General features: G+C 32.8%; 1 protein-coding gene across 1 annotated transcript; it reads right to left on the bottom strand.

Annotated features, from left to right (window-relative positions):
• Nucleotides 1-1,105: 1,105 nt before the first annotated feature.
• Nucleotides 1,106-34,982, bottom strand: LOC123668278 (synaptotagmin-7). Its single transcript, XM_045602041.1, has 7 exons — nucleotides 34,833-34,982; nucleotides 10,318-10,458; nucleotides 7,219-7,395; nucleotides 6,088-6,168; nucleotides 5,448-5,616; nucleotides 2,158-2,370; nucleotides 1,106-1,206 (listed from the first exon to the last, which is right to left on the bottom strand). Exons 2-7 carry the CDS (start codon nucleotides 10,456-10,458, stop codon nucleotides 1,106-1,108), a joined length of 882 nt encoding a protein of 293 aa, XP_045457997.1. The 5' UTR covers nucleotides 34,833-34,982.
• Nucleotides 34,983-72,089: the final 37,107 nt, after the last annotated feature.

Here is a 72,089-nt window from a genome sequence, read left to right on the forward strand (position 1 = left end):
ATCGTTGACAAAACAAAAAAAGAATAACTACAAAAACGATCGAAAAAAATAAATATTTCGAAAAAATTAAAATAGTAGCACCGAAGATATTTAGTTTTTTTTTTTGAAATTTAATTAATTTATATAAGATTTTTTTGTGCATATTTTGTGATTTTAATATATTATTAAACTTAGTAAATAAAACCTAACGATTACAAATATACTAATTGAAAATATCTCTACATAAACATAACACGATGTCAGACACCTACAATTAAAACATTAGCAAGTTAGTTTAAAAATGCTATGTCTCTTTAAAATGATCAGGCGCTTTTTAAGAACAAAATAAATTTATTAAGTTACTATTAAATACATAGACATTACTTATACACATCGAAATACCAACAAAATATAATCAATATTCGTCATTATGATACTAAATCGTAACAATACGCCATATGGCTAATTTGTGATGTTTTAACACTCCATATTTATATTATCCTATTAATAAACGCGCAGTAACAACACATTATTAACGTCACTGTCTAACATACGTAACAACGATTGTGTTAGAGAAGAACAGACAGATTAGTGAAAGAAGTCACGTTTATTAATAATGATTTTAGATTAATCATTTTAGTACAGGTGAATAGTTTCATTCAGGTGGTGAAATTTAGTTATCGATATCATAGCAAAATAGATTGTCATTTTACATTATTAAAAATAATATTCAGTATTTTATTAATAATAATATTATGGAATTTTTATAATTCTGTTGAGCCATGATATCGACGAAGATAGTTTTATGTTTTAACCGCTCAGTCTTATGAGGTTTTGTATTTATTTGATAAGGGGTACCATAGACAAGACTTCAAATCTATCAAAATTTTAATTTCAACTATAGTAGCACAATTATTCCATATCTTCTTTGAATACAACGGTCGATTAATAAAATTCTATGTTACAATGCTAAACGAAAAAATGTCTTGTCTATAAATGAAAAGACCCCATACATTTTTAATTACTCACCAAAGATGTAACGTTATAAAATTTCAGAGAGCCTTCTCTGTAATATATAGCATTATTTCTTTCTAACACTTATGTATGGGATGCCCCATGTCAACAATTACTCGGGTTTCAAGCGGTGCCATTGAACGATGGTCTGTCGAGGTTTTGTGATCATGTCCTGCCAGTGTTTCGTTTCTGTGGCTCCGGAGCCATTTTTACCTGGAAAATTAATTAATTAGTTGTTATAAGAAAGCTATGAGTTTTTTATAATTATTTTAACAACATCCACGGTCTCGTTGTTGCCCATGCCATTTGTACTATATACAATATATGTAATGCTGATAATAATCAGCGTGCGTTTTTGTACTAGTTTAATTTCAGACCAGCAGTTCCAAAACTGTCTAGAATTGCTAGGATGGTCCCACACTAACAGATTTTTACTGTTATAAGCCATAAAGCTATATCAGTAGAGTTAATAAAGTACGTGGACGCAAATAACAAAGCACAGTTGCTTTAAATCAAGACTAATAATAATACAATGTTATTTACCAAGAAGAAGTAAAATTAGAAAAACATTAAGAATATGCACACATTAGGATAAAGTCAGGGCTTTTTAGGAATAAACCGGGTCTTATCGCTAAGAAGCAGATTCTTAGAATACTAAGATAGAGAAAAGTTTATCGATATACAAATAAATATTTAAATGTAGTTTCATTTTAAGATACACATTTTAAGATTACATATGCACATTGAGAACCTAATGTAGTGGGTTAAGTGTCATTTTTAAGTGTTAAACTTTTTATGACAAATATCTATTGCTCTTGTAACAATGGAAATCATCCAAATATTTCTAGGAACAGTCTATTCTTTCTGTACTCGTATATATGAAAATCTGAATAAGAAGAGGTATTTAGCCAATGATTAAATATTTACAGGTGATTATAGTTGCTGACATCCATTTAAAAGTAAAAATAAAAAACGAACAAAAGATTTTATTCTATTACAATGTAAGTAATATATTACTATACTATACTTTATAATATTATTCTTTTTAATATTGTTCTGGCTGTCTTAATCTTCTACGTTTTTTGTATGCTTAATTAAATCATATCCCAGTCATAAAGATAATTAATTTAAACTTTTAATAATATTAAAACAAAGGAAACATACCAGCTAGAAGTATTCTGCCAATGAGCTCGTTGCGGCCAATGTTGTCGAAGTCCATAACCTGTACATCGAGAGAACATTCTCTGATCTTCTCCCACGGAACGTTGAAGGAGAAAGAATCGTTGAAGACGGGGTTCAGCGTGCATTTGAAGACGGCTGTCTTGCGTTTTTCAATGCGTTTGTCGCCGAATTGGAGCCAGACCTTTACGTAGGGATCTGAAAATAACATGAAAAACGTGGAGGCTTGATGCGTGATATTTTTGTATCAAAATGATATACTGTAATGATATAATAAATTTGTAATGATTTATCTGTCTATTTGTAGTGTATACTTTATCACAATTGACTTTCTTGACGAAACAGAACGTACCTAAACGACTTTTCCTTGCATATTCTCCGTATTTTTTATTATTACCTTTTTAACTTCATTTAAATATTATTAAATAACATATAATATCATATAACCGAAAATATTAAACAGTACCTTTTTATGACATAGCTTTTGTAACAAAAATAAGTCAAATAGCAGACACGATAATTTGCCGTGATTCAACCGAGTTAGCTATGCATTAATGCTAAAACTTTCGAAACAATTGTGGAGTCAATGATCTAATTTTGTGATACAATTGATCAGTAGTGAAATTTAGGTTCTAGCCACGATGATTGGCGATAAGGGAAATTGCCAGTTATTCTATTTGACCGATACAACAACACTACGTGACGCTACCTGATCTAAACTAAATTGAAACACCCTATAAATGGTCTCCTACTAAAGGCCATCTCTCCATGAAGGAGGCTTGACGATTAAAGTTACGTAGGTATTTTATAGTTAACGTTTAATTACTTCATGTGAATTGATAAAGCTATGTCTCACCGCATCTCTACTTAAATTATGATTAGCGATTTAAGAATTGATTTTCGGAAGTTTTTCACAAATCTGCTTTCCAAATCGGATGTAGCTTCTCATTAACTATAATTGACTTATTAAAGATGAATTGAATTATAATTTTTTTAAATGTCGATTTTAAGCAAGCTTGTATAAATTTTTTATTTTTATTTTGATTAGATTTATTAACGAGTCACGATGATTAATCGTAAGAGATATATCTAATCATTATATTTGAAGTATATTTTGTCTTTTATTAGATAAAGAAACTTATGCAGTACAAAAATATAAACAAAAAATAAACAAAATTTTTAATAACAACGCTCTTTATCAGAGTCGTAACTTCATTTCGCAAAAAGCGAGAGAAATATTCGCTGTTATAACTAAAAGTTAGACGGAACGTGTGAAATATGACCGAGTAAGCGAAAATAATTTGATTCAGTAAATACGAGTAAGCACGAAAAGTGGTGCACTATTTATTTTATATAGATAGACTAGCTGACCCCGCAAACGTTGTTTTGCCATATATGTTATAATGTACCCTTAATACCCCCACCCCCTTGTAACTTAGGGGTATGAAAAATAGATGTTGTTCGATTCTCAGACCTACCCAATATGCACATAAAATTTTATAAAAATCGGTCAAGCCGTTTCGGAGGAGTTTAACTACAAACACCGCGACACGAGAATTTTATTATTAGATAATATAAGAATTGGTTATGATTTGCTAAGCTTGGTTATTATACCAAAAAAAAAAAAAAATTAAATACGCTGGCTTTGAAATACACAGGCCGAAGACGGGCAGCAGCGTCTTCGTTTCGACAAAGCCAGCCCTGCGGTCACCAACCCGCCTACCCAGCGCGGTGACTATGGGAAAAAGACAAGAGTTTGCGCCATTTTTGGCGAACTTGTAGAGACCTGAGTCCAACAGTGGACTGCGATAGGCTCTTCAGCCACATCACTTCTGATGAGTGATGATCATGATGAAGAAAAATAAAATGTTACAGACATATTGTTAATAAGTTACGAAAAGTTAACGTTAAATAAGTAAAATATTTAGAAAGCCATTGATAATCTTATTGTATTAAATGTATTGTATAGAAAAAAAAACGGGTGTGTTTTAGACCACACGACTGAAGTAAAACTTCTGCACAATAGGCCTGCACTGTGTCTTAGATATACGAAACGTAACTGGCTATGAGAGAAAGAGAGAAACAAAATGTGTGCTCGCACTTCTCTCTCTTGCTCCATCTTGCGTTCTCATCACAAATTCACCAGCTTACTCCTTAAGTCAAGCGTGCGTATAGAAGTTTTACTTCAAAGCTTCACTTCAATAAATAAAAGAAATGATGATGATGAAATAAATAAAGTTTTAAGCAGATACTTATGTTCATTTCTGGTGTTAAAATTATGTTAAGAAAGGGTAATCATCAGTTCAACCTATTGCAGTCCACTGCTGGACATAGGCCTCCACAAGTTCGCACCAAAACTGGCGTGAATTCACGTGTGTTGCCAATAGTCACCAAGCTGGGCAGGGTTGGTGAATAATAAAGGATAATATCATTTTGATATGCACTAAAATATAATAGGGGTACGAATAACTGTTAGGTATAGATATGCTGTTTCTATTAATTTCTAATAAATGCTTATTCCGCATATTAACGTGTCGTTATTATACTGTCGAGGTGTCGTTTTGTATAACAGGTACATTTTTACTAAAGCACTATTTTCAAATCGACGATTTCCTTAAAAAAAAAAACAAATAATACAAAGGACGTACTAACTTTATAGTTTTTGGACAATCTGAATTTGTATACATCAATAGTAGAAAATTAAAAAAAATGGTGTCATGGGACACCAGATAGGAACAGAGTTCATTCGGATAGTATAGAAGCAAAACAATTCAAAAAAATGTTGAATTTTATATATATTTTCTAGCTCTTAATTTTTTTTAATTTTGTTGATTGGTTTTTAATTAGGTACATAAAAGTATTTAGGAAATTTAGTATTATAGAAAATAACAAATACCGTAAAATAAAATAAACCAAACAAAATAATAATAATAATTCAAACTATTAAGTGAAATAAAAAAAACGTGTTACTTTATTTATTTTTGTCGAGAGAATAAAATTACATCAATAATTTAAAAAAAGTTTACTAGTAATATTTTAGTTTTACAAACGTCATACTATACAGTCGTGTGACTGATATTACGTCACTTCGTTATATATTTTTCTTACAGTTTTAATATCACATTTTTTTTCAGTTCGGTCGCCAAGCCAGTTGTCAAGTCTGCCGTAAGGAACTTAGTTCCAAAAAAAAGTAACAATCTAACAAATTTTATTCGTATAATACTACTACTATACGGTAGTGTTGAATAAATTACAGCTATAATAATTGACATTACCTGATTTCCCGTTGATGTCCTTCGCCTTTAAGTTTCTAGCCTTGAGCAGTGTCAGTGTAAGCACGCTGTTGCTGGGATGGTAGCATAATGATGTCAGAAGCTCACCACACTTGTCCTTGGCTGGCGGCTTGAGAGCCTTCCAGAACGAAGGCTTCTCGCTTAAGTCAACCTGAAATTTTGTCACGCATATACTTTTTACATTTGTTCCTTCAGTTTAGTAAAATGTTTTGCTTGCCTAGTTATTGTAGTTAGTTTTACTAGTCTTGTAGTCTTTTGATTAACGAACTTTTAAAATAATATTCTTGTATATACTAGCATATATACTAGCTGTAAATTATATACCTGCGCGCGTTGCTACGCTTTTTTTGTTCGCACCAACTGAGAAACCTTTGTGGGCTCATGCAGAACACTTTGCTTAAGATCATAACATGATCAAAGGTATAGTTTACAATTTTATAAAGGACATACAGACAAACATTCAATTTGATATATGTATAGAAGATATATGTGAGCTGAATACCGTATACCTATCATATTAAATATTGTGTTTAATCAATCAAAGCTTAAAGATTATGACAATGAAATGTTTTTTAAATAAGAATCGAATCCAATTACATACAATTCAATAACAAATAATTACTTGACATAAAGGTAAAAACACTTCGCCGATGGAGTCATCTCGCGAGAAACGATCGTAGTCGAAAACGTGGAGATGTAATACCTGGTAAACATAAAATTAATAAAGTACACAAACTACATTACAAATATACTATCGTGTGTATACTATGTTGTAGTAGTAGATATTATATATATATATATATATATATATATATATATATATATATATATATATATACATATTTAAATATGAAAACGATATATTATTTGTCGTATTAAGGATATTGTCTGCTTATATATGAAGTATCATAGTAAAAATTCATGGTATTTGCCTAGAATATAAATTTTTAGACCTTTTTGGACTTATAAAATTTCTTAAGTTGGATAATTTTGTTTTCTTCATATAATTAGGTCGGCAAACAAGCGTACGGCTCACCTGATGGTATGTGATTACCGTAGCTTATATACGTCTACAACACCAGAAGCATGGCAAGCGCGTTGCCGACCCTATCTCCAATCCCCCCCTCCCCGGAGCTCTGGTCACCTTACTCACTAACAAAAACACAACACTGCTTGAAAGCAGTATTAATTAGCTGTGATCTTCAGTAAAGTCGAGGTACTACTCCAGTCAGGCTGCTCCATATTTTGAGCTGGATAATTCCTGCTGTGCCCTACCTCAGTTAAATATCGTATTCCTCTGTACTTTATATACTGTCTCTCTTTATCATAATAGTTTCGATAGTAAAGCTTATAAGAAATACCGTGGGAGGAAGATACAAAGGGGAATACTAACAATAACTATGACCTTTGTAAATATTTACTGACACGGTAGAGGGTCAGCCGTAGGGCTTTATTTAGATAGTGCTTTGACTCTGCCGTGACATTATGTAGCTAAGGATAATTTATCTTCGTTATTGTTTTTAAATATTATTTTCTATGTATTATTGCTCGGTAAAAGATATATTACTTTCATGATATATTGAAAACATTTATTTCGCCATAAATAAGCCATGTGCATCATACAGGTATAAATTAAACGTGAAAGTATACAGTACTAATTAAATGTCTATATCCATAAAATGTTGAACTAAAGTTAATCCAGCTCTCAAAATCCGTGCCAGTGACTAGAATGTCGGCAAATATGTAAACGTACCCGGCTTTGCAGTTTCTGTATGGGGAAACCTTCGAAGTAGAAGGTCTCGTTCCACCTCGGGTTCAAGGTTCGACGTTTAATTTTCGTTTCCAGACGGTGCTTCTTGTCTGGCAGTAAGGTTACCCTGACGTAAGGGTCAGAGGTCCCGCTTAAATCCTTTGCTGGGAGTTCCTTGCCCTAAAACAAGGTTTAAAGCTTAAAACATATTTTCAAATGAAGTTTGATAACACGTAACAACATTGGCTGTTGGGCTGATGGTCCGATATCTGCTAACGATAAACATTCGTACAGGACATACAGGTGTTTGCTATTGTCTGGGCGTTTGTGCTTGTGTGTTGTGTTGGCTGTTGGGCTGATGGTCCGATATCTGCTAACGATAAACATTCGTACAGGACATACAGGTGTTTGCTATTGTCTGGGCGTTTGTGCTTGTGTGTTGTGTTGGCTGTTGGGCTGATGGTCCGATATCTGCTAACGATAAACATTCGTACAGGACATACAGGTGTTTGCTATTGTCTGGGCGTTTGTGCTTGTGTGTTGTGTTGGCTGTTGGGCTGATGGTCCGATATCTGCTAACGATAAACATTCGTACAGGACAAACAGATGTTTGCCATTGTCTGAGCGTTTGTGCTTGTGTGTTGTGTATATTTTCAGACTGCTAAGAGGAACTGATAGAGAACGGAAAACGAGCGTTGAGACTAGATAAAATATTTTGAGGTCACCTTGAGGGAAATTTTGTTAAGTGCTTGTCAGTCAAATCTGAGTTCTAGTACATAGTACAAGTTATAGGGGGTGAGATCAATGTTCAGTAGTGGGGTATAACAGAACAGCAAGACACTGCAAGTACAGAACTATAATTAAGTTTTTTCAATTGTATATTTATTTGGATGTAACAAATCTCAGGCGTTATTAGACTGATTAGATTTTTTTTGATTTGGAATATATTTGACCGTAAGACCTAGAAAGGTTATTCTAATGAGGTATGAAATTAAAGAGTTTGTTTGCTTAGTATTTTAGTAAGTTACAGTAATAAATGATGACCAATTTTACGAGTAGGTTAGTGTACTCTTAACCATATTGCTCAATATTAGTACTGTGTGAAATTTAATAATTGAAAACGTTACATAACAAAATTCTCTTCCATTCGTTTTACATTTCCATTTCCATTTTCATTAAAATGTAAATACAAAAAAAGAACTTAATAAATGTAAAAATACTGTTTTATAAATATTCATTTTCAAATAATGAGTTCGTCGTGATATCGATAGGCTATTATCATGTCATACATGACATTTGGTTACGACTACTTCGAACACAATGCCTTCGAGTTGAACAATATTGATATTTACATTATTCTCATGTACGGTTCACGTTGTTTGATCAAATACTTATCGTTGTTCTGTGAAATGATTTTCATATTTATATTCCAATGTCTGTGAAGGTTTGAAATAATTTTTTGGTTTCAATATATTATATATTTACCTAACAACATCCCGCAGCTGGGAAAATAACCCTTGGTTAGGAAAAAGTTTTGAGTTTAATTTTTCACACACTTCTTTGATGGGATATACTACCTACTATCCCTAAAATTGTTGCAAACATATTAGGAGTTTTTGATAAAAACCATATCTTATAATTTCTTGTACTTTCCTAGGAACGGCAGAAAAATATCCAAGATATAAATAAATATTTGTGTTAAAATAAACTTGAGACCTAGGTGTAAGTTTTTTTTTTTAATTATGTGATATATCCACAGGCTTATTATACCCGTGCCTTTGTTATTCCATATATTTTTATTTTTATTTTTAACATGCATCGGTACTTCACCGCAACTTAGAATCTAGAAGCCTTAATAACTAGTCTTAAATTTCAAATTTCTAAAAGTCGACGCGAGTCCATTGACCAAGACTAGGTGTAAGTTTAAGGAGGTCCCCTTTGAGATGCGCATCGCGCTCACCTTTGCTGCTCGAGTTGTCCGCCCTGCCTAGCCAAATTATAGATCGTTATATAACAATTAATTCGTTTGCACAAATTAATTATTGAGTCTAGATTAAGCTAGCAGGATACAGCAAGTGCACCGTGCCAAGCCAGAGCCACGAATGCCTTAGCCGCGGTTGCACCGATCGTTTTATACATGTCAGAATAACTCGAGTAACATAATGGGTGAGGGTAGGTGACTATCGAACGATGTTCTAGGTGGCGTGATCGGTGCATCTGTGCGTACGACAGCGCAAGTGCCGACATGTAGATATAGTCATACTGTGCTAGTTCTGTGACCGTTGATGATTTTAGTGTTAGTAGTTGTTGATTTTAGTGTTGCTTGAATTTTATTTATATTATTGTGCAATTTAATTAAATTAATTGTTGGTTTATGTATTGGTTGTATAAGTTTAATAATTTGCTGTATGTATGATTATACTGTTTCTATCCTAAATAAAATAAAAATAAAATACTGATTATTTCTAGAAACGAGATACTTTGGGGGACAGTAATATTATCATACTTAGTGGAACAAAATTTGAGCTTCACAGGAGATAAGACCCCTCGTTTATTAAAGATGTCGAAAGGGGTCCTGAAGGGTATAATGTTTCAGAGCACATTTTAATGAGGATAAAAACTTTTTGTGACACATCTATATTAACAAAAATTTTCTCAAAAGGGTGAATTTCTCTGACAGACTCCTTTCACTGCATCATATGAACTTAAACATAATTTTTTTATTTAATTATTTTTTAATTAAAATGTATATATATCATAACATAAATATATCAACACTACATACTATGCATTATATATATGAAATTGTTATTGATAAAAATTGAAGAAATTGTTATTAATTATACAATTATAGAACAATATAGTGTGGTGACTATGGGCAAAACACATGAGTTCGCGCGATTTTTGGCGTGAACTTGTTGAAGCCTGTTTCCAGCAGTGGACTATGATAGGCTGAAATGTTGATGATGATGATGATGATGAGAACAATATATGTTGCAAATTATAGAAAAACTAGTCATTTTTAATTTCATGTGTATTGTATTCAAATCTGCACGATCATCAGGAACAGGAACCTACACATAACTTCAATAACATACTTACTTGTATGATCCTAAGGATTAATGTAGTGTTTTGGAAGTCATATTCCAGGGAGAAATGTATTTGGCCAACGTTCTCTGAAGGCTCCGAATTGTCGATGTACATGTCCACCAATGAGATGGACCGGTTCTGAAGAAACGCCATCTGTGAGTCCAGAACGGTAAACACTATATGCGGCGCTTTGTTAAGCGCCTGATGTATTCGTAGCGGCAATTACGATTTTTGATTGTTATTGCAATATTTTACCACAGGCGTGCAATATAACATTTACTTGTAACCAATGCAACATAATATTAGTGTTAATATGACATGTTCTTTTTTATATAACGATATAAATTTATCTGTAAAATTTAAATATTGTTTGTTTCATGTATAATGTTTATTAAATGTTAATATTTAGTTCTTAGCTTGTGAATTGCAAACATGTTATATTATGTTGCATAATGTCACAATTGCTCTAAAAATGCCGCATAACGAATACAAATTTGAGTAAATAATTAAATTAAATTAGTAACTAGGCTATAAAAGAACTACTTAAAACTAATAGCTAATCTATTACCCGTTTTTTTTTTTTTTAAATGAAACTACTATACTTTATAAAATAATTTTGATATTGTTAATAATACTGATTATTAATATATAATTACATATTTTTATAGTTTTATGTTAATAATCAACATTATTAAAAATGTATCTACTTACAAAGTAACTTACCTAAATATTGCGGTTAGATATTATATCATATTTATTCAAATAATTATTTACAAAAAAATAATAATTAGTATAAAATACGCATGCATTATTTATATTATATTTTATATTTATGAATTTTATTTTTTTATGGAAAAAGTGGAATATGTATGAATACAGATTAAAAGTTAAATTAATTATATTTATAGAAATCTTTTATTTTATTTATTTTATTTATTAAACTTTATTGCACACACAAAAAAGAAGATACATTTTAGAACGATTTGATACAAAAACAAATAATGTATGCAAAGGCGGCCTTATCGCTTAAAGCGATCTCTTCCAGGCAACCTTTCTTTTGTATTTATTAGAAGAATACAAGAGATAGAAAAAGAGAAAAGGAAGGAAAATATTTTATTTTTGTTTAAAAAGATAACCATTATATGAAAAAATTTGAGCAAAACTAGAATATTTCAAGCGAAATATTGTGAAACGAATGTTGGCTAGAAAATTAGAACGGAATAGAATTAGAATAGAAAGTAATTTTCACTTTCTAGCCAATGTAGTTTTTAAGATAGTTTTATAAATACTTCTTGAAAAGAAGTGACTGGGAAAACAGAATATAGGTACATTTAAATTTTTGAGCCACATTTATTTTATTTTGAAGTACTATTTAATTGATATTTACAGTAATTATGAAGCTCTAAATTTTTTATCTTCTATTTTGACTAAAACAACAAAAAGTTTTGCTTGTCATGGATAATATTAGTGACGTAATTTTTGTACATTATAATATAACATTCATATTTCAGATGGTTTAATGGAATTTTGGATGGCATACGATACCATAAAACAAATTTTATAATATTCACGGAAACAGCAAATTTATTCACAGTCGTTTGGTTTTGAATAATTAAAATGGTAATTAGAATTGGTATCGCAAAGTTTCAAGTGTTTGAGTTTGCTGTATCGAGTTACTTGTAACTTTCGAAATTAACAACTTGTTATCTATATTTAAATCTGTAACTTTTGTTAAAGATATCGCATTTGATATATTTATAAAATACAATTTTCCTATTTAGAGTCTATTTAAAAGGTTTTGGATAACGATATTTAATGAATAAGAATATCCATAAGATAAAAATTTATGATTAATACTCTTTTTTTATTTTATTTTTATAAGGTTTTACAAGTATTTTTTTAAGACAAACTCGGCCTTCTAACGAATCGATTTATCACTTATACGATTATCATATAATTTTGATAATAACAATTTTGATTAAATGAAAATGAAATAAACGAAGTTAAGTGGTTTCGTTCATGCTAAATTTTGGTTAGTTAAACAATAATTATTGCATGAATTTACTTCGCTATACGAGTTATTACAGTCAAATATTGTATAATTGAATCAACACGTACGGAACGATTAGGAATAATTAGGGATTAATGAGTTATAAATTATTTCTAACGAGTTTCGAAGTTGATATATGAAGTCATATTAATAATTATGATATGAAAATTTATATTTTTATGAAATGAAAGAAAATTTTTACAATCATTTTATAGAATAATTTACGTTACATTATTATTACATTATTTTATATTGTACTACAAAAGCCTAAAATTAATTTTATTCCAATACAATGTTGGTTCGAATTTTAAAATTTTATTGTAGATTTTTAATGTAAGTTATTCTAAAGTTTTTATTTTTATTTTTTGTCCATTATTGATTCCTTATACTCGTATGTTGTGTAAATTTAGAATTAAGAATAAACAAAATGTCCATATTTCATTTTCATAGCGTTCATCAAATAAATTTAGAATTATCAATTTTTTTAAATAGAATTATGAAAAAACTAAATAAATTTTTTTAATTGATATTGTAACTTATTCGAGAAAGAAATCCGTTGGCGTATTCTTTCAATATTTTTTTATATTGTTAATTAAAATTGGTTTTCTTGGCATGATCTTTTATTTTAATATATTTAGTATTGCTCTCTTCAACGAAATTCCTTAATCACAGTTATTTGAAAGCTTTGTTACAAATCACTCAACCCTTATTCAAATCATACAAACACTAGTGTATGTCTGGACAATTAAGACGGGCTTATTATGCACCGCAACCAACGTTGGTGCTATTTGGTCAATAACGACCAATATTACAGTGCATTTGTGCAACATTTGTGCCAAGATTTGTGCCAAATATTGTAAAATCGTAATCTCAATAATTATTATTTCTAAGTGCATTTTGTGATATTTCTATGAAAACCGTAAAAATATTATTGTTAGTGAGAGTGATTAATAATTTTTATCTCAGGTAAATAAATTTACGCTAAGATAAAATTTTTATTTTTTATTATATTAACTATTTGGCTAATAATATATGCATTGCTAAATCTATAATTAATACATGTTTTTTTTTAATTGTGAAAGTTATCTAAGTATGTGATTATCCAGTTTTATTGTGGCTTTATTTTTTATCTAAAGCGTTTTATTTTAGCGTTAGTTATTGTCAAAAAGCAAGCTCTATTCTATAGCTGAAATTATAAGCTGTTCTTTGTATGTTTATAAAATGCAGTTCAATTAAAACAAGCTTCACACTATATTCGTTTTAATATTTTCATTTCTATTTTTTTCATATACAACCTCATCTACCTACCATTTTTGAAGAAGATAGCATGGAAAAAGAATCCACAAGTTAGTTTTATAAGAAAGATAAAAGAAAAAGATAAAAGGAGAGAAAAATGTTTATCTATCTTTTTCACTTAACGTCACTTAGGTAACTACGAGAGAACGCGATGTACTAAATCTATGTTAAAAGAAATATAGGAATGCGTGTATGATTTTCATAAATATTTACTGATTACGAACGTCATTATTTGTGAGGCGTGACTCTACAATATATTATATATAATATTATTTATAAACAGAAAAGTATACGTTTCAAATAATAATAAAATTGTAATATCATATTTGTACATTTATTATCATATTATTTCAAATCGAAACACATCATTTTTGCCAGAGCAACTGTTACTAAATATAAAAGTATTATTATACAATTATAATATGTATAATTAATAATAATCTTAATATTTTACTTAAAAAAACTCTATGGAAAAATCTCAAAACAAATTGACATCCAATTGTCATTCATACCAAGTTATGAGAGGCTATGAGATCTATGAGATTTTGGTCTGAATTTGTCCATGTTTTTATGAAGTTTATAAGATTTCTTCCATAGGGAAGATATAGTTTAATCGATTTTCATATAAGGCCCAAGGTATGAAAAAAATTTTGAGGAGTAAAATCTACTGGACGAATGATCTCGTTACGTTTCTTGTAACGCCATCTATCGGAAAGATAAACTACTATGAAAACGACGTTTCTAATAACGCCATCGAACGATCGATAGATGGCGTTTTTTCAAGTTTATTTACCATTTGATATGGTATTAATCTTTTTCTTAGACTAGCAAGCCTTTTTTGTGCCTATTTAGATAGTCGATAAGAAGGAGTAAACTCCAGTCGGGCGTCGGAGCTGCCACACACACTTTTTGTAATAAACACCCTGAGTCAACTTGTGATTCGCAAGTTCGAAGCAAAACTACTTTGTAGTTTATAAGTTTTATTTTGGAAGAGTATTAATTGGCCATGATCATTTAGGCACATTAGGTTGAAGACCCTGACTTCACATCTCCAGTCAGGCTTTTCTAGATTTTCAGAAAGTATTTTCTTGTATCCAACCTCTAAAAATAATACGCTTTACAAATATTTCGTGATTCCTATTTGCTTTTCCTCTGACACAATTCCTCAGAAGAATTGCCCAGACAATTGATTTTCTGTACAGTAATGTATAATTCAAAGGGCCAATAAGCGGTCGAATCACGAGCCCTAGATACCCTTTACTCGCTGTTTTATTCATGAAGAAAAGTTTATTACATAGTTTTTCTGTTAGGAAACAAAATAAGCCAGGGGACTGTTAAAACTTATTATTTCATAAGTCTCTCAATAATATTTATGAATGGTCATTTATAATAAAACTTACTTATATGTATGTGTGCTTGTATACATTTATGTAAATACATATGTATTTTTATTGGCCATACAGATCTTAGCCGTGGTCTAGGTGTTTGTGTAGTCCTTGTGGGTCTCCCCACCATGCCTTGGAGAGCTCGTTAAGCTGACAGTCCTAGTTGTTATCATGTACACCTGATAGCGATTGCCTTCTCCTATATGGGGAAAGAAACCTATTCCCATCAGTGGGACGTTACTGGCTGAAGTTTAAGCGTTATGTATTTTTAACGTAAATAAGTGTAAAATGGAGCTTAGGATGTAAAAAGGGGTGAAATAGTATTTTAAGCTGATTTTATTAAAAATGGAACTAACTAGCTTTAGTTAGTTTGTTTATGAGTTCTTTTCGCTTACAACTGAGTTTAATATTAGGGTTGCAAATAATTATATATGAGATGATTATATAGTAGATGGATACATTATTAGTGCATAACCATTACGAATTCAATTCATTATAACGCAAAGGACAAATAACATTGCCATGATTTGGGAGAAATGTTAAGGAAGCTAGGAGAAGGCTATAAATCTTCACTAAAGCATTTAAAAGGCGGTGTGGTATAGTATCGATATTAGTGAGGACATTACAATAATCCTAATTTATTTATTGATGTTGATAAAAAATTATGTTTCTAATGTGTGTGTGGATGTTTAGATGGCCTGTGTATAGCAGTGGACTGCGATAGGCTGAAGTGATCTTTGTAAATCACTTTAGGTTAGTCGTTATACCGTTATTTGCCCAAAAATATTATTATTAATGTCTAGACTTTGGGCGATTTGTTCTCGATTGTTCACTCAATGTTTGCTAATGGATGATGTATGTATATTGATTTTGATTGGTCAATTTATAATAGAATTACCGTTTTTGTATTTAAATTAATATCTCTTTAGTCATTTTGATAAATTTTGGTTTATTTATTTAGTTTATTGGTAGATATTATGTATAATATCACTTAAAAAAAATCAACATTAATAAAAATTATTATCATATATTGCAACTACAGGCTAACTCATTGTATATTTACGGAGTTTACTCCATAAGAATCGATTTTCATATGAGGTCCCCGATATGACAAAAATTTATTTATTGCATAAAAAAAAATTAGAACTAACATTACAGTAACCCAATGCGTTAGTTAAGTTGATCACAACAAATAACATTAAATTTATAATATGAGGAGTAACACGTTACGACGTTTTCTAATAACGCCATACCCAATAGGCCAACCAATTCCTATAGATGGCGTTACTTGTATAGTTTATTTACCATTTAATGGTATTAATCTTTTTCTTAGACTAGTAAGCATTTTTTTGTGTATTTAGACAGTCGATCTGAAGGGGTAAACGCCAGTCGTGCGTTGGAGCTGACACACACACTCTTTTTTATTTTTTTTATACCACTAAGGTAACAAATAAGCATACAGTCCACCTGATGGCAACTGTAAGCCTATGCCTGCAGCACCAGAAGCACGTTGCCGACCCAACCACGCCGTCAACACAAAAAAAAAAATATCTTAAAATCCCTGAATTAGAAACATAAAAGAAATTATAACATAAAATAAACTGGCCTTAGATCATCTCTAGTATTCTAATTAATTTGAAATAAATACCCTTCAATTTAGTAATTCTATTAGACTATGCGCTGCTAAGTCCATGAAGCCTGTGGTATCAAGAATGGGGTCATTTTAACAAAAGGGTCAAATGGACAGAAATATGTCAGCTATTAGATAGGTTTTCAGTCCACAGATTTAATACAATGGAATTTACCGTTTCAATTAAGATGTTTTGTTAGAAGATTAATCTATAGACTTGTTGAGAGCTCTAGGAACTTACTAAGGACTAGATGCTTACCGTGTCTTGTCTACAACGATCCGTTTAATTTTAAAGCCATATTTCTGAATAATAAAAATTATAATTAAATAATCTTTAAGACAAGATCGAAATTGGCTTATTACGATATCAATTATTAACAATAAAAAGGGTGTGTGTCTTACACAGCAGAAACGTAATTTCTGTAAAGTCGTAGGAAGGCAAAGAATTGTTCTACCGACGATGATCACGGTCTTGCTGTGATTGTCTTCGTGATGAAACGGTTTGCTTCCTCGTTCCTAATACGCACCGCAAAAATTTGGAATGCCCTTCCGGCTTCCGTTTTTCCAACAAACTATAAATTGGGTAGCTTTAAATCAAGAGCGAATAGGCATCTTCTAGGCAAGCGCGCACCACCTTAGTCTGCATCTTCACTTGCCATCAGGTGAGATCGCAGTCACGCGCTAGTCTATATAATAAAAAAAAAGGTCTCGTGGAGAATGTGTACGCGCCTTATAACGCGTCGCGTATCGTATTGAGCAGTAACGAATTCTGTCTCATTTTCTCCTATACATTTATGTATTTATTTCTTTGACTTGACGCATTTTCATTACATCTAGTTTAAACTCACAATTCTAAATAAGTTTTACTCAAAAGAGAAACTTTTTTTTTAAAAATATTTTTACAGAAATACCAATTTTTCAAGCTTTAACATTATATAAATTCTTATTAACAATCAAAATAATCATTAATTTAAAAGCTATTTCAAAAAATACACGATTCGCGTGTCACGTAATGATTTTTGTATCAAAGTAATATTATATTCCTGTTATATATTCCCGGATATATTTCCGGATATATCTTACATATATGAGAGTATTCGCAAGTTTTGCAGAATACAGTTGAACGAAGTCGTGAAGCAATTTTGTGAGACAAATGCAGATAACGTGAGTAGAAATGAATAATTTAATAGCAGTTTTCTTGAGTAATTGGACTTTAGGGAAATGATTGAGCAATTATGTAAATGTGCGAATAAGTTTGCTAAAATTTAGGAATATTTTCTAGAAATCGTGTTTAGGACATTTGCTCGAGATTTTTGCATAAAATCAATGTCGTTTTTCGTTGGGAAGCAGTTCCAATACTTTGATAAAACATAATTAGGAATTATGAAAAACTGTGCTAGAATGCGTTAGTATGCCTTCAAGTCCTCGGTCTTCGCACCTGGCAAAAAGTTTCGTTGAGAGAAAACCAAAGAGGCGTTTGTCTTGTGTGTGATTTTGGACTTCTGATATAGGACTTCTCATTAGGAAGTATTTTAAAAATTAATGCTTTTAAATTTAGTTTTTATTATAAATATATATTCTGCTCGATATACATTATTATCATAGTTAACTTCATTCTAACATCTTAAACGACTTTTCTGTAACTTTTTTTCAAGAACTATACAAGAGTTTGGGTTTTTATTCCTTTTTTGTTCACTTATTATCACATACCTCGGTACGGTATTACATATTACGGTATTTTTTTTTAATTTTTGTAATATATTTTTAAGTACTATTTTCGCCAACAATTTATTTTATATCTATCTACAGTGATATACTTACTAAAAATATAATAGAAAATCAGAAATACTAACTAATAATAATATCTATGTATGAATACATGACATTTGATTTTTATTACGATACCTATTGTTTACGTTACTTTCGTTTTTTTTATACATAGATAGGCTGGCGTTTGACCGCTATTTCACCTGATGATAAGTGAAAATACGGTCTAAGATGGAGCACGCTTACCTAGAAGTAACCTATTCACTCACGACTTAAAGATCCCCAGGTCATAGCTTTCGGGAAACACAGACGCTGGTAGAGAGTTCCATTCTTTGGCCGTACGGATCAAGAATGTAGTAGCGAATCGCTTAGTACGTATAGGGGGAATGTCAACCATATAAGGGTGACGTAACGCAGAGCGTCTGGCTGTACGATGATGGAAGGGGGACGGGGGAATTAGGTCATGGAGTTCTTGCGCACACTCTCCGAAGTGTATCCGATAAAAAACCGACAGGCCGGCCACCCTACGCCGATGAGCAAGCTTTGCAGCTTTGGGGCGACCAGTGCATCATCACCGATGAGCCTCCTGGCTCGTCTCTCAATTGATTCAAGAAGCTCCAGTTGGTACTTGGCTGAGCCAACCCAAAGATGAGAGCAGTACTCCATGCATGATCGAACTTGTGCTTGATATAATTTCAGAAGCTGTTCCGGAGTGAAGTACCGTCTCACCTTCGAGAGGACACCCAGTTTTTTGGCAGCTGTTTGAGCTTTTGCCTGTATGTATGAGCCAAAATTGGGGGTGGATGATAAAGTAACGCCAAGAAGCTCCAGGTGGATGGGCACGGGCACACCTCGGAAAGAGGGAGTCAGTTGGAAAGGACTCCGTTTTGCCGAGAAGAGACACGCCTAGGTCTTAGAGGCGTTGAACTTGACCAGGTTTGCGTCACACCAATCAGAGACGGCTTTAAGGGACAAGTTCAATCGCTGAATCATGGCTTCCCTCAGCGACTGGATCTCAGACCCACTCGCTCGTGCGTTGGACATGTAACGCTCGACAACGGTGCTGTCATCTGCATACCCAAAGGCCCCGGGTTTGAGCAGGTCGTAGATGTGCAGCAAGAATAGCGTTGCCGAGAGTACAGACCCCTGAGGGACCCCGGCATTGATTACCAAACGATCGGACTCGCAACCGTCTATAACCACGTGAATCGATCGATCCCTCAGGAAGTCAGATAACCAAACACAGAGAGAAGCGGGTAGGCCGTATGAAGGAAGTTTGCTAATAAGGCCGTCATGCCAGACCCTGTCAAATGCCTTCGAGATATCGAGCGAGACCGCTATGGCTTCCCCGTGTTTCTCGATAGCCTCACTCCAAATGTGTGTGGCATACGCGAGAAGATCACCCGTTACGTTTACTTATACATATTTCAACTGATGTAGGGCACAGCAGAAAATTTCCCACTCAAAATCTGGAGCAGCCCGACTGGGGTAGTACCTCGACCTTACAGAAGATCTCAGCTAAATTATACTGATTTTAAATAGTGTTGTTTTCCTGTTGGTGAGTAAGGTGACTAAAGCACCTGGGGCGAATTAGGGATAGGATGGGCAACGCGCTTTCGATACTTCTGGTGTTGCAGACGTCTATAAGCTGCGGTAATCGCTTACCATCAAGTCACCCGTACGCTTGTTCGGCGACCAAGTTCTATAAAAAAAACTAAAGCTTATTTCAATTTTTTAAACAATCGAGGGAAAATTGTAAGTACCTATAATCAAATTGAGGTAGCTTTAAAGAACATTCTTCTATCGATAACAATTATGCAATTCTCATCACGTACTCTATAAATTATTCATTAAACGGTTTTACGAACCACTCCGTCGTGAAAGCCACTGTTGTTCAGCTTAGCTCTTTGTAGACTAAGGGTCTATTTCGCCGGTGGCGGATAAGGTTTATCCTGGACATAAGTTTAGTATATGCTGGTCGGTTGCCACTACCTTAGGGCTCTGTGAGTGAAACTACTCGACGTGGCTAGTATTCGATTCTGATTTCTAAGAAACGTACACGCCATGATCCTATTTTAACGGTCCGTAAGCGAAACGTTTCGTTTTTGAGAAATAGGGACATAGTTTAATAAACGTGCCGACCCCTCCATCAAAACGTTACATAATTTATACCTTGGGAAGTTGACGGTGAAACGGCCAACTTTAGGAATTTGTGGATTTTAGAGAATTCCATCAAAACAAACTTTAAACTTTGTCGTTTTTAATTTAAAACTTTACGATTTAAATCCATCAATCTGTTACATTGTTAGCGATTTCCCTTTAATTTAGTTATAGGTAGCACATGGTACAGGTGATAGCGCGAGCGGAAGCGATTAAGACGAATTTGCAGCTTCATCGATTTAAAATTATGCCCAGTGGTAGAAATTCGACCATAATTAATTTAAATTATAAGTTTGAGCATTATTAAGTGTCTGTTGTCAAAGACTATACTTCAAAATGTATAATAATAAACAAAAAGCGTAGTGGATAGAGGTTTATATCCGGCTGTGGGATATTACAAGTTGAAGCTAGATATGTTATTGTACAAGTAAGTCTATATTTTCATACTTGAAAAGGTATTTTTTTTAAATAATCGTAACACTATCCTTCAATTTAAATCAATCATTTCAACATCGAAGCTCGTATAACGTAACACAAAAATAAGAAAAAATAAACATTCGAATTGTCACTGTACTGGAATAAAAAAAACAGTTTTATAATAAAATATTAGTATTGAAAATAATAAAGTATACAAAAGATTTTTACTTTATTAAAAAATAAAAATAATATAAATTATAAATAATATAAATTATAAATTTCAAAGCGATAAAACATTAATAGACAATAGAAAAAATTAATTAAAACTCGCTTATAACTTAATCCGTGTACTATAACTTCAATTTATAAGATATCATGAACTTGTATTAAATTTACGTTAAGTTAGGTAGTTAATATTTGCACTTACGAGTATCTCGCTGTTAATTAAATCTAGTTCGGTAAGCGATAAGTTAACAATAAGTTAGCGATTGAGATGATGAATGAAGTTGATATTGCTTTGTTTGTGTCGTTTATTGTTTAAAATATCCATTATTATAACAAGAATTTTATTTTCATTATGTATTTATGTTTAGGAATCTATAAAAAATTACAGTTTATTATAATTAATAAAAAAATAATAATTACGTGATGTCATGGATAGTATAGAAGCAACACAATTAAAAAAAAAAAAATGTTGAATTTTATATATATTTTCTAGTTCTTGATTTTTGTTTTAATTTTGTTGATTGGTTTTTAATTAAGTACATAAAAGTATTTAGGAAATTTAGTATTATAGAAAATAACAAATACCGTAAAATAAAATAAACCAAACAAAATAATAATAATAATTATAATAATAATTCAAACTATTAAGTGAAATAAAAAAAAAAACATGTGTCTTTATTTATTTTTGTCGACAGTATAAAATTACATAAATAATTTTAAAAAAGTTTACTAGTAATATTTTAGTTTTAGAAACGTCATTATACAGTCGTGTGACTGATATTACGTTACTTCCGTTATATATTTTTCTTACGGTTTTAGTATCACATTTCTTTTTTCAGTTCGGTAGCCCAGCCAAATGTCAAGCCTGCCGTAAGGAACTTCGTTCCAATATTAAACATTATTATTAGCATCAAACACACGTTTGTCCGTGGTGGTTACGTATCTATGAAATTACGTAAATTAAATAATAATGAATAAAAAAAATTGATTATGTAATTAGAGATATTGAAATGGTGACAGTACACTGCAAAACAGACCGTGGACAGACACACGAATATGTTAACGAAAGTTTTAATAGAGTTCTACAACTGAGTTGTTTTCTGTCTGAATATGTATTTTTATATATTATTTTCACATTAACAATCCCTAAGGGCATTTCACCACTTGTCGATAAATATTATCTTTGAGATTAGACTTTCACAGCAGGAGGTAAAATAAAGCATTAGAACCTGTTTTACCTCATATAATAAAGTAAAAGTTTAATTTTATATTTGCGAATACAATATCGTGAAATTCGATAATAAAAAAAGAATTATGTATCAAAAACTTTTGGTTATCGTCATCCGTTGAATAGCGTTATCCAAAACTGGTGAGACAGGCTTAAATATTCTTCAAATTGATACAATTAGTACTATACAATTTATACATTTCCAAATATTAATAACTTCATTTAAAACTTTTAAAAAAGATAACGCCTCGCCGTAGCGCCTCCACTGGGACCACAAGAGGGCTGGTTCATTTTTTACTCAGAGAATCGGCATAGCGATTCAACGAGGAAAAGCTGCCAGTATTCTCGGCACCATTCCACGCTGGCATGATTTATACCGTCAATATCTGTAAGTATTTAGTTCTCAAGTTGTGAATCGTAAATATCGGTTCAGGCTGTAATATCCCACTACTGGGCATAGGCCTCTTTCCCCATGTATAGCTTAATCCACCACGCTGCTCCAATGCGGGTTGGCAGATATATTCCTTACTATGAGTAACGATCGCTATCAGGTGTACATGATAACAAGTGGGACCGACGGCTTAACGTGCTCTCCGAGGCACGGTGGGGAGACCCAAAAGGACTGCACGAACACCCAGACCACGCCAAACACATGTATGGCCAATACAAATGTTTGTCATGTGTGGGGATCGAACCCGCAACATCCATGGCTGTGACCCTTGCGCCAACGCGGCGTCAATCGTAAATATGTATAATAAAAATTATTTAAAACATATTTAATTTAGCGAATCCTAATTTTAGTATTACATTGTAATGATTGCTTGAAGCAATATTTAAATTCTGACGTCATAATATTAATAATTCTTTTTGTATTTAAGTAAAGCCACCTCGTTAGTTAATAGTAACTACAAATAACTGCGACAACTGTTCCAGGTTAGTTTAGTTTGAATTTAAAAACAACTTTAAACTAGCAACGAAATTGTCCAATTAAAGTTGGCAGCTCACAGTAAATTCGTGCTTTTATAGCGAAGTTCGTCATTTTGTGAAAAATGTTCTGTGGTATAAGTAGAGTTTTATACCTAAGTTCTGTCATCTAAGCGTCTAAGCGTAATGGTTGTCCATTGTGCGTGTTTAAGTGTGCAACCGACGAATTGAATTAGGTTGGAGTAGGGATATTTTGGTACTCTTGCGGAGTTCCGCAGGGTCAGTGCTGGGACCGCTCCTGTGGAACGTCGGCTACGACTGGGTGCTTCGGGGTACGTTGCCCGCAAGTGTGTGGGTCTCGTGCTACGCCGACGACACCCTAGTCGTGGCCAAAGGAAGAGACCTCGCGGAAATAATGCGGTTGGCCACGGCCGGCACAACACTTGTGGTCACCCGTATACGAGCCCTGGGGCTGGAAGTCGCCCTGAAGAAGACCGAGGCCCTACTGTTCCATGGGCCTCGGGGGGGGGGGGGACCCCGTCCAGGTACGCGCGTGACTTTGGATGGGGTTTCGGTCCGGGTGGGGACCCAGATGAGGTACTTGGGTCTCACCCTGGACGGGAGGTGGGTAATGGTGGGGTCGGCGGCCGATAGTCGGGGGACTTCGGCCGGCCGGACGACACGACCCCATACGTCTGAGGAGTGGCCTTGTTGTGAGCGAAGCCACCCCACCATTATGCCGAGGCCCGGAGGCTTTGTCCGGTCCTACCGCTGAAGCGAGGTGGCGAATGCTAGCGCGACCCCATCTCGCCCCACCCAGGCGGATAACTGCTCTTACGTGGTGGTTTTTAGTCAGTAGGAGTCTGACATAACCCTCTGGCGCCCCCGCGCTGGAGGGTATCCATGATGGATTTTCCCCACGTAAAAAAAGGAATATTTTGATAACGGTTTTGATTTTTTATACAATTAGGGCACGGCATCATAAACAAGCGTACGGCTCACAGGAACACAACACTGCTTGAAAGCAGTATTATTTAGCTGTGATCTTTTGCAAGGTCGAGGGTACTTCCCCGCTCGTATTTCTTGCTATGCCCTACCTCAGTTACAAATATAATCTCGACTTTTAATCCGATTAAAAATAATAAAATAAGAAAAGTCAATAACATTTTCAGCGCCTATATTAAAGTTTTGAAGTAATTATTAATCCGGTTATACGGTCAAAAATTACAACGTTCAACTAATAAATTCTGATAAAAGAGGTCATAGAAATGATTACATTTAATACACTAAGCTATTAAAATAATGTAAAAATGTCTTTACAATAATACCGGTTTCGATTTATCGGCGACGATATCCAGTAAACAATATCGGCCTAAAAAAAACTTTGTTCGTTAGTCAGTATTGTAAATTCTGACGGACATTTCAACGAACATTTTTACATAACTTTTCAGATTTTCATTATAATGGAAAAACTTTCTAAACGTTTTTTTTTTTATTCAGACGCGATCATTCCATTTTTTTTGTAATTTTGAGTAATTGAGTGACGTTTTCATTTCTTTTGTAATAAAGTTATGTTTTATGACATTTCATTACAAGAGGTGAAATTCTCGAATTTGTACATTTTGTTTCAAATAATAGAGGGTAGGTCAGAGTGATATGGCTGGTCGTTCAAGACGACTGGTCGAGAAAAATTTTGGACTTTTGTTATTAATGGTACTGTTTATCCGTTTGTTAATGAAAGTTTATTTAAAAATTGTACATTTTCATTTATTTGTATATACACGACATCAAATTTATCTACAAAACTACTGCCATATCACCCTAAATTACTATAGATGAAATCTTTTGAAAAATACGATATATGCTACTGTCATACAACTCTGATTTGATAATTTTTAAGGTTAAAACTCGGATATTCAGTAAAAAATAAATAATTATATGTACATAAATTGGTAACCAACCCGCCTGCCCAGCGTGGTGACTATGGGCAAAACACATGAATTCGCGCTATTTTTGGTGTGAGCTTGTGGAGGCATGTGTCCAGTAGTGGAATGTGATAGGCTGAAATGATGATAATGATGATGTACACAAATTGAATATCTAAGTGACTAATTAAAAATAAATACAGATTTAGGTACCGAAAAAAGAAGTTAAATTCAATTTTAATCTGAATACTGATCCTCTACGATATGATGTATTTTACAGAAAGCCTTTTCCTACCAGTAGGTTATGTAGTCTGATATCCGATTGTACATTGTACAGTTATGTGGAGTGTTCCATAAATGAATCCAGTGTAATGCATTTTTATACCAATTATCTGTCAACCTGCAGTGGAGCAGCGTGGTGGATTAGGCTTTGATCCTTTTCCTAGATGGAGAAAGATGCCTACGCCCAGCAGTGGGATGTTATAAGCTGAATCATATATCACTAGGGTGGTACACAATTACATCACTTGTTTGTTAGTAAGTGGTTTCCACCACCAATAGATGCCCATAGCCCCAGGAGCATCACAAGCTTGTTACGTATAACAAATTGTCCAGAAAATAAATAAAGTAAAAAAGGACGTTACCTAATTCACCATTTATCAAAAGTAAAAAAGCTAAATACATTGTTTTTGTCAACTGATAACGTAAACAGTAAACTTACTGAAATAAATAAAACATTTACTCTTCTACTAAAAAGAGTGAAATTCCACGAAAACATACAAAGGACACGAAGGTCAGAGGACACGTTAATTAAAATAAACAAGTAAACAAGTCGTATTTTACGTCAGCACAAAGTTATTTACAGAATATTTAACGATAAAGCCCAATACAGTTTGTAACCTAGACCCAGCTATACGTCGATATACATATATCGTTTAATCAAATTACCTGGTGTTACAAACACCATTGTTATACCCGTAACTGTTAGACAAGGTTAGTATGAAACATATTTTTGGGTAAGTAATTTGAAGTCTTTACCATACAACTCACACAACTCTGTTCTATATTATATAAATGACAAAGGCTGTGTCTTTTATGCCCTAATCGCCGGCGTAGGGTGGATGAAAATTGTGGAGAAACAGAATATTTTGGGAGGTCTATGTGCAGCAGTGAATAATGACAGGCTGAAGCAAACCTAAAAATATAAATACGAAAGCTTAAACGGATTTTTGATACTCTTCCAAGTAAAACTACTAAATCAATTGCAGTGACAATTGGTACGCAGATAGGACATTTTGGTTCAGACTTCTCCACAAAGTCGAAAATTATGCACACAATATCGCAAGGTGTAACTATTAAGACAATAGCATATGTATTATATAATAGGTGTCGAAGATACGAATAGGTACATGTCTATATCAAAGCCTAAGTAAATATTGGTATGTTGGCAGTAAATGTTTGTATACTAGGGATGCTGTGCCTTTTAAAAATTAGTAAAAAAAATAGTTTATGGGCCAAATCATTTCGAACAGCGTTGAACTTTGTATTAAAATCATATAACCTGGTTCAATGGTGACTGACGGTGAATGATGAACACTCTGGTGTGATTGAGCGTATGCCGTGACGGCGGCGCCTAAACACAGAGGGCCGATTAGCCGAGCCGGCCGAGCTAGATAGTTCGATTCTAGCTCAGACTGGATATTTGTGTTTATATAAATAAATATTTACTTCCGGTCTGTTTGTTAGTCCTTATGGGTGTCCTCATTGTGCCTCGGAGAGTCAGTTCCGTTTGTTATCATGTACACCTGAAAGCGATCGTTACTCATAGTAGAGAATATATCCGCCAACCCGCATTGGAACAGCGTGGTGGATTAAGCTCTGATCCTTCTCCTACATGGAGAAAGAGACCTATGCCCAGCACTGGGATAGTACAGGTTGAAGCGTAGCCTGGTTAAACTCAACTAATCTATTTAATTCCAACCTTCAAAACCTTCTTTCAAACTTTCTCTCTCTAATCTCCTTATTCGTTCTTTCATTTAACGCGACAATCAAACTGACTGAATATTGAAATTGTACTTTACGAGGTTAAATATAGCTAAAGTTAAAAATAAAAAAAGCAAAAAAGGTACAAAAATAAAGACTTCCCAAGATTAAAAGCGATAATATTATAATCATGAGTGGTAGTAGTAAAACGGTTAGTGGCTGTTGGCATGGTCTATCCAAATTAATTGCCTTTAAACATCCTGACTACGACAAACATCTGTACGGCTTACACAAATATTTGACACGTGCGGTAGTAAACCTAAGTCTATACAGCCTTATAGAATGATATGAAGTCTTACTTAACAGTTAATTGAGACAATATTAAAAGCTTTTATTTTAATAAGATTGTATATATGCCATGTCTCATCATGTCATCTTCATACAAAAAGTTTTCAGTTTATTTTCGTTAGCTGTTGTGCAAAAATTTAATAAAAATTCATGTTATTATGATAGTGTTAATTTTTGAAATTTTAGAAATATATTAATTTTTATTTAATTGGTAGGCCAAATAAATAAATGAATATCTTTTATACCACTGTACGTGTGATAAATTGTTAAATATTTTATTAATTTATAAGATAAATATCCTATCAAATTAAAGGTCGGGCCATTATAAGCCTACCAAGAACTCTAAGATACGCAGAGAAACTACAATTAAAATCCTACGTTTGGAGTCTGAATACAGTATAAGCAAATATGCATGGTCTTTTTTTTACGTTACGTGGGGAAAATCCATCATGGACGCGGGGTCGCCAGAGAGCTATGTCAGACTCCTACTGACTAAAAAACCACCACGTGTGAGCAGTCGTCCGCCTGGGTGGGGCGAGATGGGGTCGCGCTAGCATTCGCCACCTCGCCCCGGCAAATCTGCATGGTCTAACGTAACCATTAAGGAAACAGCCACTCATAGACTGTTGTGTCACGAATTGTTAGAAGATTCCTGTCTTTTATCCATTTGCCAATTTAATTTTCTTTGTAATTTGATTATCCCATTTACTCCTAATGACCATCTTCAATCTGAGAATCTTATTTCATTTTAATGGCAACAAAAAACTAAAATACGTCGTACTTTATTAAAGGCGATCTTTTATCATACTAATGTATATTTTAAAATAAATGGCCTTTCTTGTTATAACTGACTGTGATATTGCTAAGACAACTTGATATCTCTGAGACAATTTTTAACTCTAATTATAATTCATATTTTTTGACAGATAACTAAGTCGATGGATCTAGGTTTGTTGAGTTTCGTACCAAAAAAAAAATTATGATGATGACTCTACAATTTTTTTAAAAATCGAAATCTGTAATTATTTATACGTCACTGTCACGTAAAGGCCAGTATGAAACCAAACTGCATTTTTATATTTCTATCAATATCAAATTAACAGAAAATATATATTTTTTTGCTAACGAAGTTTTAAAATAGTTTTCAGCTCTTGGGAAGAAAACGTCAAACGTAATTAAACACGAAGTCTAGTTGTAAGTTAATTACGCTAAAACCATAAGACTTATTAGTAAAATTAATTTTATGGTAAGTTATTTCGTAACATTAAACACGGCTTTTTTATTCCATTGGGATTTTTAATGGAAGTATTGCGTGTATTGCCTGGAGGTAAAAAATGAGAATGTATTGACGCAGTACAATACGAAAATACTGATAAAACCTGTTAATTTAAAAATTCTGCGTAGTAGGTAGCAATTTTTAAATTGTTACCTGTTAATTCATTTTTATACAAAGAATTATTAGTGTGAAGCGAAACAAGTATGTAAGGGTCGTAGCAAGTGGAAAGAAGTGATCTCTGCCTACCCCTACATGAAAGAGGCGTGATTATATATATATTCTTTATTGCACAAGTAAATTTTACAATAATCATTGTAACATAGGAAGTTGGCAAGGGCGAACTTATAAAAGAGCTCTCTTCCAGCCAACCCATGGCAGTGAGAGATAATGTGAACGCGGGGCAAAGTAGTGCAGGAATAGAAGAACAATAAAAATTATATGTATGTATATACGAGTATGTTATTAGTGTCACAAACATAAATGTCCTGAGTAAATGGGTTATACGTAAATGTTTTTCCTTGCTATGTTATGCTAAAATGAAACAACCAGCAATTTGAAGGAATCTACTGATATAGAAAACGGACTTCTCTTCTATTAAAAAAAATCTATATCGTTCTAAACTGTAGCTATGATAATTATGCATTTAATGAAAAACAATTATTGAAACAGGAATTGTCTTGGTTAAGTTGACAGATCGATTAGACAAGTGCCTTACAGAAGATTACAGATAAATAATACTACACTCAAGTAATGTTTGTAGGTATATTGTTTTGAGCTAACCCGATCACTTATCATATTTAAATATTTTACATTAATTTGTTCGGGTGCTTACCGGTTTTATTGTTTTGTTGTCGCTATATTTCGGCAATCTTTCAAACGCCATGATCACGGGGAGACTGACGTACGATGACTGTAGACGGCGACACATCAGAAAAATCTGTCTACCCTCTTTCTTTGTCATTTAAGACGACTAGTTTCGGCATACGGACCTACTATTTTGGGCTTGGAGCCAACCGGGTTCTACATACTCGATATTTTGAACTCGTCTTTCCTATTGAAATTTTGTGTATTTTTTTAATTTCAATTGTCTCCTTGGTAAAGCTTTAGATTAGGTAAAACCGAATTTCGGGACCGTGGGGGGATGGGGGGGGAGAGGGTGGGGAACGTTACCCCTGGTACCACTATCACACCTCGGAACCCCATGGTTATGGAGATATCCATGGTTAAAGTTTTGAGGTTAGAAGAAGAATTTCGAAAGTTAGAGGAACGCTTGGCTCCGGCGCTGCGGGAAGTGCAGCCCTTCCGCCCTTGCGTGCGAAAGCACGCTCACTCATGCTCCGTTCCACAGCGGAGGCTGGTCGCCTTCGGCGACCAGCCTCAGCCGCTCCTCTACGCATTCGTTCGCGCGCTTTCGCACGGCGGGCGAGGGCTGCCCTCCCTCCGCGCCTCCGCGGCACAAAAAAAACACTCTAGGGGTAGGACAGACCAAGACCACGTGGACAGTGGGGTGCTCCGATTCGGTTTTGGGTATTTTTCGAATTTCTAAACCTATATTCTAGCACGCAATGTTACTAATTTTATTAGAATATTATGTCTGACGCGTTATTTTGTTTAAAAGTGTCGATTTGTCACACAACAGTACGAGCTCAAAGGTATTATAATAGCTTTAAATTCTTCTTCTAACCTCAAAACTTTAACCATGGATATCTCCATAACCATGGGGTTTTGAGGTATGACAGTGTTACCTTGTATAGATTCCCCTACACCCTCCACCCTCCACACCCAAAAACCCCATAATTCGTTTTTTTTTGTACGGAGCATGAGTAAGCGTGCTTTCGCACGCAAGGGCGGAAGGGCTGCACTTCCCGTAGCGCCGGAGCCAAGCGTTCCTCTAACTTTCGAAATTCTTCTTCTAACCTCAAAACTTTAACTATGGATATCTCCATAACCATGGGGTTCCGAGGTGTGACAGTGGTACCAGGGGTAGCGTTCCCCCCCCTCCCCCCCCATCCCCCCACGGTCCCGAAATTCGGTTTTACCTAATCTAGATCTTAGTCGTCTCCTTTACTAATCGAGGGAACTTATGACGCTCGGGTGATAAAACGTGTGGCTTATGTAACTCAATCCAGTGAATATCCAGGATAATAGTAGTAATACCTGGACTGAACAATAAATGTGGTAAGCAACCGAACAAATATAAATTTAAATACGTTGTAGGTATTCCTGTGGTGATTATATGATTAAGAAGCCAGAGCTTCCGATGAGGGTTGCGGTTAGGGCCAGCAACGAGCTTGTAATGCAAGGTTTTGCAGGCTTCTATAGGGCCGTACGCTTGTTTGTCCCCCTAATAGTAAAAGAACAAAGACTCTTCAATGTTCTCTCATCCTTGAATATCCTACAGATAGCATCCTGAATTTTTCTTGATTTTTTTCATCTAATTCACTTCTAAATTATCTAATTTGTATTCAAAGTATTCACCGTTATCAAGACCGAATCTCGAAAGGAAATAAAATGGTTTTACGACGGCAGATAACTTTTAACTAATCCCGGATGCGAGTTATTTTGACCTTTTTTGCCAATAGGATAAACATTTTCTATAATAATCTAAACTCCATAATGACCCATTTACATTTTTTAAAATGTTTTTCTAGAATAGAAAGAAATTGTGCTATTTTATTGTTTCATATATGGCCAAAATTATATTTGGTACATCACGGTAATGACCCTCAAAAATTTTAGACGTCGAACTGATAACCCCTTTTCCGTTTAAGAGGCTTTTAAATGAGGACAATGAATACCACTATCCCAGTAAATATAGGATAGTTAAGGCACTCGGATATTGTACTTCAACAAATAGCGTGGCAAAGTTATAAGCTTGTTGTAAGCCCTTTCTAATTAAAATCGTTTTGTCTGAGAAGTATTGAAATATTGCAACTCTTTTACCTTAAAATCTTGATAAATTTTTGTACACAAAAATAAAATTATGTATAAAATTATTAATTAAACGCCAGTTATTCACAGACGCACAAATACATACTAATATTATAAATGTGAATATAAATTTGTTTGTTACGCTTACACGCAAAAATACTTAACCGATCATCATGTACACATTGAGGTATTAGAAGTAACATGGGATACTTTTTATTAAAAAAAAAATTAAAGCAAGCGAAGCCGCGGGTAAAAACTAGTGATAAATAATCCTTATAGGTACTGAGAAAATGACACAGAGAACCTGTAGAGAGTTACTTACGTATTTTTTATGAATTGATATTTGTATTTTAATTTACTTACATCTTCCTTTGATTTAGTGTACAAAAAAATAACATTTTCTCTATCCAAGTATAACTAAAGCTCATAATATTGTGATACTAAGTACTAGCTGATTATTTCGTGTAATTCCTTAAATATAACTTTTATCGTAATCGTCAGAAGAAATATATTTTACAAAGGAACGCCTCACAAATAATCACTTTTAAAATGATAACAAACATTTCGAAAATGTATATACCTATAATATGTCGAAGACAGTCATTAATACGGAATGAAAAAAAAAAGTTTGACGCGGCGTCCTGAGGTTGGCAGCACTGTCATGCAGTCCAATTAAAAGGACAAGACGTCGACACGTCGCACAATTGAGAAGCAATTTGTTCAAAATTATTAAAATGAAGTTTATGAAATTGACGAAGTAGTTTCTTTGCTCGATTATCCTACTGTCCGCCCACATATTATCCGACGAATAACACTGTATTCGACATATAAAACCGAAGCATAGAAATGAAAATTAAATAATGTTTTCTTTACAAGTAATTCTAATCAAAGTCTTTAGTTTAGCTAATCTGGATATATTGTATTATATACACGCATTCAAATATTTTTTTACACTATGTAATAAAGTTTTACGATGATTATTATTACTTTTTTTATTAGGTTATTATTTTTTTACCCTTTTTTGGTTTAATTAGTACGTTGTTCTTAATTTCGAAATATAAAAATAGGAATATTATATAAGGGCATAAAAATTTTGAAATTTTGTTGGTAGGGGCCAATTATAAAAATATATTTATTAAGGCTAGAAACCAAAGCTATATTACATGTAAAAGTTTTTTTTCTTTCTATCCATAGTTTAAGTTGTAATACTTTGCTTTATAAACGAAATAAAAACTGTACTGGAATTCAAAAATAATAGAGTCTTAAATCAGTTCTACTTCTGGTTAAGTTTTGTACTCTTCGTAAAAGTTAACATTTAATTTTGTTTTCAAATTTTATAACAATATCACTATTAATTATAAGTTGATTAAGCATGAAATCAATTATACTAATTTCATTTTTATTCTATGTAAAAATAAGTCCAAGCAAAATTAAAAAGTAATTTGTTACATTAAAAATATTATTAAACAGCAAAAGCCCTTGTATAATACTCATAATTTATTATTACGTCCAATCAAAAAAATAATTTAACGTCAACAACAGTCAACAACATTAACTAATCTAAAACAACAATTACATCAAGTAACAATTATAAGAACTAAAAACATTGACATATATACAACAAATCAATACTTACTTTTTACCTCGGAAAATGTTACATTATAAAATTTATTTAAAAAAAATTACTATATTCAAATATTAATATTATTATTACTGAAAGGACATTGTCAATATCTAACCAATCAAGAATACGAATTATACAAAAAAAAAAAAAAAAGTTTTTTTTGCGTATTTTAGTTCTCTTCAGGTTTTCTTATCAGCATTGGTAGCAACAGCAATAAATTAGCGATACGTCTGCACTTAAACAAACTAACAAACAATACGATACGCTTTATTGCACATTTAATATAAAATATACATTTTAATAGCCTTAAGGGATACATTCTGAAAATGTCCACTAATTAACAAAGACACAAAGTTGCCAAGAGCTGACGGATTAAAGTAAAATGCCATGGAAAAATATATTTCATTTATAAATCTGGAAAGCTTACTATAAAAATGCATTGCTTGTGTGATAACCTCATATCGTCTATAATTTGCAAAAGTGTATCAGACTACCCCTTTTTTCTTTGAATTCGAATTTCGAATGCTCCTACTTCTATACTTCTATATGGGGTATTCCATGCCAATTCAACCACTTTTTAACCTGACGCCTTTCGATCTGGCCAAAAGTTTTCCTATATATTCTTACTATCTGTACTAATTTTATAAAGAGGAAGATTGATTTTTTATTTATTTGTAATGGGATAAACTGAATAGCTACTATAAAAACTCACTGAAAGAAAGTTAAGTTATTATAGAGTGACATAGGCTTTATTTTAATAGAAGTATATGGAATAGATAAAATCACGTAATCTAGCGTTCTAAGTTGCGGGTAGAAAGTTAGTTCAAAATAAATGATCTAAGTTAGTGACACTCATTGTCACTTTCAAATAAAAAGCAAATGACAAGGATGGCGAGCGATTTAATAGCTTTAATAGTTAATACCTATATTTACTAATTTACATTACAACAAATGAATTCGGTCCCTTTTCAAAATGTGGATCTTATGAATGGCTTATAGTGACTGCCATAATAAGTGGTCTTAGAATGGTATATACCTACAAACAATATTATACTTAGTTTATGATTTATTGTGGTTTGGATCATTATTGTATTTTAACGTTTATTCTCAAAAAGGTTGATGCAAGAATTTACAAGAATATGCTTTCACCTTTATTGGCAAAATTTTCAAGATCTTCTATAAAGAAGCTATTATAATATGTTGAACTGTAAATATATGATGATAATATATTCATACCAGGAAATTAAAAAAGTTTTTTAAATTGCTTTTTTATGGATTTTCGTCAAGTTTGGCCAGATTAGACAATGTCCTTTCCCAATCGTCAAATTGTCTGAAAAAAATTCTAAAACTGGACTTACGGAAGGATGCGGCGGGTGGTCCTGTCCCTTGACATTTTGAAGCTGTTTGTTGTGCACTGTTGGTGTCCTTTCTCCCTGGGCTGTCGAGGCTCCGGCTGCAGCGCCAGCACTGCTGCTTGCCGGTGACTTAGCTTGGGGTGAGCTTGTTGATGTAGTTCTGAAAATAACAATATAAATGACACTGGAGACTATTCTATCTCCTTTAATAATTATGTCTGTTTATCGTTAATACTGTGTGGCTACGGTACTAAAGAATATAGCCACCCCCTCTCTTCCCGTGGGTGTCGTAAGAGGCGACTAAGGGATAACACAGTTCCGCTACCACCTTGGAACTTAAAAAGCCGACCGGTGGCGGGATAACCATCCAACTGCTGGCTTTTAAATACACAGGCCGAAGACGGGCAGCAGCGTCTTCGGTGCGACAAAGCCAGCCCTGCGGTCACCAACCCGCCTGCCCAGCGTGGTGACTATGGGCAAAACACATGAGTTCACGTTATTTTTGGCGTAAACTTGTGGAGGCCTATGTCCAGCAGTGGACTGTACAGGCTGTAATGATGATCGTTAATGAACTCGTGAAGTCAGTGAAAACCAGTTGTTATCACAAACACCTAATGACTTTACGCTTGACCAGTAAATTATCACCCAAAACGCAGTAGACGCAGTAGTAAGACTGTTCACTTTTTGATAACAGGGGCCTTTTATAAAATTAGAGGCTATTTTCCTGCAGATGAACTATCTACTATTTCAGCACGTATTTTGTTCCGATCTGTTTTCTCTTATGAAGAAAAATAATATAGTACATAAAACTGTCGATCTTCAGAGAACATATATTACACAGTTTCCTCATGAGAACTGCAGGATTATTTATATTGTTTTCCTTTACTGCCAAGATGAAAGTTTGAAGGTACTTACGTAAATACAATATAACATAATATGTAAAATAAAGATAAAAAACATATTATTTTTAATTTTGTGTTTTAAATATGACTTATAAATTATCTTAAATTTAAAATAATATATTTTTGATACTCACTCAAGCTGCGCTCTGTGTAGACAGCACATGGAAAAGAAAAAGAACGAGAATTAGTATTTATAAATTTATCTTAAATATTTAGTAGTTCTTATTTTAGATAATTTTATTTATTATTATCCGCCATCCGCCATTTTTATTATTCGCCAACACGCATTGGAGCAGCGTGGTTGATTAAGCTCTGATCCTTCTCCTACATGGGGAAAGAAGCCTACGCCCAGTAGTGGGATATTACAGGCTGAAGCGTATATTTTTTATTATTTATATGGTGAATAGTTATAAAAATATATGCCACGATTAAATCATTTAATTTAAAATTGAAATTCGCTTAAAATATTCGAAGTATTAAACAAACTACTATAATACACTGCAGTTCTACTTTTATAATCTCTGCGAATTCCGAAATCAACAATTCTATTGCATTACCCCTGATCTTTAATCTATTTACCTATGTATCTTTTGTTATATTCGTCAAATTATTCATTTTTCTAGCTATTCAATTTTACGTTTTTTTTTTGTTAATGTCTATATCATCTAATATTAATCTATATAAACAAAAATGAATGTTGCTAAGCGCATAACTCGAGAATGGCTTGACCGATTCGGCTAATTTATTTTTCTGCATGCTCATTAAAGCCCACGGAAGGTTTTAATAATAAAAAAAAAAAAAAAATGTATACTATCGAATTTTGACAGAACGAAGTCTATCCGGGTAGCTACTATTTATATAATTTTCAAAGTTAACTTAAACATTAAGGCAACTATTAAAGCTGAAATCTAATTTGTGGTTATCCGATGATAGTTATTAAGGTATATTTTGTGAATATATGAATTAAAAAAAATAGTATTTATGATTCTAATAATAATAATATCCTCTATAATTTTTTTATCGCATTGTAAGAGGTGTATCAATTTTTTAGTATCAAATTCTTCGTAGACTAAAACTATTTCACAAAATGACGTAATTTGGTGGAGGAAAATATATTCAAGTACTTTAACTTTTCCGAAGAAGTTGCTTTGTTCAGTAGTTGCTTTTCTTCTTGAATAGTTTGCTAGAAATATTTCTTAGAATAGTTACACGTAGATATCTTTGTCTCGATTTTCCACCCTCACAGAACATGAGATGAATTATAAAGACAGCATTTGGAAAAATCAGTGCTGTAATTTTACAAATAATATCTTGTTCGAATTTTAAATCAATATTTCAAATTAATTTTGTAAATAAAAATGTGAATAAAATATTTTCAATTCGTCCACTTTAGTTCGAATATTTCTTTTAAACTTGTAGCAGATGACATTTAATGTTAATACAGGTATTTAATTAATAAGATTTCAATTAAAAAATAAAAAAAGCGCGCGCGTACAAAGGACACATGTCAGAAGTGAAACTTCTTTGGCAAACTAATTTTTAAGTCTCGTTTATATTTATACAAATCTAAAGCTTTAGATTTCCGTTCCAGCGCCATCGACGAAAACGTTGCCGTTTCATCCGTAAAAATTTTACTCTCATGCACCTGAAGAAATTTCACTTCAAAAATCTTTGCAGAACTAAGTAGAAACCGACTCGTAAGGGTTTTTAGTACATGTATTACTTTCTTAGAGTATATTCTTAGAATATTACAGAACAAGAAATGTTACTATAGGAATTACCATATTATTGTAATTATAGCAGGAAATAAAAACTTCATTAAAACTTTTATTACAGTTGAAAACTTGTACCCGGGCGTATTATACACATTTAAATTTATAATAAGTTTAATTCATAATTAGTTTAATGACTTAGTTCTTTTTAACGGTTTTAGATAATCTTTTAAAATAATTAAACAATTAATAAATGGGTTTGCTTGCAAACGATAAAAAAGCAAATAAGTCGGAAGTGGTCGGTAAAACAGCCAATTAAATACGCATTATTAGAGATGGCACAGCAGGAAATTTTCTGCTTTATACAAATTATGTAATATATAATTTGAAATATATAATTTGTGTTCGCAGATAGCTTCGTCGTTTATGAACCGATTGTAATTCGACCGTATATATATATATATATATACGGTCGAATTGAGAAACCTCCTCCTTTTTTAATTTCGGTTAAAAATAACAATATTGTAACTTAAAAAAAAGGAAAATATTTTTGAGGACGGTTAAAAATACTAATCAAAGCTAAATACAACATAATACAATTAGTATATTTTTATTGAATACATTATATTACAAATTTCATCCTGAATTTATTTTCACTTGTATTTTATATTTCAGCTCGTTGAAAAACTGAAAATCGCTCGCTCTGCTGAATATTATGGCGAGTTTTAAGGGGAAGCTGCATACGAAAATTATAAGCTATGCATATTTTAAAAATGTAATATCTCGATATTTAAACTTAAATATTTATATATTTACGACTTTCATAACTCGTTAGTGTACTTCAAATGATTAATTAATATACTTCACTCAGTTGTTTGTTTCAGTAATATCATAAATTACTAGCTGGGCTCTGCGGTTTCACCCGCGTTGGTTTGAGGAAAAAAATAGCCTTCCTTCTTCTTAAAGCATACCTCACCTTGCTTTTTAAATAGTTTAAAATTTTAGTTGTTGTCGCCGGTAGAGCAAGCAATTATCTATAAAATTATATATAATTTATGTGGAGTAATTGTGATTTTTTTTCTTAAAAGGGAGGCAAACATCTTTAACTTAGCGTATTATATGATATGTATCAATGGCGAGTGCTTATCGCCAGTGGACATTTGTTATTTACATCGAGTTTGTGGCTATTTTAGTATATACGTTGACTATCTTAATGGGCTATAAATGTCAACTAACTAACAAACTGCTCAGAGCGTGAACAACGATAGATGATATGGAGAAAATCGATACGTACATTAAAAAAGTGATCATGCGTGTTTTATAAAAATTAGTGCCAGTTTGTGTTGCATCCACTAGATTCTTTAAAAGAACGTATCACGTAGTATTAAAATTCTTGTAGATAAGTAGACAGTAATAAATGATGACCCGCCTGTCCAGCGTGGTGACTATGGGCAACACACATAAGTTCACACCATTTTTGGCGGGAACTTGTGGAGGTCTATGTCCAGCAGGGGACTGCGATAGGCTGAAGTGATGGTGATGGTGAATAAATGATGATATAGCATTAGTGTTACTAACAGAACTACATATTTAAAAGATAAAAACATCTGAATCTTACTCATAAAGAAATAAGCACCATTTGTTAAATAAATAAATGTATTTGCTCGCAAACGAAAAAAACCGACTTCAATTACATCGACAGGTAATACAACGTAAGTAGACGAAAAAAGTAACAAACACCCTATTAGTCGTCGCTACGATTTTTGAGTGTTTCCCTCGATTTCTCTGAGATTATCTTGGTACAACACTTGGGATATCTCCTTTCCAACAAAAAAAAAAAGAATTATCGAAATCGGTTTATAAACGACGAAATTATCCCCGAATATACATAAAAAAAATTACGGTCAAATTGAGTAACCTCTTCCTTTTTTGAAGTCGGTTAAAAAACGAGACAAACCAGAACATACATCAAGTATTAAATAAAGCAACGAAATTGAACATGCACTTAACTGAAAAACGTTCAGAGCGTTCATATCAAATAACGTACGCTGGCTTGCACGAGTAGATTCTTTTACACGAAAAAGTACAAAAACTGAGCAACTGAGCTCGTAGCAAATTACAGTGAGACTGTTTTAATTGCTTTTATCCGAACACTTGAATATTAGTTATTTTTTGAATTCTGTTGATTGTAAAACTGTCGTTTTTTTATTGCACGCCTCCAAGGAGGCCGTGCTTTACTCTCACAAAATGAAAAATACGCGAATCGTTTACTTTTAAGCATCTATATTTTATAACAATGCACTTTTATACAGAATACACATCGAACTATAAATTAAAATATTATTATCATTTGTGAGATATCATGAATATCATGTGAGTGTATTTTTTAAACACTATCATAATATTCTTCAATTTATTACAATAAATATTTTTAGTTTCTACCATACTAATATATCATGTATCGTATTATTATTATTAGATCGATTCGTCGATAAATTAGATGATAATTAGTTCCTAAACAAGCTACTACAGGGCGCTGCTAAATATGTGCTGCAAATAATAGTTTTAAAGGAGTGTGAGGAGGCGTGGATTTTTGGATTTTCAAAATATATTAGATATATAAATATTTATTATATATTGGATATTAAATATATGAATATTTTTGTTACGATTAATTTTCTACTTATTTATAATTATAATAAAACTGTTAACTGGTTCGATATTATTTTAAAATCGTAAAATTCGTGAAAATTCCAAAAAAAGCGCCTACATAGCGAAATGAGCAGTGTAGCTGAATATCAAGTTAATTTAGTGATTTTTTTGCGATGTGTCATGTCTGTCGCTAGTTAGTCTGAATTCACAGTATTTTGGATATTGTACGTGAATTTAAGAGATAAGATGTATATAAAAAAAACAAAAAAGCAAAAAAACTGCCGTTTTATTATTTAAATAACGACGTCGCAGTGGCGCAGTTGTATAGCAACTGTTTTTTTATGTCACTAGGTTGGCAAACAAGCGTACGGCTCACCTGATGGTAAGCGATTACCGTAGCTTATAGACACCTGCAACACCAGAAGCATCGCAAGCGCGTTGCCGACCCAATCCCCAATCCCCCCAGCTCTGGTCACCTTACTCACCAACAGGAACACAATACTGCTTGAAAACAGTATTATTTTGCTGTGATCTTCTGTAAGGTCGAGGTACTACCCCAGTCGGGCTGATCCATATTTTGAGCAGGAAATTCCTGCTGTGCCCTACCTCAGTTTAAGGACTGATTTATACTCTAGTGGACAAAGCTTCCGATCCCAGCGCAAGAGGCATATTTTATAAGTCATATAACACACACATATGTTCATTCTAGTCTGGGCGTTTGTCTGTTGTGTATGTTCGTGACATTTATTTACTATCACTTTTGTATTTTAAATCAAACCCAATTAAACAAGGATTAACTTAAATTCACACTAAACTATAAGTAAAAAAAAGGTGTTTGTTGTTTAGGATAAAGTTTCCAGAGATCGATTTGAAATAACGATATTTATTTATTTTTTATTATTTTTTTTTATTTTTTTTTAAGTGTCTTTATAATCTCCGAGATCGGCGATATCTATAAAATTACATTTTATATCGCACAAATTGGTAAGTAGTTTTTTCTTCGATCGATTTAGTTTTGTTAAAAAAAAAACTCTTTAGAAAAAAAAAAATACTTGAAAGAAAGGAAAGATTGATTGTTCAATAAAGCCGAAAGGGATGTCGAAGGTAATCGCAATAGATATATCCCGGTCGTTAAGCATTGGACGGATGCTATTTGTTACAGATTACATCTCTTGGCTTTGCTTTTATTTTTTAATAGTTGTTGGAGATCCAAACTAATGATGAATTCACCCATCTGATTAATGGACGAAAATTATTGTATACTTATTTCAGCAGATTAGAAAAATAATCCCAAAAGGTTGACTGAACAATCCCAGCTAGGCTATATTAAATTCAAAATTTAATATATACTAACAGTATGAAGCCTGAAGAAAATGCGAACGTAGCGTTGTCTATTACTTTCCTGGCATAACTACTGGTTTGGGTATAAACAGGTATATTAATATATATTATTGTTCTAGTTACTTTCACCTAAATGTTTAAGAAAAAATATACATCATAATTGTGTTTGCAGGCAAACGAAGAAAAACTTACTTCAATTATATCGACAAGTAATACAACGTACTCGTGGGTAGACGAAAAAATAGTCAAGTAAATACGCACCATCAAAGATTACTCCAAAAGTTGTAATCAGATTTCGATGAAATTTATATGTGACCACATGATAAACATCGGCTTTCGAATAAATTGAAAATCATCAAAATCGGTACACCCAGTAAAAAGTTATGCGGATTTTCGAGAGTTTCCCTCGATTTCTCTGGGATTCCATCATCAGATCCTAGTTTCCTTATCATGGTACCAAACTAGAGATATCTACTTTCCAACAAAAAAATAATTATCAAAATCGGTTCATAAACGACGGAGTTATCCCCGAACATACATAAAATATACATACGTATTTTCCGAATATATATATATTCGGTCGAATTGAGTAACCTCTTTTTTGAAGTCGGTTAAAGAAATGGGTAAAGATCGTGTCGAGTTCGGAGCTTAAACTAACTCTGGCGTTATAGAAAAAGTAAAAATCTAGATAAACCTAAAAAAAAATCGACTGTTACTTAAATATAAACTATGCGTGACTATTTCCACAACCCGTATTTGTAATTATGTCATCAAATTCCATTATAAATAACACATTTTACAGAAACCAATGTGGTCATTGCTCACACACTCGAATATACGAACGTTATAGCTTATATTATGATAATGGTAAGTATACATTTGAGTGTACATTTGATTTATATATAATATAATAACTAAAATATATATATTTATAAAATATATTTTTTTATGTATGTTCGGTGATAACTTTGTCGTTTATGAACCGATTTTGACAATTTTTGACCATGAAAGAAGACATGTCAAGTGTGGTACCATGATAAGGAAACCAGGACCTGATGATGAAATCCCAGAGAAATTGAGGGAAACCCTCGAAAATCGTAGTGACGACTAGAGCGTTTGTTAATTTGTTAATTTTGTTCGTCTACTTACGTTGTATTTACTTGTCGATGAAATCGGTGTGATGAAGTCGGTTTTTTCTCATTTGCGAGCAAGCACAATTATTAACATAAAATATATAAAAATTCCGTTTTAATTTAGTTTTAATATTTCCATTTGGTAATATATTTATATTTTCTTGCATTTGTCAATTGTTTATTCCGAAAGCTTCATTATATATTCAATTATTCCTTGCAATACAAGTTATGAGCTTGCGTGAAAAAGGAGAAAATTTATTCAACAATTTTAAAGGCAGCTCTTTAAGTTTTTAACACGAACGTACATAAATTAGTACTATATTTTAATTTAAATATTTTATTTCTCTTTGTTGAACAACTATACAAAATACACCTAATCTAACCTAACCTAACTTTATCTATACAAATAAATAAAATTGGAGTGTCTGTTTGTAATATTATATAACCGCTTTTTACTAAATTCATATTTTATATATACCAAATACACGGTACATTTACCAAATTGACATCTTTTATAATTTTTGTCTGTCTGTTTGTTCCGGCTAATCTCTGAAACGGCTGTGCCGATTTTGTACGGGACTTTTAGTGGTAGACAGCTGGTGTAATAAGGAGTAACTTAGGATAGTTTTCTTTAGATTTTTATTTTATATTATAACTGCAAACTAAAAATTAACTATTTTGTTAAATTCCACGCGGACGAAGTCGCGGGCGCAGCTAGTATAACGTTAGGTACCAAACAACGTTATAGTCGTCACAAAATAAAAGGCCCGTTTTGACAAATACTCTAGAACGTAACTTGGTACGAAACTGTAAGAAACATTAAAAGAATTATTAATAACATAAAGTACTTATTTTAAAAAATACGTTCATTTTTTGGCGCGTTAAATATATTGAGGGTATTCTTAAATATATAGGAGATATTCTTTTCGCGCTTACTTTATAGTAGCATGCAATTTATAATTATTACGAAACGTCTCAAAAACAGTTACGTTCTAAGTCTTTTTTTTTTAATTACTAGTGCTGTAACTAATTAATTACTGAATTTCAGCTTCGTTCGATTTTAATCGTAATTAAATATTGTGTAGTGATCTTTACTAAAAAAAAAGCTTAGCGCTCAAAGCCGTAAATAATATTTTGGTTTGGCTAATAAACCGCAATAAAATCCGAAAAAAGTGTTTCATTATAATGATTAAAATTCGTGTAAACATTAGAAAACAATATAAAAATATATAATAAAGACAAATTGACCTTTTGTACCATTGTATTATTTCAAATTACCTATACTATTAAAGCTTAAGTTAAATTTCTGATCAAAATTTTAATCAAATGCACTTTACATAACATAATCTAATCGATCGAATACTCATACAAGCTTGAATCGATTTATCGTGAGTATTAAATACCGAGTCGTATGGTTACTTAAAATTAAAGGCAGGTTATAACCTCGGTACACATTTCAACACACAAACAAATACACTCCATATATACACATAGTACAATATGAGTATAATACAATACAATCAGACAATACTACCCCATGTAAATAATTTCATACATCATATAAATTGAAATTTCTATTTTATTATATGACATACAACCATATACATACACTTTCTTCAAATCTGTCACCCTTAAAGGTTCATTTAGTTTAATATCAATGTCATACAATCTGCTAAATTTACGTAAGCAAAACCTGAAGATACTTCTAGTATACTAACACTAGTCTGGTATATCAATAACGTCGGCCACAGTCTCTACGTCTGTCAAATACGATAATGATATCTCCGGACATAACAATAGTGATGAAAACATATATATTAATATATATCGACAAAGTATTTATAATAAAATCTGTGTAATAATTATTTTCCAAATCTACTTAGTAATCTATGTTATAATTATGTTCTAAATCTACTTAGACAATGAATATTTCTGATTTACTTGATAGCGAAAGAAAGCGCAAATAATTGAGCGAAATCTGTCTAATTCTTTTTAGTTATCACTAATGTTGCCCATTCATCTGACAATTTTTTTCACTACCTACGTTGATGAAGTTCTCATTCGTTTTTTTTGATGGATAAAAATTATAGTTAAAGTCAGTTCGGGTCAATAATAAAACTTTGTTTAAGGTTTTACACCGTTTAAAAATAAAAAATGGTTCCACATATTCAAAAGAAGCAAAAATAGTCTGTAAAATTAAGTCGATATTTTTTTTTAATAAACACATTTATCGAAAGACGAGTACAATGAGTATTTGGCACTTTATTATTAAGAAACTGAATGTTGGACGAAAGCTTCAAGCATATGTAGGCATAAAAAGCATTAGAAAACTGGCTAACTATATAAATGAGGTAGGGCACAGTTGGAAATATTCAGCTCGAAATCTGGGGCAGCCCGACTGAGGAAAAGTACTAGACCTTACAGAAGATCTTAGCTAAATAACACTGTTTTGACCTAACTCTCTAGGACATTAGATATAGGGTCGGTAACGCGCTTGCGATGCTTCTGGTGTTGCAGACATCTATAAGCTACGGTAACGGCTAACCATCAGGTGAGCCGTATGCTTGTTTGCCCACATAGTTGTATAAAATTATACGTGAGTCTCCATGACAAAATATTGTGTATAATCTTGTACGTATAAAAAATTGTTAAATAAATAAAATAAATAAATAAAAAAAGATTGATAAGCTTAAAAATCCAAATATTTCTATCTTTTAGAGCCTTTTCCCAGCAGTTGAACTAATCTGCCATACTTATTTCCATTTGCCACATGTTCATTTCTAAGCCTAATCCTCTTTTTACGTAGTTGATAAAAAGTCAACATCTCAATATCGTCCGATATCGACTTTTCCGACCTTTTATTTCACGGATGATTAGAAACATCACGTTTCTTACGCGTTTAGGGATGTTAAAAAAAATATTATCGATAACATCATTTTTTTATACATTTAGGATGTCAAAGGTTTGATATCAATCAAACTTTCACAAAAATATTACTTGAGAAATAAATGAGGTTAAAATTGTGAAATCAGATTAAATGGTATTATTGAATTGTATCCATAATTGAGCGTTTTGTTTACTCCGTTTTAATTATTACATAGATATGGAGTAAACATAACACTCCTTCGAAATTTGTTAAATAATTTTCGATATTAGCCAGATATTTACTATTACTTCACTATTCATATTAGTGATGCTAAGTCTTATATATACATATATACAAGGATATTTATGTACCCATTATAATAAAGAGGCTTTATAGTAGAGAGGTTACCAAAGGAACTGACATTGCTCGAAGGATCGCACAGCTGAAGTGGCAATGGGCAGGGCACATAGCTCGAAGAACAGATGGCCGATGGGGCGGAAAGATTCTCGAGAGGCGACCGCGTACGGGGCGCCGCAGCCTTGGCAGGCCCCCCACGAGGTGAGAGAATTGAGATAGAGCACAGTAGGATACATATATTTATTAAATCTGGAGTCACCATATCGGGGAAGTACCTCAACCTTATAGAGGATCACTGGCACATAGTACTGTTTCAAAATAGTGTTGTGTTCTGATGGTGAGGAAGATAGCCAGAGATCCTAAGGATATGTTGCATTTACAATGGTAATGTGCAATGCTGCTCGTGTTGGATTGTAAACGTTCATAAACTAAGGTAACCGCTTACCACCTATCAGAGCGTACACTTATTTGCCACCCTAAAGGTATAAAAAAGCATTTACTCTGAGAATTTTCTGTTAGTCAATTTCAGAAGTAAAAACATGTTCTACGATGTCAATAAGTAAACAAATATTCCAAGATATATTCCCAAAGTAAACAAGTTTGTGTAGTTAAAAATTCTGTAGTGCCTGTGAGTATTTCAATTGACCTTCGATAAAATCCCACACGTTTTATTCAATAGACCAACCCGTCTTTCAACAACTTGTTTTTCCTTACGAACACATTTTTCTCTTCAAAACATTTATTATTTATCGCAGAAAAAATGGACAACTCTATAGAGCTAATCTTGATATATGGTCGTATATAAAGGCTATAAAAAAAAAATAACAAAAAAAAATTGTGAGAGCAGCAAAAAAAAAAAGAAAAAAAAACCAGTAGGCAGGTCACTAGATAAGAATTTCGATAAAGAGTAAAAGAAAGTTACGAAAAGAGAAGATGACATAAAGATAGAGTGCAACTTTCTTATAGGCTCGAATCATATATTAGGAAAAAAATATGCAAAAATCAGTCACTTGGTTAGAGGTTTGGAGAACGAAGATTAGAAAAAAGAGAAGGAAAAAGCTAAAAATGAGATAGAGTGTCACTTTCTTATTATAGGCCTACCATATACAACAGATGTGCAAACATCCCTAAAATTGGAAATACACAAAGAGGAAGTTTCTAAGGAACTCGTTGAGTTCTAAGTAATATCGTTTGTTAACCGTTCATGAACCAAATAATTTGTCTGTTATATATTGAGTGTAACTTGTGTTATTAATTTGTTGTTATTATCAAACGCTGTATGGTATTACAGTACGATTAAACCCAGACATTCAATATTAAATTATTATCACCGTTCGCTTTAAGATTATATCTGTTATTGATAAGTTCTTCAATATTATCTTATTATATATGCACTTTATTTATTTATCAACACTAATATCACATGAAGTAAAGATTTGAATTTTTGTTTGTTTTTGAATAAATTTAAAAACTATAAGACTTATTTTGTAACAGATTAAATTATAATCGTAGATAATGGAACAGACCAAATCGTGCAACGCAAGCGAAGCTGCGGGCGGAAAGCTAATATTAGATATACTTCGAAGATTTACTTTCATTTTTATTTAATATATAAAACTCAGTCGGCGAATAAGCATACGGCTCACCTGATTAGTAAGCGATTACCGTAACTTATAGAAATCTATAACAACAGAAGCATTGCAAGTGCGTTGCCAACCTCAATTCCCTCCAGGAGCTCTCGTCTCCTTATGCACTAAAAGGAACTCAACACTGCTTGAAAACAGTTTATTTAGCTGTGATCTTCTGTAAGGTCAAGGTACTACCCCAGTCGGGCTGCTCCATATTTTGATCAGAAAATTTCCTACTGAGCCCTACCTCAGTTCATTAGGTAGAAGATGACCTTGCTCGGCTCAGACTAAATGCAGAGACAGATTTCTTAGCTATAGAGCTTTTTCAATTATTAAATTAAATGAACCTAAATCTTTCTTAGTTTATTTACCCGTTTAGTTAAGTATTAAGTAAAGGTAGCCAGAAATCAAAGTTAGGCCTCTAAACTAGTGGGAACCCACCCTGTGTGAGAAAGGTGATGAATGTGAGAAAGAAAAAGTATGCAGCATGGAAGTACGAGAGGCATGAAAGCGAGAACTGGTATGAAAGAGTAGCTAGCAAATACAGTCTCCGACCACACATGTCAGAGGTCTAGAAAAAAAAAAAAATCTTTCTTAGTTTATATGTTTTCTAACTAATGCTTTTTCTAACTTTCTGTTTTCCAAGTTTATATTTGTGCACATTGATTTCGAGTGCGTGGTATGAAATCTTCAATGAACAAGTTGGTCAAAATCTTAGATCTAAGGAATCTTGTAAAGAAAATTTCATATTCTTCTAACCTTTTAGTAAAAAACTAAATTATTACGTCATAATAGTGAGTTCACGCTATTTTTGGTGCGAACTTGTGGATGCCTATGTCTAGCAGTGGACTGCAATATGCTGAAGTAATGATGATGAGTGATACGTCATAACGCTTTTGAAGCTTATTAGAAAGTTATTAGTAATAACATTTCTGTACATTTTTAATGGAATACAAAATATAGTACAATATAGTGGTTCAATCATCCTCTTTTTCTTTGAATTGATTGAATGAATTTAAATTAATATTTTTTAAATATATATCGAAAAAGTAAGTTTATAAATTTTTACCATTTAATAACACTTTCTCACTTCACTATGAAAAAAATACTTTATCATTTATATCGATAAAACACACAACTCTATTTTTTTTTTAGTGTAGTATGACAAATTATGCTACGTTAATATTTTACGAGGGTTGCACGGTTGACAAAATAATTCATGTTATAGGTGATTCGATTCAAGTTGCCGCATTGCTGTTTGCGTCATGCTTGTATGTGTCTCTCTCTCTCTGTGTGTGTGTGTGTGTGTCTTTTTGTGTGTTTCTATCAAGAATTAGTGCCAACCGTAGCTTCATAAGTATATTAGTTATTTCAACTACCAGCCTATTTAAGATTAAAAATATTAAAAGAATCTCATCGAAAAATAAGCTATTTTTTTCTTTCATTATAGCTGTGTGTGTGTATTTCTGCCAGTGTGTGTATCGGTTCAACGATAAATAATAATAAATAATAAATAAATTCTTTATTTTAACCAAACATTTACAGATTTCTTCAGCGTACAGATATTAGAAACATGTGAATTACAGTTAACATATATTTATAAATTAGATATAGCTAATACGATTATAGTACATTTATTACATTGCCATTTATCATGGAAACATAACAGTAGTCAATGACAAAAAAAAGTAAACAACAACTCAATAAATAATTTTACAACAGTGAGTAAACAAAGCGTAATAGCATCGTCATCGTAAACATTTTTTTTTTAAATTGCGGGTAATTGTGAATACACGGCCGCCAGGAGCGACCGCTTATCCGGCTTTCTCTAACTAGAAGTAATGACAATATATTAGTTTTAATTTATATAAAATGTTATTTTTTTTTATAATGCTACAAGGGCGTTCGGTTCGGTGGTGTTTGTAAATGCTACAACAAACACGATGTGACCTCTACTCGTCTACCCTATATATTATAATATATCAAATTAAAACCTTAACAACATAACTTCAGCTTACAAAATATTCAAATGATAATTCATATAAAATTGGTACTTGATTTACTGAACGAGTTTTACGGGTATAAAATACGGAAACATTAAACGAGAAGATATAAAGTGGCAGCAGATAGTGCATTCATAAAAGCAACAGGCTGTAACGACTATGAACGTGTTATTAAAAGGTATTGATTTCTTGTTGCCTTTTGTACTGAAAGGAAATGGCCCAGTTTTGTCGCGTGATTTGTTTTAAAAAAGGCGTAAAATAAGCTTGCTTAACTTGTCGATTAAAAATGTTTACAAAGGCGCCAGTAGTATCAATATTTGTTAAACGACGATGGAAATTACTTTTATATTTATTTGATTTTTTTTTTCTTAACGTCGCTCGCTCGCTTCAGCCTGTAATATGCCACTGCTGGTCATAGTTTGCCGTAGTCTGGGTATTTGTACAGTTCTTGTGGGTCTACCCACCGTGCCGGAGAGCACGTAAAGCTATCGGTCCCAGTTGTTATCATGTACACCTGATAGCAATCGTTACTCATAGAGGAGAATATATCTGTTTATCCGCATTGGACCAGCGAGGTGGATTAAGTTCTGATCCTTCTTCTACATGAAGAAAAAGGCCTATAACCACTGCGGGGGGTTTGGTGTTACAGGCTGAATTGTAATTAAGAATAAGATTTAAATGTGCATTGTAAGGACACTATGAAAGCTAAAATATAAATTGCAACCATATAGATATCCAAAAAATGCTTACAGGGTATAAAACATATATCCCATGAAAAATATCGCTTCACGAATTCACCCCTGGCGTTTCATTCAGCAGTTTTTTGACAAGGATCGAAAGTAACGAACGGCGGCTTTTTGATATATGGACCATAGAATTGAGAAATATATTCGTCACTTTGCATTTAAAATTGTACCCAATAGAGGAAGTTATTCTATTTATAAGGTTTTCATTTGTAAGATAGTAATAGTTACATATTAATAGTTACAACGTAAGTAGACGAAAAATAAAATAATTTTTAACAAAAAAAAAACCGACGTCAAAAAGGACACTAAAAAGTGAAAAATAAATTTACTTAGTACAAAGTAATTCGTATTTTGATTTAGTTAATCAGAAATGATTAAATAAATATTTTATAATTTTGAAGTCGGTGCCAAGTAAATACTACAAGTTTACTATTACTGTTTAGGCGCCGTCGACACGGCACATGCACCATTATATCAAAGCGGTCGTCAAACAGCAAAAGGTAACTGCTGTAAATTGTTGAGAAATCCCCTCGAGTGTTTATGGGCTCCATCATCAAACCTGGTCCTGCGACACAGATGATCACACAGCAGGTAATTGCTATAAATCGTTGAAAAGTTCTCTTGACTATCTTTCGTCTCCATCACCAGACTTTAATGGCACTTGTAACTCATATAGGTGCAAAGTTCTCATCAATAGAAACGAATTAAGTTCAAACAGCAGGTAATTGCTATAAGTCGTTGAAGAGTACCCTCGACTATCTTTCGCCTCCATCATCAGACTGAAATGGCACTTATAACTCATATGTATGCAAAGTTCTCATCAATAGAAACGAATTAAGTTCAAACAGCAGGTTATTGCTATAAATCGTTAAAAAGTTCCCTCGACTAACTTTTGTCTCCATCATCAGACTGTAATAGCACTTATCACTCATACAGGTGCAAAGTTCTCATCAATAGAAACGAATTAAGTTCAAAAAGAAGGTAATTGCTATAAATTGTTGAAGAGTTTCCTCGACTATCTTTCTTCTCCATCATCAGATCGACTCCAGACCTTTATTAAATAGTAGTGCTATATAGTACTTAATGAAAACATGATTAAATTTACTAGTCACCCTTACGATTTTTGAAAGTTTCCCTCGATTTCTCTGGGATCCCGTCATCAGATCCTGGTTTCCTTATCATGGTACTAAACTATGAATATCTCCTTTCCAACAAAAAAAAATTATCAAAATCGGTTCATAAACGAAGAAGTTATCTCCGAACATACATAAATATATATATATATATATACGGTCGAATTGAGTAACCTCCTCCTTTTTTTGAAGTCGGTTAAAAATTAACAAACGCACTAGTCGCCGCTACGATTTTCGAAGGTTCCCCTCGATTTCTCTGGGATCTCATCATTAGATCCTGCTTTCCTTACCACCCTTGGGATATCTCCTTTCCAAAGAAAAAAAATGTTCATCAAAATCGATCCATAAACGACGAAGTTATCCGCGAACACGCATAAAAAGAATATATAGGGCCTAATGGAGAAACTTCCTTCATTTTTTTAAGGCGGTTAAAAAGGCTTTAGATTTAATACAGGGGTGAAGAATAAGTATCCATTACAAAATAGAAATAAAATAATACTGCCAACTATCAGCTTAAATAACCCCCATGTAGCACACGGTAGTTAATAGTTAGTTGAATTCTATCAAGAACGGATTTTGCTACAGGGCCAGAATAAAATGATCTAAGTGCTGGAGCAAGTTTGTAGCAAAGTTCTTCATTTTTGTTCTACAAGCTTGAAATTCGGCAGAGAGATGTTAATATTCAATAAACAAACTCTGAGAATTGTTTTCGCCACAAGGGCCTCATCAAAGAGGTCTAAGGGTAGTCGAAAGATTTTATAAAAGTCCTTAATTTTTTATGCTACAATCATGAAATTCGATTCAGAGGTAGTTTAAGTGTATAGTTCGCTTCACGCTTCAGCCTTTAATATCCCACTGCTAGGCATAGGCCTCGATCCCCATGTAGGAGAAGGATCAGAGCTTAATCCACCACGTTACTTCAATGCGGGTTGGCGGATATATTCCATACTATGAGTAACGATCGCTATCAAGCCAAGCAGAGTAAACATTTTCGCCAATGTCACGAAGGCTGCAGAATACATGGCGATAATTACTACAATAAAAAATTATAATCATTTGCAATGCTGGAATTATAGTGTCGTCAAAAAACCCATACAAATCAAACAAACAAATCGGACATCTTACAAATTAAAATTTAAGTATAAATCTTAATAATTACAGTAAATATCAACTTTTATATTTAGAACGTTATTTATTTTTAAAAATAATTCCAAACTCGATATTATATTTTCCTAGCCGTTGCTTTGTTTAAAACCAAATACGATATTCCTTTAAAAGTTTTTTTTTTACAAAGCACTAACACTCGAAACTCTAACAGAAGCTTTGACGCTTTTGTTGAAGGCACTTGAAAGAAACAAGTTTACGAAGTCTTTTTGTAACTGTCTTTTCGAGAGATAAGGTTTGTCAAGCGTTTGAATAGAAATAGATTTGAATAACGTTTTTACGACAATTTTTTAAAATATTTGGTAAGTACGATTTTGTTGTATTGATGTATAATAAATTTGACGTTTTCTTTGATTTAAAAAATTAGCTTTTCATTTTATTATTTTAAATAAATAGAGTGTTTTTTTAGGACAAGGAGTAATGTACTTGTGTTCTATATTCCTATATTATCGTGTTTTGGTGAAAGGCAGAAAGCGTTTAACACTATTTTTTGTTAAATTTTGGTTTCAAAACATTTCTTTTGTAATAACAGTTGTAAAATAAATATATAATTAAAACTTGGATCCGCAACATTTTTTGAAGTAAAACTTATTTAGTCAATCACCCAAGTCAACTTGGGGAGTAAGCTGGTGAATGCGTGATGAGGGCGTTACGAAAAGTGTGATTGAGCGTGATGAAATTAAGTTCAGAGGGTGATATAAGTTAGTTAAGATAGAAAGAGAGAGAGTTACGTTTCGTAATTTACTGTAGAAGCCAAAGAAGTTTTACTACAGCCATGTAGTCTTAAGCACAATTATATTTTTTGTGCATGTAACATTTTTTTTTAATTTTCATGAATACAATCCTTGACAATGGTGAATACAAAAAAAAAGAATACGGATAATTCTGAATTGAATTCTTGAAGGCGTCATCCGAAAGTTATGCGCGTACATACATTTTGAAAATTTATTTTTATTTATATAGATTCAAGCAACAATAATCTAACACGTTAAAGAAAATTCATCTTCACGAATGCTTTTTCACAATAGAGATTTTTAATTTCAAGATTTTTTTCGTTTCTCCATCCATCTTTTGTTTTTATTTTTTCTCATAGAAATTGAAAAGAAATGGAATGTAGTCTTTGTGACAGATCGATTCTATAGTATTAATATTTGCTTCAAGTAAATTAAATGTGATCAGTCTTTGTATTTAAGAAATTAATAAGCATAAATAAACACTATAGTATATAGACTATAATGACGATAGACGGCGCCACGGTCGCTTAGACCGAATATAAAATCATCATATCAATAATTTCGGTCTAGCGAGTACATCGTTCCATAGCTTAATTGGCTAAAGCACCGACACGGTAAATCGGAGATGCAGGTTCGATCCCCGCTGGAACGGTCGATTTTTGATATGATATTAAAAATCTATTATATAAAATTCTCGTGTCACAGTTTTCGTTGCCATACTCCTCCGAAACGGCTTGACCGATTTTGGTGAAATTTTTTGTGCTTATCCGGTATCTATGAGAATCGGCCAACATCTATTTTTCATCCCCCCAAATGTTAGGGGTAGTCCACCCCTAAATTTTTTTATTTTATTTTTTAGACAAAATTTTTAATTTCTATTTTTTTTACGATACAACATTAAAAAATACATACAACCCTAAATTTTCAACCCTATACCATCAACCCCTATTTTTAAATAGCTTTTAGCGGCAAGACAACGTTTGCCGAGTCAGCTAGTTGTTTATAAATAAACAATTTTGAATTAAAGTGATTTATTCCATTTTCATTTAAAATACTCATGAGGTTTTTACGTCGTATTTTCTTTAATTTAGAAATGTATGGAAAATAGTAACTAATGTATAAAAAATGAAACTCTACTCTAGCTTCGCGGGGTTCAAGACTGGCTTAAAAAACTAAACAATGTGGGCTTACGAAAAAAAAAACCGAATGTCACATTATTCTGTAGCAATAAACAAATTTTTTATATTCTTTTATAATTATCAAACTGCAGATTACATTTTGATCACGAATTTTTGATCTAAATTCTGGCATTTTGGCCAATTTATAAGCATCTTCAAAAAAAAGGACGAGGTCCTCATTTCGACTGTATTAGTTTTACGTGTGTTACATCAGAACTTTTTACTGGGTGCACCGAATTCGGTGATCCTTTTTTGGATGGAAAGCGGGGGCTTTTTATGTGGTTCCATTTAAATTGGATCGATATTTGATAATACTTTTTGAGCCATCACTAATAATGCATACATACTTAACTATTTTTTTCATCTGTCGACGTTGACTGGTCGATGTAATTAAAGTCGATTTTTTTTCGTTTGTCGGCAAAAACAATTATTAAAAACATTTCTGTTACAAAAACACGGGCGTACCTCAAAATCGGATAATTACCGAATTTTACATGTATGCCGATAACGATAAAAGGGATATACCGATATATTTCATTTTTGAGGTTTTATCTATTATAGTAAAAAATATATATTTACACGTATAATACGATTTTATTCGATTGTTAGAGGAAAACGTTATCTATATATATCCGAATATGTAGGCATTCATTATTTGTAGATTTATTATTGTTATTTTTTTTCAAAAGAGTAACTGCGGAGTTTCTGGCCGTTTCTTCTCTGCAGAATCTACATTCCGAATTGGTAGCTTTACTTCTACAAATATAATAATTTGTTTTTAAAGTTTTTGTAAAATGACAATTCGAAAGTGCTTTTGGGGCTTATTTGAAAAAAGCTGTTTTTGATTTTAATTTTGATTTTGATTCAAACTTTGTATGGCAAATACAAATGTTTGTCATGTGCGGGGATCGAACCCGCAACCGCTAGCGCAAAAGCCACAAACTAGTGCTGTGACCGTCGCACGCGTCGTCGTTATTAGGTATTATAGTATCCGAAACCTCGAGCATCTAAAAATATTAATAAACCGCGATAAAATCCGAAAAAGTTGTATTATTATAATTTTTGGACAAGAACAATGAACTAAATCTTAAAATAATTCTATTATCTATATACTAAATACGAGTATATTTTAATCAAACAACGGTCTTTCGAATATTTAATTGTTTATCCTATTTTATAACACTGTACATATTTAAAGATTATTTTTGTTCACTTGTTTATAAAGGTCCCTCATTTAAAATCATCATTATCATTACAGCCTATACAGTCCACTGCTGGACATAGGCCTCCACAAGTTTACGCCAAAAATAACGTGAACTCATGTGTTTTGACCATAGTCACCACGCTTTCATACAGCTTAGGCTAGTAAAATATAAAGAAAATATATTTGCTACAGGTTTGAGAGATCGTCATTTGAACGGCTTGCCCGATTTTACCGATTTTTGGGTTCAGTGATCAAAGGGTGCTGACGGGATTGCGTACTGTCTACGGTCCATCCATCCACCCTGATTGGTAATAAAAAAAAATTGTGTTTTATTTCTTGCAAGAAAATGACAAAACAAGTATTCTTGATTTATTCTGTATCATCCCACTAAATAAACCTCTTTCTCCATATAAAAGAAGGATCGGAGCATAATCCTCCACGCTGCTCCACGCGGTGGCGAATTACCGTTATTCACACTAATCGACTTTAATAAATGGAGGAATCAATTCATCCTTGTCTTTTTTATGTTTTATCTCAGAACCTTTAACTAAGGTAGACCGATTTCGATAATTCTTTTTTAATCGAAAACTGGCACGGGTAACGCACCAATGTATAGTTAAGATATTTTTATCCGACGAAACTTACAGCAAAATGCAAATTAAAAGAATAATTTCATAACCTATAAAATTCAGATAATTTCCAAAAGTACTTAAAAATAATACCGTAAATATAAGGCTAATATGAATATTATACGTTTTTTTTTTTTTTTTTTGTTTATTACGAAAAGATTAAAAACGTACATATAAAAAGTTTACTTTTCATTTTACAAAAAATAAATAAATAAAAGAAAACAAACAACCAACAACTCGCAAGAAAAGTTGACAAATAAATTGACATTGACATCGACCTCGTTCTACAACAAATTTATGTCGATTCAAAATATAATGGGGGTGCTACACGACAGCTCTGACTCGAATTCCTGTTATATCATAACGATAAAAAAAAAATCACCTTACATTTGTTCTTCGCACTATATACAGTACACATGTAATTACTAAAACTAATGTATAATTATTGTTCTTTTAACTATTGCCTTTGGCTAAATTGTAATTGATTAGTATTATTATTATTTTTAGGTATTTTCGTAATTTTTAACCGACTTCCAAAAAAGGAGGAGGTTCTCAATTCGACTGTATTTTTTTTTTTTTTTTTTTTTTTTATGTATGTTACATCAGAACTTTTGACCGGGTAGACCGATTTCGACAAATTTTGTTTTAATCGAAAGGTTTTGTGTGCCAATTGGTCCCATTTAAATTTATTTGAGATCTAACAACTACTTTTCGAGTTATATCTAATAATGCGTTTTTACTTGACGCTTTTTTCGTCGACCTACGTTATATTATACCATATAACTTTCTACTGGATGCACCGATTTTGATAATTCTTTTTTTGTTGGAAAGGGGATATCCTTAGTTTGGTACCATGATAAGAAAACCAGGATCTGATGATGGGATCCCAGAGGAATCGAGGGAAACTCTCGAAAATCCGTAATAACTTTTTACTGGGTGTACCGATTTTGATAATTTTTAATTTAATCAAAAGCTGATGTTTATCATGTGGTCACATATAAATTTTATCGAGATCTGATAACTACTTTTTGAGTAATCTTTGATAACGCGTAGTTACTTGACTATTTTTTCGTCGATCTACGTTGTATTACTCGTCGATGTAATTGAAGTCGGTTCTTTTTTCGTTTGCGAGCAAACAGAATTATTTTCCTCTAATGTGAGTTTAAATCGTGGGAATTTTGACTTTCAATCTTTCGAAACATCGCCTTAGTAACTGTTGGGCATGTGACCATGTTTCGCTTTCCCCCGGAAACTACGAATTTTTTCGAGATGAAAGGTATCCTATGTCAGGTTTGGGCCCCTAAACTATGTCAATGAAATGGACTTAAAAATCACATAGAAAAAAACCCATTCAAATATTTCCAAAAGCTACATTCAAATTATTCATCAAATTATTTATTAAAAAAAAAAAAAAAATCAAACATAGCATATTATATAACGGTATGAGAGTTGTTTTGTTATTCAAGAGTCTACATGAGAATACAATAGGCGTTCTCATTCCGTCTAGAAGAGCGGAAATGAATGTTTTGACGTGAATGACACTGGTTTAATGAATGAATGAATGTGTATTTATTGAGTGACTTTTTTATTTTACTGTATAATATAATCTATATTAATATTATAAAACTGAAATTTTTTTTTGCTACTACTAATGGAACTAAACGGGCTAATCTCATTAATTACTGGTCGAATTGAAAAAACATTTTTGTGTCAGATTTTTTATTTTTTATTTTTACTGAGGAAAGCTATAAGGCATTTTTTTAAATTTAATCGAAAGCCGATGTTTATCATGTCGTCACATTTCAATTTCATCGAGATCTGCTTAGAACTTTTGGAGTTATCTTTGATAATGCTTATTTACTTGACTATTTTTTCATTTACTTACGTTGTATGACTTGTCGATGTAATTGAAGTCGGTTTTTTTCGTTCGCCAGCAAACATAATTATAAAATATTTAGTTAAGTTAGTTACATATAGATTAAGATAATTAAAATACTCATCCGATATGGCTGGAACGATTTTTATGAAATTTTGTGTGCATATCGTGTAGGTCTGAGAATCGGCAAACATCTATTTTTTATACCCCTAAGTTATAAGGGATAGAGGGGGTTAATGACATATATGGCAAAACAACGTTTGCGGGGTCAACTAGTGTAATATATAATAATAATAAGCTTTTTATATTAATATTTAACCAAGAAGTTACAGTTAATTACATTAAATGTATCACGTATTTATAATAATTTAAAATGTCTTCTTGAATTAAATAAAACTAAAACGGTCAATTTTAAATGTCTTAACCATTAATATTCAAGTTTTAAGTAAAAATACACAACAAATACACAGCATTTAAAATACTTAACCTAAAATTTTCATATAGGTTGAACCATCAAAATGTAGAATAGCTATATCCATCTCTTTCACGCGTATATGTAGCTTATATATATAGGAAGGAGATAGAAGATTTATCGTTGTAGGCTCAGGTGTGCTTACGTAGCATCTTGAAACACTCGTTATCTTTGAGAATCGGAATTAAGGATGTTTCTTGATTGAATGCTATGCAATAAATATTATTTACTAGCTGATCCAGAATTTCATACTAGATTCTACATAGAGAAAAGGGCTATAAAAATAAAAAGGGCCTAATAGTGGGATGTTACAGCCTTAATGCGTGTAAACCTTGTCCTAATAATAATAAACATAAAACAAGGATCGTCCAGTATATGGTAGTCGTTTGGAAGTTATGCGGCTTATACTTTGGCGTATCATTTTTTTTATTTTAAAATTAGTTTTAAAAACTGATAAAAGTTAAATGAAAAAGAATAAATTTGAAGTGTTAGGTTTTGTCATCGGTTTTTAATTTAGTTTCAAATAAAATATTAATTAATATCGTTTGAAGGTCTCTTAATACTAAAAGCTTTAAAGGTATTAATACCTTTATATCAAGAAAAAAATTGAATACGATTATTATTAATATTATTAATTATTTATTAAATTTATATTGATTTTAAAAATAATCATATGTCACTTTTTAGTTTTCATAAATAAAAGTTTATTAAAACTACTTTTATTCAATTTATCGCTATGCTTTATATATCTTAGCTAGACATTTCAAAATTTATCCTACAAGGGTCGAAGTGTAATTTATGAAAACATTGCCTCGGGATGGATTGGCAGACGACGGCTAATATTTGTATTACACATTTCTCTTATCGAGTATATATTGAGACGTGTGTAAGACAACAATAATGTTGATTCACTGGCGATGTTATGTTGGTAGAGTGTTTTGGTTTTGATTTAGACAATAGTTCCTTATAAAAATATGCTTTAGAATGTAGTCATTTCAGCCTACAGAATATAGTCATTTCAGCCTAAGACAGTAACAAACTAAACCAGAACCTGAAAGCTTCTACCCGAAGGTAAAGACAACCAGTAGAGTTATCACTCATCATCATCACTTCAGCCTATTGCCGTCCACTACTGGACATAGGTCATCACAAGTTGGCGCCAAAAATGCCGTGAACTCATGTGTTTTGCCCATAGTCACCACGCTGGGCAGGCGGGTTGGTGACCGCGGGGCTGGCTTTGTCGCACCGAAGACGCTGCTTTTCATCTTCGGCCTGTGTATTTCAAAGCCAGCAGTTTGATGGTTATTCCGCTATCGGTGAGCTTCTTAAGTTTTAAGATGGTAGTAGAACTGTGTTATCCCTTAGTCGCCTCTTACGATACCCACGGGAAGAGAGCGGGTGGCTATATTCTTAATGCTGTAACCACACAGCTTATACATTACCATATTAAAAAAATTCATGTGAAAAGTACTTTTTGAATTATTAATTGAATAAATAACAATAGTCTATGCTATAATTTTATTTTAAAGTCTCTTCACAGTCTAAAAAAGTATTAAAATTTAGATTTTTAAATAAAGAAAATTGAGTCGTAAATTGTTTCATAAATATAGTTATATCATTTTATTATACATTCTATGTTATTTATTCTGTGTCAAATATATATAGTTACTTAGTTATGTATAATATTACGTATATATGTGTGTATATGTTGATATGTATTTATATGCGTAGTGTATGTACATATTATTATTATGTAATGCGTTCTGTAATTTTTTGTATAGTTAATATATTTTTAATATGTGTATGTATGTATATGTATGCATGTATGTGTGTAAATTTGGTTTTCTTCCCGTTTTCTTTATTTTAATTCTGTACACATCTTTGTTGTACATTTCTTTTTGTGAATCGTTTTGTAAATTGTAAACTTCTTTTTATGTGTACAATAAAAAGTAAATTAAATTAAATTATAATATAAGTATAATTTTTCTGTTTGTTTGCATGTTCTGTTTGCACATTATAAATATTATGTTATTAATTTTATCACGCATTTCTCTAGTGTTAAAATTATATATTTATATATTAAATTTATAATTCAAATAATTACTCAAGTCGGCTTTTTAATATTTTTGTAACTTTTAATACTTTTAGGTAGCTTGATATATTTTTCATTACTTTCCTTGAGGCGTTTTAGGTTTTAATATTAACAACGTCGCTTATGATTCCAGTCATGTTTCGCGTTGAAGGAAAACAGCGTGATATTTTGTTTTGAAAATATATTTTGAAATATAATAGCGGCACTTCGTAGTTTTGACCGCGTTACTTCTAATCACGTTGGAATATCGGGACAAAATGATGCATAATGTGATATGTGCTGTTCAGTAATTTGTAAAAGTAACAAACCATTAACATTTATAATATTAGTGAAATCCATCTGTAAATGTTACTCTGTAATGTTATTTTATCTATGTTATAATAGGTGAAGCAAAAACTTTGTACCCCTTTTTACGAAAATCGCGCGGACGGAGGAGTACTAAATTTACACTTATAGTTTATATATATAGAGAAGGAGTGCAGAATGATAATATGTCTTTTAAAGTATGCATAAAAATATATTACATCAATAAATAAAAAAAAAACATTACACACTACCATGTATTTTACATACACACGCAAATATACTCTTTTGTTTATTGATATCGAAGTGTAGTCTTTGACAACAGAAACTTAATAATGTTCAAAATTATAATTTAAATTAATTATGGTCGAATTTCGAGCACTAGTTAATATGATTATGAATGAAAAGAGGACAATCGTATTAAACACAGATATACTCGTATATACTTAATTACTATAAACATAATTATAATTAAAACTATGATTAACTAACTAAATCGTGTAATCAGTTCGCTGATTACACAATTGTTAGTTTTTTATAGACACAGATGACGCTACATGTTTTAATGAACAAGTCTGTTGATTACCATACACTTCGCTAGAATTTAAATAAGGTCTCAGAGAAATATTATATCAATAGTGCACGAAACATGACAGTATTTTCATTTAGAAAGAAGATTTAAGCCTATTTCCCACGTATGGTTACAACAAATTTGGTATAAAAAATATATTTATTTTTAACATCATACGTACGGATAACATTGTGTATGTTATTTCAATAAAATCGCATTTTTATCTGAGTTTTATTGAAATCATAAAAGTCGACGATGCTCTATAAAGCCTCAGTTTTATAAGCGGTTAAAAATATATAAAAATATAAGATACTATAATAGTATTAAAATATAGAGCTACATAAAATACTTTTGATGCTATATATTACTTTTTTTTTTAATAAAAAAATAATTAAAATTAGTTTAAATGTTGATCATATATCTGAAGCTATCAGTCTGACTACAAAAACAAAAATTTTCGTAATATACTGTTTGGAAAGTAAGATGCCATAAAAAATCAATGTTCAATACTGTAAGTATTAATACATATACGCTTCAGTCTGTAATATCCCACTACTGGGCATAGGCCTCTTTCTCCATGTAGGAGAAGGATCAAAGCTTAATCCACCACTCTGCTCTAATGCGGGTTGGCGGATATATTCCCTACTATGAGTAACGATCGCTATCAGGTATTCATGATAGCAACCGTTAATATATGTGTCTATATTATATCCACCAACCCGCAGCGAAGCAGCGTGGTGGATTAAGCTCCAATCTTCACCTATATAGATAAAGAGGCCTATGCCCAGCAGTGGGATGTTACGGGCTGAATCAGTGATATATTATTTTGTATCTATTTACGATCGATCCTCAAACCTTCGAGAAAGAAGCGGTCAAGGACGAAAATTTTCCTCCGGAAAATGTTGAGCATCCCTAGGGACGTCACATGAAACGAGTCGAAAATATCAAGTATTAAATATCGTTATGGTTTACGATGACAGGAATCTGCATGTTAGATTATACCGATCTTTGATCGATTTTGAACCTTCCAGAAGAAAGTGGTTAAGGACGGAAAGGAAATTCGTCGAAAAAACTTTCTCCGGCATATACTGACCTTCCTTAGGTACGCGACATGACACGACATGAAAAATCAAATAGGAAGTGTCCCTGTGATACATTTCGCTATGATATTAGTTCTGGTATTGTGGTGTCAAAAGTTATATTAAAATCATTTGTGTCAGGTTCTGTTTCAGAGAGCATGAATGCTAACGGCATTTTTGTCAATCATCTGATAATAATCGGTAGCCTCGGTAAATATATGTTGGATCATAAAGCTGAAGAGATTATTTGTTTGAACGTGCTTTTCTCAGAAATTACTGGGTCGAATTGAAACATTATTTTCGTGTTGGATAGTCCATACAACGAGGGAGGCTAAATATTTTATTTTATTACCTTACATTAACGCGCGTCAAACCACGGGGAACAGCTAGTATGTAAATTTACGTATATAAATCTATATACTTATAAATGGAGAACCGGTTTTTTTGTTCGGTTATGGTGTGAAAACTACTGAACCGAACGGAATAATACTTATACCATAAGATGCAGCGTATTTCGTAGAAGGTTTTAGTATATGATATGTTGGTGATTACTTATCATGTAAAAAAATATGAACGGACAGAGGTTGCTAGTACGTATATAAATAATTCGCTAAATTTATTGCTAAGTGAAAAACTTGTAAATACAGGACAAATTTGTCTTGTGTTTTTTGTAAAGTTTTGTATGTGATACTTTGTAGAAAGTTCTAACGGAATGAAAAATTAAGAAAATTACGTAGAAAACCCAGTTCCCGAAAACGAAACTATTATTTAACTTTCACGTGTAACAGTTCGTGAGGAAAGATAACGTCTGTCAGATATCAATTAAATTGTAAAATATAAGTGTTTTCGACAAGTAGATACTTAAGGCAAGTGGACACATAAGTTGTTCACATGCTTGTAGCTACATTATTCTATTTGGCAACTATCTTTATGGGCTATAAACAACAACTAACTAGCTAACTACACAGAGTGAAGTAACTTAAAATATTACGCATAGATATACGATAGACGATTCCAGAAAGTAGATGTATAACTTTAAATAATTCAATCGTTCTCCGATGGCAGCAATCGAGGGAGTGCTATTCTATGCGAGAATATAAAACACTAGATGTGTCCCGTGGGTTTTTCCGCGTTAATTTCAGTAAAAAACTTACTAAAATCTTATATATTATAAAGTGTCGTGGAAAAACAATAATTTTAATTAAAAGTAGTTGAATTGATTACAGTAGTAAAGGGTAAACGCGGTGACGTGTTGGAGAGTGGGGTGACTGTATAAAAGCACTTATGCTCGAGCAAACGGTTAACGGATAGTTGTGTTAGAGAAACCGACCAGTCCACACGTCCAAGACGAAACTGTCGATTTACCTACCTAGCGCATTACTTTAATAAATCTTTGTATTACCTACATTGAATTTATTTTTTGGATACAACATTGTAATGGATCCCGTACCACCGAACATAGGCAAGGACAGCTCTATCGCTCAGCCATCGCTGCCGCCGACGAATATATCATCATTCATCATCATATACCTTTCCTCGGCAAATGGACTATCATTTATAGTAGATACTAAAAGAATTTTTCAATCTTAAGCAGTAGATCCTGAGAATTAATGCGGTCAAACCAACAGAAAAACTTTTCAGCTTTATAATATTAGCATAAATATATAAATAAGGATAAATTCTGTATAACATTGTCACGTTGATTTACGTTACCTACATGGCTTATTTATATATAGCCTGACCTGAGAATGGAACTAACCCCACTTTCCACCCCCGGGTGGTGGATATGACTCCCACCTCGAGTCTAACTATGTTTATGTATTTGTTAATTTCTATATTAATCTGCAGTTACCTAAAATACAAGCATAAAGTTGCCTACCTTAAGAATAGTGTTGGCGACAAGGCCGCTGGCGCATTTTGTAGTGACCCCGCTTTCTGCTCCGGATGTAGGAGATTCGATTTCCGCCTCGAGTTTGGTTGTAATGTATATGTTTATTTTTATATAATAATGACGACGCGTTGACGCAGCGGTCACAGAACTGTCTGTTGCACTGGCGATCGCGGGTTCGATCCCCGCTCGAAACAGATATTTGTATTTGCCATATTGATATTTGTCGTGGTCTGGGCGTTTGTGTTTGTGGACCCTCGACACAGGAGAAAATCTTATTGGGGGCTGTTGAGCGTGAAGCATTTATTTATTTTATATGTAGGCTGTTACCTATAACACAAGCATTAGGTTCTTTACCTTAGGAACAGACGACCGTACCTTATAGATCCATATATAAAAAAGTATCATTTAGGAATACGAATAATGCATAGTCGTTAGAAGATTATGGGTGCCATTAAAAAGGCAAGTAATCTTCGAAATACACCCACAGTATGTCATTTATAATCCAGCTCAATTTAAAATCTACAACATTTCAAACATCAATACAAATTGCCATTTCGATCCCTTAGTAATATAAGAGATTGTACCAACGCGTACTTTACGCTTAGTTAGCTCGGGTATTCCAATATCAGTACTTTGTATTTTTCTTTATCCCTCGAAAATCCCTTTTTATTTTTTCGTAATGAAAAACATTTTCAACATTGAAAAGAGTTATTCTTTTTAAAAAAATAAAAATTAATTCACATTAGGCTGGCTCGCTGGCGTAGTTTTCTGTAGCGTTACTTTCTGCTCCAGTGTGTGTTCGATTCCCATTCTGAGTCTGGACGTACCTAATATTAATTTATTCATCCATATACGTGTTTAACTCACGTGTAAAAAATAGTAATCTAGATGAGACGGCTGTTGCCTATAACACAAGATTTAAGATTACCATAGGAACAGACGATCATGTGTGTTTGGGTGAATGATTAAAATGTGAGGAAGGTGAAGAATTTTAATAAGATCATCTCGTGGCGTAGCTTTGTTCTTCGGGGAAGGTGATTTTTTCAAACTCGACACAAAAACGTTCCTGCCAGGGGTTCTCATTCGTAATTCTTCACTTTTATGACACGACTTTATTTTTTACTAAGCGGTAGCGTGCGGAGTCTTTTTAACCGACTTCCAAAAAAGGAGGAGGTTCTCAATTCGACTGTATTTTTTTTTTTATGTATGTTACATCAGAACTTTTGACCGGGTAGACCGATTTCGACAAATTATGTTTTAATCGAAAGGTGGTGTGTGCCAATTGGTCCCATTTAAATTTATTTGAGATCTAACAACTACTTTTCGAGTTATATCTAATAATGCGTTTTTACTTGACGCTTTTTTCGTCGACCTACGTTGTATTATATCGCATAACTTTCTACTGGATGTACCGATTTTGATAATTATTTTTTTGTTGGAAAGGGGATATCCCTAGTTTGGTACCGTGATAAGGAAACTAGGATCTGATGATGGGATCCCAGAGAAATCGAGGGAAACTCTCGAAAATCCGTAATAACTTTTTACTGGGTGTACCGATTTTGATAATTTTTAATTTAATCGAAAGCTGATGTTTATCATGTGGTCACATATAAATTTTATTGAGATCTGATAACTACTTTTTGAGTAATCATTGATAACGCGTAGTTGCTTGACTATTTTTTCGTCGATCTACGTTGTATTACTTGTCGATGTAATTGAAGTCGGTTTTTTTTTTCGTTTGCGAGCAAACACAATTATTTCATATATTTTTAAACACACACTCACTCAACAGTTCACGATATCGACACGAGTGCCGCGGATAGTGTAGCTTCCCAACAGTAAAAGAGTTTTTCAAATCGGTTCAGTAGTTTCGGAGCCTATTCAATGCAAACAAACAAACAATCAAATCTTTCCTCTTCACAATATTAGTATTATATTATAAAGAGGAAATACTATATAATATCGGATAAGTCACTAATTGGCTTGTTATTATCTTTTTTTTTAATTACTCTTACCCCAAATAAACGTCTTTGTTTCTTGAGCTTTTTTGTTTCTTTCAGTTTTGTTACATTTTTAACTTTATAATATTAGTATAGATTATAAACTTCAATGCCTACGCCGCGTTGGCGCAACGGTCACAGCCATGGATTGTGCCTGTTGCGCTGGCGGTTGTTGGGTTCGATCCTCGCACATGACAAACATTTGTATTGGCCATACAGGTATGCCATGGTCTGGGTGTTTGTGCAGTCCTTGTGGGTCTCCCCACCGTGCCTCGGAGAGCACGTTAAGCTGTCGGTCCCGGTTGTTATCATGTACACCTAATAGCGATCGTTACTCATAGTAAGGAATATATTCGCCAACCCACATTGCAGCAGCGTAGTGGATTAAGCTCTGATCCTTTCCTACATGGGGAAAGAGGCCTATGCCTAGTAGTGGGAAATTACAGGCTAAAGCGATAAACTTCAAACAATTATGCACATATAAAAATATTGGAATGGAATCGAAAAAAATGGCTTGTCATATAAAAATTAGAATTATGTTGTTCCGTCAAAACCAATCAACGTAATCCCACTTTATCGGATTATTGAATAAATTATGTTATGTAGGTACCAAAATTATCCAAAGCGTCCTTTGACCTTTGCGAGGTCTCAATCATTAATATACGTACAAATTAATTAACTAAACGAACTTTACGCACAAACTAGCACATGCCCTTTTTTTATACGACAGGGGTGGCAAAAAAGTGTACGTGTGCCCACCTTATAGTAAACGGTTAGCATAACCTAAAGATGCTAGAAACATCAGAAGCATCGTAATTGCACTATCTACCCCAACCCTGATCCTATCCAGAAGTTCTGGCTATCTTAATCACCATAGAATATAATACTATTTGAGACCAGTTTTATTTAGCTGTGATCTCCAGTAGGGTGAGGTACTTCCCCAATCGGCCTGCTTCTAAATGTTGATAAGGATAGTTCCTGCTGTGAGCTATCATGACTTCGAATTGTCAAAGTAGTTGTGGGTCTCATCAACCTCGAAAAGCATGTAAGTCGTTAATCCTAGCTATTATTGTAAACATCCGTTTGCAATCATCTCGATTCACGCACGATCATGATTCATCCTGTAACATCCCACAGCTGGGCATAGACATCTTTCTCCCTGTAGCAGGTTTGGAGCTTTATCCACTACGCTCTAGTGCGTGTTGATGGATATATTCCCTAGTATGAGGAACAATTTCTATCAGGTGTATATGATAATAACAGTGATTGACAGCTTAACGTACTCTCCGAGGTACGGTGGGGAGACCAACAAGAACAGACACCCAGTCCGGAAAGAATTATTTGCACAAATACAGATATCAATTTCGAGTGGAAATCGAATTTGGAATAGCCGGAGTTTGAGAATATACCCGTCACACGCGTCATCGCCACTACACCAGCGGGATTTCAACTCATGGTAGAGAAAATTGGCAACTTTATTTTTTTTATATGGTATGAAAATAGCCAATTTTGAGAATCTAAAATCTCTATATATAACACTAATCAATACTTAGGAACTGTGACAGTAATGTGAAACTTTACCTAAAATACAAAATAATTTTAATATGGAAGTAAAAGGAAATTTATAAACTACAAAATAAAAATTTCTCATGCGAAGTGACATTAGAAGAACACCCATAATAAGGTAATTAAGGAGTAGTACATCTTATTTACGACGCAGACGTTTAATTAAAGAGAGAAGTTCCGACGAATTTTAATTATAATTACACAACTGTATTGTTTCCCTTCGTTTGTTTGCTACGTAATGGCTTTAGGAATATATAGTGACCGTTATTTCGATCTTGGGATACAAATTTGAAAGAAATTTTGAGTATCATCTGTCTTCTAACTACGAGAGAAATTAAAAAATACAAAATCATAATTTTTTCTAAATTTAATGAAAAAGCTATTTGTTCTTAATTTAAATTTACAGATATTATTTACATATTATTGCGGTATGAATCATGTCTGCCTGGAGTGGTGTCAAGACTGCTGACGGTATTTCCCCGTTGAATTGCAATACCAATGTAAATTGATATATCGCTCTTGTTAAAATTCTTGCTCGGTCTGTAGATAGAAGATAAATTACGTTAAAGTAAGCTGTTACCATAGCTTATGGATTTCTGTAAAACGGGAAAATCCGAATCATTGGTTTTATAGACTGCATTCCCCTCTCAACACTATTTATCCTCGGAAGATATACCTACCGCACTGACTACAGAAACACAACACGGTTTATTTATTTATTAAGAAAACCAACAGCGTTTCAGTTAATACATACTATAACCAAATAAAAAAAAAATAAGGCCAATAACAGGTTTCCCTTTATAATATTTACAAGTACAAGTATTTTCGGTTTAGGAGAAATATCTTCGACTGTGTTTTTCTGAAAGGTCGAGGAGTTTCTCTATTTAGACTGCTCAGATTTTGAGCAAAACAATTTCAGCCATACCTTAGTAGTCCTTATAAGTTCTATCTTGGTTAAAATATTTAATATCGTGACAAACTGAAATACTACTAAATTAGAATATTGCATGTAAAAGTAGCTTAAAGCGGTTTCGTTATAGACTTTTCATCATCGTCATCATCATCATCACCTCAGCCTATGGCAGTCCACTGCTGGACATAGGCCTCCTCAAGTTCGCGCCAGACATCCCGGTTTTCCGCAATCCTCATTCAGCCTACACTGACGATCTACGTAAGATTGCCGGTGTAGGATGGGTGAGACTTTTCATACAGAATAAAAATAATTCGTCATACTAAATTGGTTGCAATTTTTTTTTGACAATGCCATGATATGTTTGGGCTAGTGACAACGTGGAACAATCACCCCAGTACTTACTATACATAAATGGCTCTGGTAATGTACTCAGAACAAAGAAATTATTAAATTGAGGTCTCTTTGAAATCAGAATAACAAACAAAATTTTGATTTTGGTTTAAATTATCTTCTTCCTATCTTCAATATGTGTCTCACGCAGTGACATTTGCGTTCAGTTATCAGATTTTATGAATTTTTTGTGATGAATAAGTCATTCTGTTGATACTTTATAATGAACTAACAACCCACTCCGGCTTCGCACGGGTAAAAAATATAATTATAGCCTATGTCATTCACTGAAAAAATGATTAAAATCGATCCAGTAGTTTTGATTTATTCATTACTGCCCGTGGCCTGCACGCGTTAACTTTAGAGTAAAAGCCGGCCGGAACCGCCGCAAACGCTACGTACCGCAATTTTTAAATCTGTAATATCTTCGAAAATATTCATTTAAATCATATGCTGTAAAGGGCCATTTAGATCTACATTAAATCAACAATGTATTAAGATATTTAATTAGATGAGGATTAATGCTGTATTGGTTAAAATCGCTTCGAAAATTAGCCAACGTAACATTTGCAGCGGTTCTGACCGGCCGGGGCGACGGGAGATCGCGTCGGAGGCCGCGGTTCTCTCTATAGCATTTTGAATTTAGCAGCGATCGCATGCGTTTATTATCGGATCTCTCTAGCGAGGAAAATAACAATCACTACATAGTATAAAATTAAGTCGCTTTCTCTGTCCCTATGTATGCTTAAATCTTTAAAACTACGCAACGGATTTTGATGCGGCTTTTTTGATAGATAGAGTGATTGAAGAGGAAGGTTTATATGTATAATAAATGCGTAATATAATACAGGAACATTGATAGTTTTTGCAACCGTGCGAAGCCGGGGCGGGTCGCTAGTAATTATATAAGACAATGACGTGGAATATACCCATTACAGTACAAGAAAAAAATATGACTATATGTACTAAAATATACATAGATATATTGAGAGAAATGAAACATAGGAAAAACAGAAACATACATGAAAAACGTGTGGTATATGTGTGGTTTTAGTGGCGTAGTAATCTGCATTGTCCTGAAGAGTGTCCTAGGTGACACAGTGTCTGTCTGACACTGTCTAAATCGTCTGCAATAAACGGACTAAGGCCAATTAATGATTTCAAGAAAGATACGATTAAATTTATAATGGTTGACAGTTTTCTTAAAACAGTAACTGTGGGGTTGATTTCTTGGCAAACCCCACGATTGATCATGAAATCCCATAAAATAAAGAACTATTTGTACAAATACGAATATTACCAACGAAAACATTACATTAGAACCGTACCTTTTACTAGAAATGTAGGAAAGATAGTAAATAAAGTACAGTCAAACACCTATAGATAAAACGCTATCCTGATACAATCGCTCATATAATTTACCGAATAATATCCCGCTTAATAGAATACGGTAAACAACAAAAGACGCTTTTGTTCGTTAGTCTTTATATGTCTTTGTATTTCATTATGTAAACCTTTAATAAGGAAAATCCGTGTTGATGCTACTTTATGTAATTTTCTGACGAAAACAGAAATCAGTTTCATTGAAACGTAAGTTGATTGATAATTATAACATGAGACAATATACTACGTGATGTTAGACGATATTTCTTGATTATTTATTTTTCATGGTGTTTTTGGTTATTTTTGGAGTGAAACTTCTTGAGGCACATGAAATGAGGTAAAATTTTTACGGATAAAACGTAATGATTATAATATTAGCGTCACGAAGACGTGCAACGTTTTTGTCGAAAAACTGAGCCATCTCATCATCTTCCTGCCCTTATCCCACTTATGTAGGGTCGGCACAACATGTTTTTCTCTTCCATTCCTCTCTATTATTCGTCACTTCAGTGCTTACTCCTTTCTTTCTCATATCCTCACTCACACAATCCATCCATCGCTTTTTCGGTCTGCCGATCGCTCTTCGTCCTTCGACATTCATCAATCATTCAAAAACTGAGCCATCTACCGTGTACTATAGAAACTACAAGGGTTGTTACATTAATATCGATAGTATTACATTGCAAACTAGGTGGCGCTGGAAAGGAAATCTAAAGCTTTAGATTTGTATAAATATAAACGAGACTTAAAAATTAGTTTGCCAAAGAAGTTTCTTCTACTTTTTAAGCATGAATTTTTTTTTGTAATCTCCAGCTTTATAACCTAATAAAAACTCCACAATACAATTAAACCGGTGAGCGTACAGTTGGGTCAATTGGACCCCCGACGTTTTAAGGCGTGCGCATTTCATAAAATTGCTATGTGAGGTTACAGTACTTCTCAGTTGCTGGAGATAAGTTGCTCCTCGCTACATGATTACAATCAGTGATGCTGCAGCTGCAGCGGTAGATAGACGTGGCTAAATACAAGAAAGATAAATATGGGTACAACCATACAGTTAATGTCGTAATTTCGCGTCATACGTGAAAAATATTTTTACAGATATATTTGATATTTTCAGAATCTTTATAATTATAGACCAATAACAACGTGAATGAAATAGGAAAATTTTTCGTCAAATAGCATAGCCGGCGAAGATCGCCGAAATGTTCGCTGCCAAGAAAGTGATCAAGATGCAACAGATGATAGTGATGATGACACTCTAATTAATTTATGTCAAAATCAACATTAAAACGGCCTCCGTAAGCCGCCGCCGAAATTCCGGGACTTCCAAATAACATAC

Source organism: Melitaea cinxia, chromosome 30 (genome assembly GCF_905220565.1).
Source record: "Melitaea cinxia chromosome 30, ilMelCinx1.1, whole genome shotgun sequence".
In the NCBI taxonomy this organism is placed as follows: domain Eukaryota; kingdom Metazoa; phylum Arthropoda; class Insecta; order Lepidoptera; family Nymphalidae; genus Melitaea; species Melitaea cinxia.

What these genes read in the sequence shown, in the direction of transcription:
- LOC123668278 (XM_045602041.1), bottom strand. Translation starts at nt 10,458, where the DNA reads ATGGCGTTTCTTCAGAACCGGTCCATCTCATTGGTGGACATGTACATC. An exon ending in GGACATCAACGGGAAATCAG is followed by an intron (nt 2,371 to 5,447) that starts GTAATGTCAATT and finishes TGTTATTTTCAG; the next exon opens with ATCCCTACGTAAAGGTCTGG. An exon ending in TGGCAGAATACTTCTAGCTG is followed by an intron (nt 1,207 to 2,157) that starts GTATGTTTCCTT and finishes TTAATTTTCCAG; the next exon opens with GTAAAAATGGCTCCGGAGCC.